General features: G+C 42.1%; 3 protein-coding genes, 1 long non-coding RNA gene, 1 other non-coding gene and 1 pseudogene across 5 annotated transcripts; 2 read left to right on the forward strand and 4 right to left on the reverse strand.

The window, feature by feature from the left end:
- Positions 1-12,506: 12,506 nt before the first annotated feature.
- Positions 12,507-14,705, forward strand: LOC136472118 (acyl-CoA-binding domain-containing protein 1). Its single transcript, XM_066469847.1, has 4 exons — positions 12,507-12,603; positions 13,247-13,364; positions 14,237-14,299; positions 14,447-14,705. Exons 1-4 carry the CDS (start codon positions 12,592-12,594, stop codon positions 14,521-14,523), a joined length of 270 nt encoding a protein of 89 aa, XP_066325944.1. The 5' UTR covers positions 12,507-12,591; the 3' UTR covers positions 14,524-14,705.
- Positions 14,706-15,939: 1,234 nt separating this feature from the next.
- LOC136472120 (uncharacterized) lies at positions 15,940-20,236 on the forward strand. Its single transcript, XR_010762271.1, has 3 exons — positions 15,940-16,400; positions 17,731-17,848; positions 20,101-20,236. It is a non-coding gene; the product is annotated as an uncharacterized lncRNA (long non-coding RNA).
- A 128-nt stretch (positions 20,237-20,364) lies between these two features.
- Positions 20,365-21,634, reverse strand: LOC136472119 (uncharacterized). The gene has a single exon (XM_066469848.1). It carries the CDS (start codon positions 21,365-21,367, stop codon positions 20,642-20,644), a length of 726 nt encoding a protein of 241 aa, XP_066325945.1. The 5' UTR covers positions 21,368-21,634; the 3' UTR covers positions 20,365-20,641.
- A 458-nt stretch (positions 21,635-22,092) lies between these two features.
- Positions 22,093-24,777, reverse strand: LOC136472121 (uncharacterized; annotated as a pseudogene).
- Positions 24,778-24,950: 173 nt separating this feature from the next.
- LOC136472122 (uncharacterized) lies at positions 24,951-30,390 on the reverse strand. Its single transcript, XM_066469849.1, has 8 exons — positions 30,232-30,390; positions 29,961-30,029; positions 29,729-29,758; positions 29,259-29,291; positions 27,845-27,915; positions 27,530-27,611; positions 25,326-25,415; positions 24,951-25,225 (listed from the first exon to the last, which is right to left on the reverse strand). Exons 1-8 carry the CDS (start codon positions 30,319-30,321, stop codon positions 25,181-25,183), a joined length of 510 nt encoding a protein of 169 aa, XP_066325946.1. The 5' UTR covers positions 30,322-30,390; the 3' UTR covers positions 24,951-25,180.
- Positions 30,391-38,435: 8,045 nt separating this feature from the next.
- On the reverse strand, positions 38,436-38,544 carry LOC136478663 (small nucleolar RNA R71). Its single transcript, XR_010764381.1, has one exon. It is a non-coding gene; the product is annotated as a small nucleolar RNA R71 (small nucleolar RNA).
- Positions 38,545-72,089: the final 33,545 nt, after the last annotated feature.

Consider the following 72,089-nt stretch of genomic DNA (forward strand, 5'->3'; position numbering starts at 1 on the left):
ATGAGCTTTAATCGATTTATTCTTGTGAACATGCTGGGATCGGCTATTTAGTCTATTTCCTCTCATATTGGCTCTCAGAGCCGCACATTCGAGACTGTCTGGCAACACCGACACGTTACGCCCTTAATTACTGATAAGCTTTCTCTCCTTGTCAATTACAGGGTCAAATTGATTGGCACGTATTAGGTGGATTGTGCAGCATCAACCACCCTTGCGCTGAAGCTAGGCAGATATACTCCATCGAGCAGACCCTTCCAGCTTGCTGCGTGTGTCCTCGGTATGGAGGCAAAAATTCTATGTCGACACACGTTTCTGGCACGCCCGATGGAACCCCACAATCGTCATGGCGGCTTACAATAACGACAACATCCTTATGGTATACTATGAAGACCTACCTGATGAGGATAAGGATACTATTAGCAAGGCTACAGAAGAATTTCAGAAGAAATGTTTGTTGTCCTACATCAAAACACGTGACAGCACAATTATTTAAAAATTTCCACTACCAAGAGTTCTACTATACGGGCAGACAGATACAGTTGAAGTTGGAGACAGGCGTTTCTTTACAGAAGCCATAGACAAATCTGTTCGTGATGCCATATCAAGCCGTAATGAAGCTTTCGTTGACGCATTTCACAACGCCATGAAAGAGGCGATTCATGGGATTCTAGTTGGTCAGGTTGGATCGACTTGTTACAACATTCCAGATTCGTCGACTTAAGGGACTAATCAAGTCGGTACCAGCCATCAAGAAGTAGTACCAGCTGGTAATGGTGATGTTCAGACACTTCAAGGTTTATCTAAACAAACTCTAGGCACTGCTACGAATCAGGTATAGTACAATCCTAGACCGTCAATACAGCATGTACAATAGGTGACGGGGCAAAGTCAGAACTAGATGATCAATTTTGGCACATCAGGCCATATACCGTCGTCGGCTCAAAAAATAGCACCATCAATTTAAAAGATCTGTAGAGATATAAATCCTTATGTCTATAATCAGAGACTTCAAGCAGCAAGCTAGCAAAGGACCCAACAGATTGAGATTTCACAAGGCTATCACTATAGCACGGATTATAACACCCTCCACATGATGCCAAATCTAGGATATCGAGGCACCCGAGATTTCAATCCATAGATGGGTCAGCAAGTACCGAGAAATCCAAATCCGCAAGCCGATGAGTTTCTATTGAAGGTGACCGAGATGATGAAGAATCAGTTCGGTTTAAAGCCGAAGGGGCTGACCTTTTCATACAAACGTCCATATCCAGAATGGTATGATTTGGTCGCTCTTCCTACAAATTATAGGCTCCCAGAGTTCACCAAGTTCACTGGTCAAAACAGTACAAGCACAATAGAACATATCAGTCGATATCTTATACAATTAGGTGAAGCATCAGTTGAGGATGCCCATCGGGTTCGGTTTTTCTCCTTATCCCTGTTAGAGCCAGCCTTCACTTGGTTCTCGTCACTATCAGTCAACTCCATTGTCAATTGGGCTAACCTGGAGAAAAAGTTTCATACATATTTTTACACTGGGACTGGAGAAAAGAAGATCACCGATCTGACAACCATGAGACAGAGAACTAATGAATCGGGCACTAAGTTTCTTCAGAGATTCCGAGAGACTAGGAATTTGTGCTTCTCATTGAGTTTGGCTGATGATCAGCTAGCTGCTTTAGCTGTCCAAGGAATGCTGCCAATATGGAAGGAAAAGCTGCTAGGACAAGAATTTGACAACTTGGGTCAATTGGCTCAACGAGTAGCAGCGCTCAACAGCCAATTCTAGAGTATGCGCAGAGACACTCGATTCCAAAAGAATACCACCATAGCCGAAGCTTATGATCCATACTCAGCAGATGACGGCTATGAAGATGAAGAAGAGGAGGTTGCTGTAGCTGAATGGAATTAGAGCAAGAAGATAGTAATGGTGCCAAATCTTTGGAGAAGAGGAGTCGAGGAGAGCTATGACTTTGATGTCATGAAATCGGACAAGGTCTTTGACTTTTTACTTGAGAAGGGCCAAATCAAATTGTCGGACAATCATGTTATGTTGCCCCCTGAACAGTTAAAGAATAAGAAGTTCTGTAAGTTCCATAATGCTACTTCTCATTCCACTAATGAGTGCAGAATTTTCCGGCAGCATATACAGAGGGCTATTCAGCAAGAGAGACTCAAGTTTGATACACCTTGGAAGATGAAAGTTGATGATAATCCTTTCCTAGGAGATTAAAATATGGTTGATGTTGGAATATTCAAAGGAAAAACTAAGGTCCTAACATCGCCAAATCAAGAAAAGATGGAATAGTCGATCCCAAGATGCAGATATCGGCTGATGAATACAGAGAGGTTAAAAAACATCATGATCAACAAAAGAGCAGATACGAGCAGGGGGGAATGTCAAAGGATGGAGCGACGAGGCTGCGAGTCACATCTCGGATCCTATTGAATAAGTGGCGGTGGCAGAAGAAAAAAGATCATCAGCAATGGTTAGAGGATCAAGAATACCAGCGTCAACTGAAAGAAGAAAGATATGAAAGGAAGTAAGCTAAATCGCACTAGAATTGTCCTTTCTTCAGATACTGCTGGAACGAAGGTTTGAAATTGCCTACCAAACATGACTGTCTGGAATACAGTAATCAATATTGTGAGTTTAGGCAATCTCAAATCAACCGTCGGTCTATCCATGCCCAGAATGCATATCTTCATAATAACATAGATCGACGCTTAAAAAATAAAAGTATTCATGATCGACTGGGAAAGAGAGTTGTTGACCAAGACTGGACTGATCATGAAGAAGGAAACAATCAAAGGGAACATATTTGGCAGGAAGGTCAATGATGCCCTAGAGGTTTAACAAGAAGCTAGAAGAGAAGAGTGCAATGCCTAAAGAATAAGGAGATGGAACAGGCTCAACCATCCGGTAAAACTCAAGTGTGGCGTACCAAGCAAATAGTTGATAAGAAGCAACCATTAGCTAATATTCAAATGGCTTTTCTGTTGCCATCAGAATTCAGAGCTTCGGTGGATCAGGAAGTTTACTCAGACTTTGATGAATCAGAGTATGAAGAGATGGTTGCCAAGTTGATGGTTACACACCAAGCGATATTTAATAAGCCAGTCAAACATCGGTACTTGAAGGCTTTATACATGAAAGGTTTTGTTGATGGGAAGCCGATGAACAAAATGTTAGTGGACGAAGGTGCTTCTGTCAATCTTATGCCTTACACTACTTTTTGTAAGCTTGGCAAGGGACCAGGAGATTTGCTTGAGACCGACATGATGCTTAGAGACTTCGGAGGGAATACGTCTAAGACCCCAGGGGGTAATAAACATCGAGTTAACAATCAGGAGTAAAACTTTGCTCACCACATTCTTTGTCATCGATGGAAAAGGCTCATACAGTTTACTCCTCGGTCGTGACTAGATTCACACAAACTGTTGCGTGCCATTGACCATGCATCAATGTTTAATTCAATGGCATGGGGATGATGTCGAGGTGGTTCGCGCTGATGAGTCTGTGAGCATCGCAATAGCCGATCCAGTGTTTTGGGAATTAGGAGACTTCGAATGCCTTTTTTGCAAAACATGGGAAGGAGGCTTCATCAGGATTAATAATGAGGGCCAACAGCCGGTTCAAGCAATCGGCTCTAAAAGTTTGTTTTAATCAGTAATCGTGGCATCGCGTCGGCCATTGAGTTAAGGAAAAATAAATATTGAGTCTTGGAAATGGGTTTAGGCCGACGCATGTGAATGTTGAATTAAAGTGTAAGTGCGATTCAGAGTTGATGGATTTCTTAAGAGAAGTTATGTTTCGCTTAATAGGATGCTTGACTCAAATTGATCGATCGTTTGATCTTTGGAATGAAAAATGCATGAAGAGATGTTATTCTGACATCTGAATTTGATAGCCGATTCATTCTCGGCTTCAATAGCCGGTACTAGAAAGGTATCACCTCTACTTCAAAAATGAAAGATCTTCGAAGACAGTAAAAGCCGATACGATATGTATCGCCTATAGAGCAAAAACAAAAACAAAAATGATCATACACAAGGAAACTACATTGAAGCATGTTCATGGAGGAACAAGAGTCTTTGTTCATCAGGATTACCCTAAGTACAAACTAATCAAAGACTTTGTTCACCACATCCTGAGCGAAGGTGATGTCCACAATGGCCTCTGCTGTTGTGGTGAAGTCTTCTATCAAATTTTCATGCCCCTCAGGGCCATCACTAGTCGGGAAGCCAACCTCCATAGCGTAAAGATCGTGCCTGGTTTGGACCTACGCCACGGTTAGAGCCACTGACGCGCCGTAGCGAACGCCATGAAGAGCAACCTCCTGGATGCGGGCTGGAATGTCTTGGAGATGAGCATCAATAAGGGAACCCCGCGCATTAACGGTGTCCGCAGTCGCGTTCGCCGCCAGTTGGAGAGACTCCAACTGCACCATATGAGCTGGCGATTACAGAAAACTATCAAGACAAAGATAATGAGAACCAAAATAGAAGCATTCCTGGAATTCATCTTACCTGCTACCACGACGTCAGACTCTGCCAGCCGTACTCGGACGACGCTAGTCTCCTCCTCAGCCACATTGAGGGCCGCTTGGAAAACCCCTAGACGAATCTTGAGCCGGCAGTTATTCTGGATTGCCTCAGAATAGCGATCCTTGGCCAACCTCCATTCCCAAAAGAAGCACCGGGCATCGTCGCCGTCATATGAGTTAGACGAGCCCGACGATGAAGCCGGCGTAGAAGATGCAGCATCAGCGGGGTTGTCGGTCCTGACAAAAAGATGAAAGCTATCATTCATGACGAGCCTATAGGAGAGTCAGAATAGGTCATCATCAGGGATAGAAAAGTTAGCAGTTTTACCTCATGCGTCGAAGATGCCGGTTCATCGGCATGTCCCCTTCGGGAACCTCCTCTGCCGTGCGCTTGCCTTGGTTACCCTTGCCAACCATAAGAGATAGTTGGATCTACGGAAGGGAGGAAGAAAACTGCTACAGGGTTTTTGGCAGGTGGAAGAGAGGGAAAGAACAGTTGCGAATGGATATATGTTTAAGGCCGAAGGCCTCGCCTGGTATTTGAAGGCGCGAAGCGAAGAGGCGAACGCCTCAGGACACGCAAAAGGCAACCGCAGTTAATAGAAGGCGGAACGCCGCTTCACCAATGCTAAAGAGAATACGATGTCTGGTGACTAAGGATAGGAGATCGAAGGTCTCTCTTAATGAAAGCTGTGTTTTTCAAACTTAAGTGGGATTAAGATCGAGAGTCTGGAATCGGCTATTATCAGAATCGGCCCTTTAGCTGAAGCAGAAGTGGTCGATTGGTTGTAATGGTTCTTTAGCCTCTTGCCTATTCGAGTCCCCCTGGCCAGAAGGGTTTCATGATCGAACAAACTCCTCTAAGCCTGTTTCATCTTGGAAAAAGGAGATAAGACTCTGAGGAAGATTGGGAATGGATTGCCCTTAATGACCAGGGGCAGAGGAGCTGATGTGATCGCCTTATGAACTTGTGCATAAAACATGATGCAGTCTGTCTTTAGGAAGTTCAAAATGGATCAAGGCATGTTATGATGCAGAGTAATTTATCAGCCGAAGTCTACCAAGGTCTCGTGATGGATGACTTAGAAGACTTGAGTTGCCTTCGGCTGCATGCACTTGAAAAGGCATTGAAACCAATAAACCGAAGGTCGCAAAATATTACGATTAAAAGGTCGAGAATGAGTAATCCTCTGAGAAAGATTTGGACTAGAGAGTAAAATTGACGGTCGAATCAAAGGGCAGCAAATCCGGCAAAAATGGTTGTCTGATTAGCGCTGTGTGCCGGGTAATACTTATATTTTGGAAATACTAAAAGAAGAAGAAGGATTCGGTAGAGCAATCAGATAGGGAATATTTGAAGGAATATTACCCAAACGTTTGGATTAATACTGGACAACCAATTTGCTCGATTGACAGCTCTAATAGCTGGTACCACGTGGATATCGCTTCCGGTGCAAAAATAAACCCAGAAGGGTAAAAGCTGGTACAACATGTGTCACCCACAAGAGCAAAGCAAACATGAACAAAGTAATGCACATAGCATGGAGTACGGAACAAAAGAAGAAATCGTCCAAGACAGAGGAATTGTTTGCTAATATCACATATTACAAACTACGGGCCGAGAAACACTTTGGCTATTATATATCATTGGCTTCGAGAAGTGATCGACATCGAACCATGGCCAGAGCCGATTCTGCAAGAGAGAGACATTCAGCGAGATTCTAGCCATGCTGATCAATTGAAGCGAGTCGTTTTTCAATCCCTAGCCGTGGCCTTACAAATATAGCCCGCGGGGGTAGATCTTGCCAGCGGTATGAATTTGAAATCAGTTACGGAAAGGGGTCGACGCTCTGAGGATTCAGGTAACAAAAAACGAAGAGATAACAGATTCAAACCCATTGCTCTCCCAAGTTACAGAATGTCATGGGATAGATACAAAAGATTTATATTTACCAGCGATCAACACACCAAGGCCTCTTTGGATTAAAGGGAGTTCGAATCCCCACAAGGCCGAAAGTCTCATGAACCAAGTCACATCGGTCCATTGGTAAAATTGCGACAAGAAAAGGAAAGGCTGCCTAACTAGCAGATACCCATAGGTTTTTGGGTGACTGGGGAAGCCGCTGGAAAGAAGCCTCCCGATAGGCATTTGATGGAACGAACAAAGGAAAAGTGTCCACACATTCTAGCCATTGCAAACACTGGAACAACTCTGTGAGAATGGTGAGAAGACGCAGGTGCGTCATAAGACTTCTAGCCACAGCAGCTGATCCTCTTGCTCGATAAGGTGCTAGAATGGGTGACACAATCACCCTATGCATAAGAATTCTTCTAACCGCTCAAGATCTTTATCGCAAAGAGATAGGCCATGGAGGGTCTAGCGAGGTTGGGAGCACTCGAAAAGACAGATGGAAGAAAAACATGGCTAAAGTGTCGAGTTGCTCTCGCCAGGGTTAGACGAGCGTTTTATAGCCGGTCCGGGAAGGTGAATCCAAATGCCCGTGAAACAGTGGTGCTCTTACAAAGGTTTTGAGGCATGGGCTTGTGAATGGATGTAAGTGGCGACAAACGGTGGACCCCAGATCAAGGTTCTCTACCTGTGACTGTGGACCAATCAAGGATGCAGACAGGATAATTTTGGAATAAAATTATTTTTATTCTAAAATTGGGGGACATGTGTTTACACCAGAATTTAGAAAGAGGATCTCAAGAGCTCGAGAACTCCCAAAAGCATGTCAGCAAGGAATCGATTGCGTGCGGATCAGAACCAGCTGATTCGGGTGCAGCGCTAGAATCGGCTTTCTTCAGATAGCGCCAGCAGATAACGACAGAGGCTATGATCGGCGCTGGGACGAGACATGCTGGACTCTACAAAAAGGAAAAGATTAGAGTCCAAGTTATCTTAAATTAGAAATGTTTTCATTATGCCAAAGATTGTATTGAGTCGTACTCGAGCAAGGTTCGTTTTTATGCTCCGGGTATAAATACCAAACCCCGGCTATTGTAAAAGGACATCAATCAATCAAATACAAAGTCAATTACTTTTTTCGGCTCCCGCCATCCCTTAGGAGTAGGAGTAGAGTAGATCTCGGTGAGTTCTTCAGCGAGTATGGCTGCATCGATCCGGTCGACCTCCACTGCTTGTCTATAAGTACCGTCATGGTTTATACCTCTGTTCGTATGGCTGCATCGATCCAGTCGACCCCCACTGCGACTCTGGTATAGGCCAGTTATCAATTCTTGTCTAATTCAAGTATAGCATGTGTGATTCTGCCTCATACCCCACTGCTTGAATTAGATCAAGGTCAAGTTATCGGCTCTACCTTGGTATGACAGTCTTTGGTAGATTCATTAAGTTACCGATATTGCTTATTGCTTTAATTGTTTATCTAATTACAGCAATATCACTCTACCCGATTGAGATTGATCTGGATCGGCCTTATATCTTGTTTAACTCATCGTTTGCTAATCTAAAACTAATCTAATCTACATCTTAAGCGATGAGTTATGTTTTTCATCGGCTGTTTTGTGTTAATCTTAATCGTGCATAACGTGCGGTTAAGGCATGTCCGATCTTGAGTAGATCTATTAGTTAATGAAAACCATTCCATGGCCTGTCATCACGGCCTGTGGGATTCTGCCTCTCACCCCACTGTTGACACCGTGGAGTGGGGATCGTTAGTTAGTAGACCCGTTTATGAGAAGGCATGACCTTAACTATGCGCTATGCCTGAATCAGCTGTTTAGCCGATATCGAATGCTTTCACGAACAGTTCACATTACGAAATCATTGAAGTAGAGATAAGTTGAAAGATGTGTTAGCCCCATGATCTTGTTATTATATTACGACCTGCATGATTCTGCCTCATGCCCCACTGATATTAGTAATGAGTTAGGGTCATCATGTCTATTGTTGTTTCTACGGCCTGCATGATTCTGCCTCATGCCCCACTAGCCATGACGATAGATGAGATCTACCATGTTCATTAGATTTACCTTTATTAAATGATTAAGAGGTGTTGAGTTGTTTCTTTAAATAAAAGAAGTTCGGTTACTCGTAATTATTGGCTCAGTATAAACCAATCATCATTAACATCTTATTGCCATTGATTAATATTTGCTTAAATAACATTTATCCTGAATAATAACCGATTCTTCTTATACAACCCCATGAGTTTTAATCGATTCATTCTTGTGAACATGCTGGGATCGGCTATTTAGTCGATTTCCTCTCATATCGGCTCTCAGATCCGTACATTCGAGACTGTCTGGCAACACCGGCACGTTCCGCCCTTAATTACTGATAAGCTTTCTCTCATTGTCAATTGCAGGGTCAAATTGACTGGCACGTCTCGGGAGGATTGCGCAGGATCGACCACCCTTGCGCTGAAGCCAGACGGATCTGCTCCATCGAGCGGACCCTTCCAGCTTGCTACGTGTGTTCTCGGTATGAAGACGAAAATTTTATGTCGACACAGAGTCAAGAACATTTATTTACAGGGGAGAAAGATGAAGGTGAAGAGTGGCAAAAACACCCTGGTCTTCAGAAAGAAGTTGACAAGGAGATGTTGATTAAAGGCGTCGACACCATGACCAAAATTGCACTACAGCTACTGTCCAAGAAGCATCAAGCGGTGACTCGTTCCAACTTATTGCCAGACCCCGCTGATGAAGATGACGCAGAACAGGAGCCGGATTGCTGATGGAGCCTGGAACTTGCCGCTCTCTTTTCTGCCCAGTGTTCTTTTGTTGGCTGTAGTTATCAATCTCAGGGTTGTAATCTGGCGTGGTCTGTTAGGCTTTTACTTCATACTGTGTTCTGGACGTCTGTCTGTTCTGTTTGCTACTCTGATCAGGCCTTAAAACTCTGCTGTATTTCCATTCTTCCTAATGGAAATGGGGAATATCCCTAATTCGAAAAAAAGCCTACACAATGTCAAAAACTTTAGAGCTCATGTCAACTCACAAGCCACATGAAAGGACGACTCAAAATATTTCTTGGCTGGCTCGCTACTGGCAAAGGTGCGGCATTTGCTACTGGCAAAGGCGCGGCAATGCCGCGCCTGGTTTTCTAGTATATATGAAATCCGGAAGCTAAGCCAAGAGACAGAGAGACTGAAACTTATTGGGACAAACTCGGGCTCAGCAGTCGGACTGTCGCAATCGGAGCCTCGGACTCGCGCCTCGCTGCTGCGTGCTGCCGGCTGCCGGCTGCCGCACTCCGCCCTCCGCCCGACGCCCCACGCCCCACGCCCCAACCGCCCGCCCCTGAGTCCGCCGTGCGCGGTGCCGGTGCCACCGCCCGCCACTGGGAGTCGAACAGACCGTAGGGGTGCGGGAGTGGAGAATATGGGCTGGCAGGCCGCTGGGCCTCGTTGGGCCTTCGGGTGTGGGAGAAAAACGAGTAGGGACATTCATTTTGATCGATTTGCTGTATAGAATATAGTTTCGCTGTGTTTTTTTGTTTTTTAATATACAGACTTGTATATGGCCTATATATATGAAAATTTTTGTCAAAAAATTTGGGTATTCAACTGAATACCCTTGAATGCTAGTGGGCCCGCCCCTGGTTTATCGTATCTAGCAACTAGCATGGTCTCTTCGAATGTAGATGGTTAGATGTTCATAAAAATCAACAGTGCATATTATTTGCTTTATCCGATTAATTTCATGATTTTTCTAGACCCTCTTGACAAAATAAGTGGCTTCTTTTAACACTATTGTGATAATATAATAGATACTCACTTTGTCCTAGCAAAATATAAGATTTTTTTAGTTTTTCACAAGTCAAATTATCTTAAGTTTGTAGAATAAAATAACAATTAATATTATCATATGAAACTAGCATGATTATAAAATATATTTTCCATATTTTATTTCGTATATAATACCCTTTTCTATAAACTTGGTTGAACTAGAAAGTCTGACTTAGGACTTTACAGGAAACCCAAAGTCTTTATATATATTTTTGGACTGGAGTAGAATAATTGCGCACTCAATTGATGGCAACATATATATAAAGGCAATGGAGAGCAGAGGATGCAAAGCTAGGTGAAACATTTTTCCTTCTGCATGCAAGAAACAAGAAACCCAATTGGCCAATTTGTTTGAGTACGTTTCCATGGTGGTCTGTTCGCTTCTATAGCTTTCAGTGGCCATCTGTAGTTCTGTACCGAGTACTTGTGAGTTCTTTAGTCTTTATATCTGCATGACTGCAGGCCGCAGCTACTTATGTTCATGTAAAGAGTGCCCCGTGTGGCCATGTTTATTTTGTTGATTCAACCAGTTTATGCTAGACCCTAGAGCTTTGAAATGGGTATAGCGTGTTCTGTGCTCTGAACCTTTTTGAGCAGATAACTGATATTTTTGTTCATATCTTCGTGCTGTAACTGATAGAAAAAACTTCGGTTTCAGTAATGAATTGTTGTGGTCTTCTTAATGAAAAATAGGCTTCAAAGCCTGATCGAGAAAAAAAAGTAATGAATTGTTGTTGAAAGTTTCGACTACTACAAGCCTGGCCGGGGCAAATTAATGGCCGCCAGCCCCCAAGTCGGGAAAACAACCACGAATCCCAGTGATTTCCGGCAGTGAAGAAACAAGTGTCGGATCCTTCTTTTTCATGCGAAATACGCACCGGTCCTGGAGATTAACACGATCGTGGCTGGGTCGGAACTCGGGAGGCATGGGTAATTGTCTAATTGAAGGACATCACGATCAGGATAACTTGAATGGCGACAGCTTGTATTGATGGCTGCTGTAATCTGATTATACAAAACAAAAAACACCGAACCAAACAGCATCACATTTTACTGCTGCTGCTAGATGATTAAACCATGCTTAGTTTGGTCACAAGTCACAACCGTAGGATGGGGACGCTGGAATGGCATCTAATTTGGTCTTTTAGAGCAGTCAGCGGCTAGTGATGAGATTGATTCTATGCCCACTGCCTGGCAGCAGCAGCAGCAGCATATTTCACAGCCACTTGCCCACTTGGTTGGTTCCATTCGAGCATATCCTACTGCCACCAGCTTGTCCGTCTGCTATGATCATCAGCATCTCATCTTTTTGGGCAGCGTACTCAACCGGGTCGGATGGCCATGGACCAGACCATGGGTAAATAAACAGAACTAGTTGTTATTCGTATTTGTTTTGAGTTGAAACGTTCAAGCTCAACATGCAAATGCTTGAATGGAGCAGTGATAAGCACAGATCCCTGTTGCAATGGATAGAATGATTGATGAACTGTTGAGTGGAAGCTCTGCTGCCCTGTTGATTTATGCCTACCGTTCATGTCCTGTTTGGCTGATTGTTACTCTTCCATTTATGAGTATCAGTTGGTAGTTATGTCCTGTCTGTCCTTCAATGCCTCTCTATGTCCAAGCAGTTAGCTGCTAACTGATGCACACTACTGTCACTGTCACTGCATAGTGAATTATCAATGCTTCCTCATTTTCTCGTACGCCCCTGTTCGCTTCGTAAAAAACAAGCTGAAATATAGTTTCGGCTTATTTGTTGGGAGAGAAAAACACTGTTCAAATAAAAAAACAAGCTAAAAAGTACGGATTATGAGAGAGACGAACAAGGTCATAGATCTTTTCTGAATGAACAACAAAAATATATCAATATCTTCAAAATGGTCCATCCGGGAAAGAAAGGGGCTTTGTAACATTGGAATTTCATATAAATTATACATGATTTTTTTTAAAAAAAATCAATTTATTTTTATAGAAAAAAACACAAGAAATAGAGAAAGTTCCATATTCCAAATGGCCTTAAGTCAGCAACACTAACAATTTGGGTTCTTTTCCTAACTTATTATTACTGACATTTTCTTTTAAAATATAGAAATTTATTCCAAGGATCTGTCTGCGAAATTTGCCCAGTACAGGGGCTCCTCCATAATTAAGTTTGGAAACAGGGGTTTCTCACTCCGTAGGAATTTCAGTACTGCGCTATATAAGCAGATCCGATCTAGTCACAGTCATCGTTAAAACCGAGAAGAAGAGACGAGGCCAAAGAAGAAAACAAATCCTAAAACCAAGCCATGGGTCTGCAGGTACACGGCTCATCACTCTCTAAATCGACATTATCTGTTACTCGCTTGTTAAAGATCAAATCTTTATCCATCTGATGTTCTCCAAGATTTGTTCTTTCTGTCCATTTGGTTCTGAATCTCCAACTCCGTATAGATTCTTGCACTGTAACCCACAGTAGTGTCGGTACGAGCTTGGTTAGATTGTCCAGAGAAACGATCTAGACTTGGAATCCGGTGCTTCATGGTCTTAATTTCCGTCTAGATTTGTATGCGTAGCCAAGATCTGGTGGATCCAGACTGTTGGCTCTTTGCAGCACTTGGAATTGTAGATGCTGTGCCCTTTATGTTCATTCTTAAGAGGAGATTTCAACGCTTTTGCTCCGCCTTGACTCCTGAGCGGCAGTTACTGCTGTGTTCATCATGCCTTTGGATGTAAGACGGGAAATTCCCTGTTGTTTTAAGTATTTTTGCGATGTCTCGGTTTTCTATATAATTCTATAAAGAAATAGAGTAGCAAAGCGCGTGGTTCAAAGACTGGATTTCTTAAAACGATTTACATGAAAGATTTACCTTGTGAAATAATTTTGCAATCGTGGATGAGACAATTTAAGGAGTATTTCTATTGCAGAAGGAACATGACCTATGAGCTGTATCTCTATTGCAGGAGGAATTTGAGGAGTATGCTGAGAAGGCAAAGACCTTGCCTGAGAACACGAGCAATGAGAACAAGCTGATCCTCTACGGACTCTACAAGCAAGCCACTGTTGGAAATGTGAATACCGGTTAGTATGTAATCACACAGCTACTTTTGTTATCTTTTTTCCAGTTCCCTTTGTAAGTTTGCAGTGTGGATGAAGCTCTTGGTTTGCAGAAACCCAATTTATATGTCATGGCTCAATACTATTCCTAGCATGGATAGTGTTTAACTTTGTGTCATAATAGGAATTCCCTAAAAGTTCGACGATTTGCTTCCCTATATAAATTAAAATAAACAGCAAGCCCTGTCAGTTTACTTTCAAAGTTTAACAATTTAGAAATCCAAACAGTGGTGAATAGGTATCGTGAATTTGTGATACTTTACATGATAAGAATATAAAATAAGGGGGAAATCCTAAGAATATAAAATATGGGCAAAATCTTAGTAAGCAAACAAAACAGTATTATCTTTTTATTTCTTTCCAAGTTTGGACAACAAATTTTGACCATGGTTCTGGGATTTGTTTATGTGGTACGGAGTACATAGCAGCAGAAGTTTAACAATAATGGAGCAGGGATGTATTAGATGTTGACCAACCTCTTGGGGTTCAACCAATACTGAAATTTAGTTGTCTATGCTCCGTGCTGCAACATCTATTTACTGATGAAATTTGCTGCACCTAGATGCAGATGAATGATAAATTCAAGTTCATAGGGCCAGGTGGAGTAACTGAACATGCATATCTCACTTGTAACTAAGTCATAATTATGCTCTGCTTGCGCCGTACTAAATGAACCTTTAGTCTGTTTGACATCAGAATCTAGCCAGTTGCCATTAACTCATGGGATCCTGATAGTGTCTCTTGAAACTTATCTGTGTATTTTTTTGTCTTTACAATAGTATTTTTTTTTCAACACAACTGTGCTTACATGTTTATTCGTTAATAAACTTTTGAAGATCGGCCTGGCATATTCTACCAGAAGGACAGGGCCAAGTGGGATGCATGGAAGGCTGTTGAAGGTTCATATACTTATCTGATCGTTGTATTTTGGGCAGCTTATATATTTTTGTTGTTTACCACAATACTAGTGTTCTACATGGATACGTCTATTCTAGTAGTATCACAAGATATTATAGTAGTTGCTAAAACTTTTGAGATCTTGGCAGGCAAATCGAAAGAAGAAGCAATGAGTGACTACATCACCAAGGTGAAGCAGCTCCAGGAGGAGGCTGCCACTTCTTAAAGTCTCTTAATAGTTGCCATACAGCTATTGTCAGCTGAGCTTTATGCCATTTGTTCATGAGAAATAGATCATTTGATCCACTGGGGATCTGTGAACTATGTACCTGTTTATGTAACTGGTTACCAATGTTATCCATCTATCTATCTATCTGTGAAGACTTTATAGTCTTCTAAATTATGATATACTCCGTATGTCTGTGATACTGAGGCTGTGTTTCGTTTAACTTCTAGAAAGTGCTTTTGCTGTCAAAAAGCGGAAAGTCAACCAAGTGGGTAGAACCCGAAGCTGATTTTCAGAAGCTGATGCTTCCCCGTAGTACAATTTTCGCACACCTTGGATCCTGCTTTTGGCTTTCAACTTTCAGTTTTCCAAATGGATGAAAACAGAGAGATGTTTTATAGCTGTTTTAAGCAAGATAAAGAGATGGGTAATGTAACATTCCAGATGTTAAAAAGCAATTAAAACTTGATCATGTGCATCATGAAGCAAAATCACGAAGCATTGAGTCATTAATGCAATTTATGTTTCAAGTATAACATTCATATGTTGCATAAGTGATGTTTCATATGTTGCATAAGTGATGTTTCATTCATGCAACTCATGTTTCATTTATAGCATTCATATGTTTCATATGTTGTATATGTCATGTTTTACATGTTGCATGAAATGATGCCAATAAAAGTGATTAAGAAACTTTCTTAATTTAAATATGTGAATTTGCTTAAACAAGTAAATTTTTGTTAAAATAAAAGTTGTAGTACAAAGTGTGCTTTATAATGTGGAATCAAAGATTGATAATATTTCTAAGTCAAATATGTTCAAATTTGAGCTCCAAGATTGAATTCACTAATTATTTCTCACACTTAGCCTTGGTGCCAAAGTCCCTGAAATGCAGTTAGTGAGTTCAAACTTTGGGGAATTATTACATGAATTTTCATAAGTAAAATTTGGTCAAACTTTGTTCCATTGCTTGATGCTATGTTTGAGCTATGTTACCATGTAATTGGTTGATATGTTGGATAACTGTTTGTTCACTATTTAATTGTCCAAAGTTGCTAATCAAAAACTGTTTCAAAACCTGAAACTGGATTCAGTTTGTCAGTTTCACTGAACCCTAGTTTGATATTCAAAATCACTAAATGTATTCATCTTTTGTTGTTGGCCCTTTAAGCAAATATGGAGATCATAGACCAATGAACAACTTTGCTTACTGGCGCTCATCAAGTTGTTTTACAATAACACGAGAACGAGAGGGAGGAAAAGGGTCTGTCAGTCGTGAACAGTAGGTCGGCAAGCAGCTGCCACGCAGCAGTCTGCTCACCGCCGACGCCACCGCCCTCGATCACTGCCTATGCACGCACGGACACGCAGCTGCTCGCGGTGTCGAGTTCAAGCAGCTGCTGTCGCGCGCGGACGCCTTGCCTTCGCCCTTTTAGCCCGAGCCGCCGACCGCCTCTCCTCCTTTCCATCTCTGTCTCGCCGCCAGCACCGCTCGCCTAGCCGGGCCAAATTGGCCGCCACCGTTGCACCCCAGCTCAATTGACCGTGCCCACATCTCCTTGTCCTTGAGCATCCACTCGACCCGCTCGCGCCACCTATCTCCACCGCAATCGCCCCTGGCGCCAGTTCCCGCCGCGGCGACCTCGCCATGGCCGCCGAGCTCAACCTCACCATAGCCAACCATCGTCGGCTGCCCTCTCGGCCTTCTCTCTTGTGTTTTGTACTCATCTGGGCACCCCAAAGCTTGTAGGCTTATCCGTTTTACTGATACCGTACAGGTCACATCGAAACGAGCGTTCGCCGCCGCGCTCGTCCTCACCGCCGGCGTGATCATCCGCGCTGCCTCCGACTCAACCAGCTAGCGCAGCTGACTTGAGGTGAGCTCCTGGTGCAAACCTCGCCTCCCGTTTTATCTCTACCACGCCGGAGTAGCCTGAACGTCGCCGCACCGGCAAGCTCTGCTCCGCCGTCCGCCATAGCTGCGGTCGCGCACGAACCGAGCTCGAGTTCTTTCAACCGGTAGCGTAGTTTTGTTTGCGTGGTCAAGGGGAAACTGTTGGTACCGTTTCCGTTGTCGGAGTCCTTGCCGTCGGCAAGTTCCGCCGCGCCGGAGCGCCGCCGTCCGCCATGGCCGCGGTCGTGCCCCCTCCGGTACCCTAGATGCTGAGCTGACCCTCGAGGGGTGTGCGGGAGTGGGAGAGGAACTCGCCGGGGTAAGCTCCGTCGCCGGAGACTTCGCTGGCGACGAGCACCCGCCGGTCAACGGCATCTGCACCGCGGTCAAGGGCAGGCGCGACCCGGGCCCCACTGTCAGTGGCGGTGGGTCGAGGAGGAGGGAGTGGGAAAAGTTTAGGCGTAGAAAAAAATGATTTTATATTTTTTCTGAAATGATTAAAAGTGTTGAATCTTGTTTATTTCATAACTAATTATAGAAGCTTGATAAAATTATGAAACTTTTTGTGTAGCCTTGTTTTGTTGTTCTCTACCTAGGAAAAATACGAACGGGTCATTTTCAGTAGTTTAGGTATGCTTAAAAATTACTTTTTTAATTAATAAATAGATCTTTCATGATTTTTATAGGATAAAATAATTATGCTTTAATTATGAAATTTTTTGTGTATGCTTTACATGCTTAGACCTGTCTTCATAAAAATTATGGAACTATTTTGATAAATTTAAATTGTCCATTTAATTACATGCTTTAATTATTAATTAATAAATATTTAAATAATTAGGATAAATCATAAAATGACTTTGGTGTATTTTGGAGTTGATTATAGACTTTGGAACACCAAACTCCTGTTGTTCCTTGGCAACTTAATTTCTTTCTTGATATGCTTATCATCAACATATGATTTAATAAATAAATAGCTCAATTAAATGCTTAATTAGTAGATGCATGTTTATAAGCCTTGATTGCTCCTTGTATGCCATAGTTGAGCAGGAGGTTAAGCTTTGTAGATGTTTTTCATGTTAATCTTGTTGGTCCATGTTAAGTTATGCCTTTCATGATAAACAACTAATTAATTTGATAGTTAATTAACTACAATGTTTTTATAATAAACAAACCCTAGTTCTTTGGTGAAAGAAAGTTATACTCAACTTTCTTAACTTTGTTCAGCTTCTGTCATGCACTTGAATGTCTCTCATCATGCATCATGGCATGTAGTCCATCATATTAAGCAAAGCATCATTTATTACGTGTAGTGCATACGAGAGTGAGAAGGCTCATGTTGATCAAGTTTCAGAGAAGGTTCATCCACCAGTGGTGCCATGTCTGACTAACTGGATCTTTCCTTGGGACCTAACCTTCTCTGCAACGCAGGTAAGTCCTGGTGCATACCACCCTTCTATAGCACTTACAAATCTTTATTACACTTTAAGTCTTGTGAGATGTGTATTAAGTAATTAGGAGTTAGTCGAATACCGTTGCTGCATGATTACCTTGATATACAGATATCCTTAGTTATACCCTACTAGTATGAATAGGTCGATACCTCTTATGCTTAGTAATGCTTAGACTTCGATGGAAGTCGAATGATGGTTTCATCGTTCGAGAGAAAACAGGTTTACCTTGCTCTTCTCAACTCTGGTTATGGGTTGTGAATACCATGGTTAAGATAATGTTAAAGACTGGGTGGGTGGCTTGCATCGAGAATGGAGTCTCCCCGTAGTGCTTCTGTCTGTGTCGATTAAGCACCGTTCGTTGTAGGCCTGTTGTGGTCGAGATCTTGTAGTACTGGCCACATACTCCGATAAGCCTAATACCTCGGTTATTCCATTATGTGAAAGGCCAACCGCGCATTAAGAGTGGAGAGATGTCGGTATAGAAAGTGACCAACTAGTGAATATTTATAGTTTTGTTATACGTTGTGATCGGAGATGGCCTAGCATTCAATGACACAGGATTTATACTGGTTTAGGCAATGTGCCCTACGTCCAGTTTGGGTCGGTCGGTGACTTTATTCCTGAGCCCAGGTGCTCGAAGTCTGCAGTGGGGTTACAAATGAGAAGGAGAAAGATGGGGGGTACCAGAGGCCTGGTCAGCTCTGGTCGGAAGGGCTGAGAGCGACGGAAACTCCGCTATGAGCTAAATGTTTAAGCGTGTGCTTGAGGTCCAAACCTAATGGTTCTGTGGTTGTGAGCTATTGGACTAATGAATATAAAGGAACTGAGCTTGAATGAATCGGTCTGTCCTCCTATTAGAGGGAGTGCATCCCCTTTTATAGATGAAGGAGATGTCTTTACAGGTGAGAGGGAGAGAGTACGAATGCTTTTAAGCCTTGTTGCCCACGCCGACGATGATTGAATAATGGTAGGCGCCCACAACACTGTTGATGTCACTGTAGAATGCCAGGTGCACGTGGGAGGTTATGTTGTCTTCTTTAGGAAGGGTTGACGTCGGTACCTGCAAAATACTGTTGGATGCCTAGAGGCATGTGAGGAGTCTTACCACGTTTACCGGGCATGGTGAATCCTGGCGCCTACAATACTATTGATGCCCAGAGGCATGTGAAGGGCTTTTTGCCGTACGGGAGTCCAGCGGCGCCTACAATACTGTAGGGATAAATGTCGACGCCTACAATACTGTTTATGTCAGGGTGGTTGTGGAACACTGTTCCCGCAGGTGTACAGGGTATGGTCCCTGTACCATGGTTTGACTCGCGTGCTGCTTTCTTCGTTCGTCCCTGGTCCCTTCCGAGCGGGCGTCCCTGGTCGGATGACCCCAGTCGGCTTAGGTTACGCCGGTCGGAGAAGAGCGGTGAGCAGGGTTCTTACGTACCTCGATCGGAGAGACGCGGGGTCGAAGTCGGAAGTAGGGCTCGGGGCAGGCCTTTCGATCGGAGAGGCCGTCCGAAGGCGGCTGGAGCCTGAATTGAGCGCTCCGGTCGGATAAGTGGGCCGAAGTAGAGGATGAGCGGGTGTTGCTCTTTTTGGGCCAGGCCTTCCGGTCGGTTGCTGGACCGCCCCTTTGCCCTGTTGTTTTTAGACTCTCGGGTCGAGCCTTGGCATGGAAGCCGGTCCGTGAGGGACCCCGAGTTTATGAACCCGACAAGCGTGTACACATCCTGTGAATCCATCGTCGAATGATGTAGGGAGGTAGAGTATTGTACTCTCGGGTAGCGCTGGACTCGTTCATGTTTTGGAGGATCCAAGTGATGGTTGATATATGTAGGTCTACGACCTGCATATGTCGTGTGGTAAGGAAACCCCAGCTGGACTAAATCGATTCGAATCGTCGTGCTCCTCGGTTATGGAAACTCGATCCTCCGACCACTCATCGTAGTTAATCAATGAAACATGGTTACTGATGGATATGAGATGATATAGGTTGAGAAGAGATGTGATGATTAATGAAGTGCTTGAGCTAGAATATGTGCTAATTGGATACTGATACACCTAATACAAAGCTAAAATATTCAAAGTAAAGATCCACTTGTAGTAAACTTTTCTGCAAAAGTTATTCTTATTTCTACCTTGTCTTTAAGCCTGCATACCCTTAGAGTCTTTTCTTTTAGTCGAGTAAGACTTGTTGAGTACCCTCAAGTACTTAGAGTTTGTTAACCCTTGTTGCAGAATCTGACTTGTGCTGCTAGCGGAGGTCATGTCATGTTCTTGTCGTCTCTCCTACCTTAGATGCTTCACCTAAGTTGCTTCTGAATTTCCACTCATCTTTTGAAACTTAAGTTAAGTTTGACTTGAACATGTTTTGTAAACTAATATTATAATTCTTCCGTACTCTGATATAAGTTATCTTTGTACTAAATGTTGTAATGTTGTGGCAACTCCACGTTGATCCTGTATGAGTTATAAAATATGGATAATTCGGGGTTCCCCGAGGACAACCGGCAGCTGAGCTATCTGGCTCTCATGTGCAATAGTCAGAGGTTTTAAGAACAATGACAGGTGTATGCGAGCCATATAATTAGGGTGGTTCTGCCACACCTAAGTTCACATAGCTCACAGTAGCAACTTGCTTTTCCAACCAGACTCTGAGTTGCACATAACACCGGACTCTGAGTTGCACATAACACCGGTTTGCAAATCAGTCTGTATCTGAGATAAATCAGTCGTATGTATAAGTTTGAAGTGGGACTGCCTGTAGCATGCTGAGAACTCAGGGGTACACTTTGCCGCCGGAGAAGAGATTGAGGCAGAGCACGCACGCAACCAGCAGCACACCTGGGATCCACCAGCCGCTGCCGCCGTCGGAGAACATGGCGCACAGCACCAGGCACAGCAGCAGCAGCATGAAGAACCCCAGCCCGGCGCCCCCTCCGCCGCTCCAGTCGCCGCCGAAACCACCGCCGTACCCGTACCCGTAGCCGTAGCCGTACCCTCTGTCCGGCCGGTAGTAGTATATGCCGGCGAAGTAGACCACCACCAGCAGCAGGAGAGCGGTGAGCACGATGTTCTGGATGAGGAACATGACCGCCACCAGCACCACCGGCACCAGCACCACCTCGCTCCGGTTGCCGGCCACGGCCAAGGCGAGCAGCAGCGCTGCGGCGCCGAGGGCGAGGACCAGGAGCACGGCGTTGTCCGTCACCGTCTCCTGCAACTCCGTCACCGTCTCGTACCACCCCATCAGGGTCTCTTGGCAGATGACCCATCCCAGTGCCACCACGACGATGAGCGGCACCACCGGCGATGGCCCCCAGCTCGCCGCCCACGATGGCGGTCCGCCTGGGCTTCCCCAGTAGCTCATGATCACCTCTACAGTTCTACTGAGATATGTATCTGAAGAAAAAAAATAATTTGTTCTTAGTAACAGAAGACTGCTTGTTGCAAATGGCAATGCAGGCCTAACAAGTTCCTGGTATATATATGGATTCATGCTCATCTTGTTCCAACTAATTTTTAACCACCTGCTTCTGCTTTTGTATGTGTAATGCTGATGTATGTCTTTCTGGAGTGTGGGTAGGGCAGGAGCCCAACTTTGATCTGGTAGATGAGCTGATCCCAGAGAAAGATGACACTGAAGACAAGGACTTGCAGGTCAGGTCATTCTCATGCTTAAGTCACAATCACAAACTAATTGAACTAGGGTTTAGTGAAGAAAATATTCTTTTTATCGACTCCATTAAGACTTAAAAGCTGGTTGAGTAAGCTGAAAATGATGGCTGATATCATGAGCTGGACATGGATCACTTCAACCACAAAAACTGTCAACCCATAGTGGGAGTAGTTATGGGTCTCAGTACAATATGTCTTATTGTAATAGATAAAAGATAAGGTACTGGCAAAGCTTATGTTACCGGTCACGAGCCAAAATTACAATTTGTTCAGATTGACCACAAAGTTCAGTGAATATAGCACATTGGTTTCTACAGGTCATGAAAAAAGGATGCTTCTGTATGATTCTAGAATCTGTGCATGACATGATTCCTATATCTTTGATCTTTGAAGTTTGGATTGGAACCTGAGTGGTAGAAACTTTTTGTGACAAAATCTCTATGCTGATGAGAGCAGCATTGACAATCGAAGCATTTCTGAAAAGCGTGCTGCCTTTCGGTAATAAAATTGAGTAACTGTATAATCAATAGTGCATGAAAATTAGACAAGCCATTAGCCTCAAATATTGTATATTTCCTTTCCCTTTTATGTATATCACTCAGAATGTTTTGTGAGATGGAGTACAGCAGCAGTCAGCTGAGCTTCTTGTGCACAGCAAAAATTGGTTCTAAGAATGAGCAGCCTATTGCAGGCCATACACAAGCAGAGCCCCTACTCCGGCGATGCCGATTACAAAACTTATGATCACCGCAATAGGCGGCAGCGCACCGCCGATGGCCTTCCCAGTGGCAGCATCGTACCTTGCAAATCGCTTCTTTGGCGCATTGCATTGTGGGCAACCATATTCATCAGGCTGCAGCCAGACAGAAAATGGTTAAACTTCATCAGACGAATACTAAAATACAGTACTTAATTAGATATAAACAGAAAAGGTAAACACTAATTCTGTAATTGATTTAGAGAGAGAGATGCATTGCTTACCTGTTCTTCAAAAGGCTTGGGTAGGAAGTATATGAATCCACAATCAAGGCAGATGTGTGTTGCTCTCTCCTGAAAAAGGGGACATTTGCAGTTTATAAAATACATGCAGAGGCTTCAAGTTGGAGAACAAAAAAGCCATGGTTATGCTGATCCTGCCTTTTGTGCATCAGTCAACTTCCGTCCAAACCGAGGCGGTGCCGGCCTCTTAGGTAGGCGCTTCACATCAACTTCAGCACCCCTGAGATCACTCAGATGAGATTTGGGGGAAGTATAATCATTTCACTAAATTTAGCAATATTGAATCATAATCCCTAACCATGTAGCCAGGATAATCCAAGGGATCAAGTGTGTACCTGCTCACAACAAAGTAGACGGAGTCTGGCTTTGCTTGGATGGCTGTCTTGGTGAACCCAAGCTTATCTGCAGGCCACAGCTCATCTCCGAAGAAGCTACTTGTGTACAAGACCTGGTCGCCAGCTTTCAGACCAGCTCTTGCTGCATTCCCTCCAGACTCCACAGACTAATAATCCCATGCCGAAGAAACAAATCAATCATAGTTACTGTTTGCAATACTTGCCTCCAGATTCAGAGAATCATACTGAAGTGAACATGTTGTTTACATAGAAGCAATTAACAATTGGATCTTCAGCTTCAAATCATGACTAGTGCGAGAATTTTGAATTCAGTGAAGCAAGGTGACCAGTATATTTATGAAACATCAGTTCGTGGCTGAAATCTGCATTCCAGGATCATGCCGGGAGACAAAGACAGGAAGTAGCCAATTGACAGTGAGATAATGGAAGGGGTGAATAAATCTGAGGAGGAAGATCAAATAATTTGGAGCTTTAGCTCTAATGGTAAATACTCAGTACAATCTTTGTATGCGGTGAGCAGTCATAGAGGAGTTATACCAGTGTATGTCCATGCTGCTTGGAAAATTAATATTCCACCTCGGATTCAGATTTTTCTTGTGGTTGTTAACTAAGAACATGTTACTTATACTAGGGATAATTTGGCCAAGAGAAGAGAGGTCTTGGACCAGTCTTGTCTCTTCTGTAGTGAGAGGGAGTCTATTTGTCATCTGTTTTTTGATTGTTGTGTGGCCAAATGTTGCTGGAGTACTATTTCCGAACTTCTAAATTCCAGGGAAGTGGTAAATTTTTAGTATGTGGCCGCTAGATGGGTTGCTATTGCTAGTAAAAAGCATGAATTGTACAATATCATTAGCTCAGCTTTTTTGTGGTGTCTGTAGAAATTTCGTAACTCTTTGTGCTATCAGGGAGCAATTTGGTTAGGCGAGAGAAGTGTATCTTACTGATGATTGTCAAGATGTTGGGGAGATGGACACCGATGTACAGCCAGGATCTAGGGAGGAGAGTGGAAGCTTTGTGCAACAATTGCAAAACCAGGCTACTCGACCGCCAAGAATCGACTGGCAGGGCGGGGCTCTGAACTGCTCATGACTGGGATCGCTGGCTGCTCTGCGTTTGCGACGGGGCTGTTTGGATGCTCATCAGTCATCACACGAATGAAGACTTGATGGTGACCCAATGTAATCAAAATGTATTGGTGCTGTTGGCTTTTAAGGCCTTTTCTGTTTGTGGCGGGCGCGCCAATTCGCTGGAACTTAACTGTCTTGAACTCTTTATGATCAATAAAGCGGGGCAAAATCTTTTCTCCAAAAGAAAACAGAAAAAAAGGACAGGAAGCAATGAAAACGCAAGTGAAGAGGACTAACAGTGATGACGACGCCACCGCCGGGCTTCTGGCCCAAGGCTAACCCAAGCGGCTTGTCGACCTCCACCTCGATGTTCTTGGCGGCGGTCCTTGCGTTCACCTGCAGCAGCCTCCGCCGCCCGCCGCCGCCTCCCCGGTAGCCGGCCGCCCACCTCCTGTCCACCAGCGACACCCCATGGAAGGCAGTCTTCTGCACCATGCATGCGAACATCAGCGATCACATCACAAGAAACAAACCACAGAAATAAACAGCAAGAACGGACGCATCCCTACTCACAGTTGATGCCGAGATGATGGAAGGAGGCGCCTGCTGCTGAGCTCTGATAACGGAGCCGTGCTTGGGGAGGGAAGGGGCAGCCACGGAGGAGAGCGTGGCAGCCATGGTGACGGGCTGCGAGGATGGCGGCAGGTGGAGGTGTGGAGCTGCCGAGGTGGAGCCGGAAGGGGATGGCTGCTGGCTGCCATTTGGATGGATGGAGATGCTGTGCTGCCTGTGGCTAAGGCAAGAGTGGTGCTCATGGCCTCTGGTCGTGTGGAAACTGTGCGGCTGACACTGACTTGTCGGGACACAGTGCACTCGCCCATTTCTTTCTTTTTTTTTTTTCTGTTTGCATGAGGTGACATTGCAGTTAATAAGTAACCAAAATGATACTGGAACATGTCGGAGATAAAAAAAAAACACTGCAGGAAGGTTGGGATTACTTCATGGATGTAAGAAATATATCCAGAGTACAGACGATGTGTTTATTGCACGATACATAACATTCACAAGCAATTCTTAATCATCACAGAAGAACATTCAGGCTGATGCATGAATCACATATTGACATGTCATCCAATCCAACATCTAACACACCCCTATACAAAGATGTCCTTTGACGCCAGTGAATCGTCATGACACAGATTCAAAGGTTATTGTTGTTCAGGAGCGCAGAGCGCCAGTGAACCTGCAGTTCCACTGCGTCACCTGTAAGAAAACATCCAAGAGATCCAATCAAACTGAGACGAGTAATAGAAAAAACAGATGGTACAATTTGGAGGGTGGGTGGGTTGGGGGGGCAGCAAACCTTATTGAGGACATCTCTTGCAGCAGTTGAATCCTCCCCTAACTTCAGGAGTTCAATTCGAGCTTTCATGACATTGTTACTTTCTTCAACCTATGTTTTTGTGAACAGGAAACAACTTACGAACAGTATTTAATATCTTTACCCAAACAACTTACTAACAGTGTTTAATATCTTTACCCAGACAGACTTACTTAGCACAAAGATACTACATCTGATCACATCTTGTAACATTTTTTATCAATGAAAATTGATATGCAGGGGTAGCTTCCCTATGCAAATAATGAGGGCGTTCGGCTGGGAGCCTTTGGGCTGGTTTTGGATGATTTTGGATGGTTGAATAGTATTCTGTGAGAAAGAATAAGCTGAAACAATCTGAAACAAGTGGAAATGAGCTGGGACTCTACCAGCCGAACGCCTTGAATATAAGTCTAACAGCAGTCATCTTGTCATTTGACTTGTAGCGAAACGAACCAAAAATGTTTTAAATTTCTTCTAAAACAATACTAAGTTACAGAACCATGCTGATATGCATATTCACATAAGGAAGATATCTCCTAGCTTCAACAAATGTCCATAAAGGCTCAAACCTCAATGTGATACTAATCAATATGCTTGCAACTCAAGAGTCTGAATGTGTGATAGCCTCACATTCATCCTATGTTCTTGTGAGAAAAATGACTACCTTGTCGTATCAACTAAGAGTGATCTTTCTTATCAATGGTAGGGCATAAAAGACCCAGCTTTGATAATAAACTAAGGACTTGTTTGGATAGAACCAATCCCTCCATACCAATACATGTGGATTGAAGTGGAAAATAAATTAATTTCCCCCCTTAATCCCTCCCAATATGTATGGACTGAAGGGGGTTATTCTATTCCCATTACTAGATTAATTGGCATGTGTTTAACTTAACCCCCACATGTCAACCTAACCTTTTTGCAAGTATTCTCTTTTGCAGAAGACAGAGGTTATGAACACAAGGTTAACTGAAGAACCTATGAAATCAAAGATTAATTCACTATTAATGGAACACTTGAGGGTTGAGTAAGGCCACATATTGATCATCAGCATAAGAACAGGCTCATAAATCATTTTAAAGGAAAAACATATTGATTATTTCAGGCTTAAACTCTTTCCTCTAAGCTCTAACTGAAAACCAATGACAGAGACCTATTTAGTTATGTTAGAAAATTAAACTATTAAAGTATATACTAACACAGGTAACTAAGGTGTAGTTTGCCTAACTTTAACAAATCCTCAACTTATCCTCTCGTGCACAGTAAACATGAAGAGTACATTTTAATAGAATCATTGGCTATCCTTAAAGTCAACACCGTCACTCCACCCAACATGCTTAAGGACCAGGGAACTTCATAAGGGGATTTATAACTCTGGATTCATGCTAGTAAGAGGACTGAACTTTTAAGATGGCAAAACTGTACAGACAATTAGATCATTCATAGTGGGAGCTTCAGACCACAAAAATTCATGTTCTTTAACAATCTGGAAAGCCTGCAAAATACCACCCTACATCTTTCTAATTATCTTAAGGGACTGGTTTAGAAATTTATGCCTATGGATTTATGCCAACCACTAAGTTATCATTTTTTCTCAGAATTTATTCAGACTTCATTATCATAATGCAAACACCCAGGGAAGTCATTATTAAACACATTTCCTACATACAAGCATCTTTCTCATATAGTGTGCAACCATACAATTTTAACCAAATTGACTCCCTAGATCAATGAGCTCATATAAAGCCTTGGTGCATCATGAAGGAGACTAGCTGCTGCACAGACACACCCTAAGCTGTACTAATCTACTGCAAATTCAAGTAACAGTTATTAACACTACATAGGACATGTTAAGTTGGGTTAGCAATTCTTGGAGCAAGAGAGAACTATAGTTATTCAATTTACCGAGTAAACACAACACCTCTAGACGATTACATGCCCACCCAAAGGGCTCACATATTTTAGGACAATGTCATGCAACTAATAAATTCGACTCTCATTATTCAGATTTGCATTCATTTATGTAGGACTGTCACACTCATGCATACCCAAACACCCGCATGTATCGCTCTCCAGTTTTCCCTACAGCCACATTGCGGGATGTACACATGGTTCAACTGGCCGTGAATCAAGGCTGCCTAAGCCTAAGTTTGCCACACCCATAGTCTGCAAAACCGATTCAATACCTTTTTCAGTAAACCCGTCAAATGTTCAATTTCATGCTTCTTTGCTCTTGAGACCTTTTCTTTGATTTCTTCAACAGTAGTCCTGCAATCAAATGAACTATATTGGGTAACTTAAAACAGAAACAAGTGAAGAAAAGGCTATGCTAAATTTCACCAAAGGAATATCTTGATGTACTTATATACTAGTTCTCAAACATAAAAGCGAGGGCATTGGATGCATCATAACCATCGCAGCCTAGTATTCAAAGCCCTGAAATTTCAAAAAAAAAAAGAGAGAGAGGGGGTAGACTTCAAGGTAAAGCATAAATCACTTACTTCTCTGAAGATAATGCATCCAGATTTTGCAATTCAACAAAGTCATCTATCTTGTCAAGGGCGGCAGCCACCTAAAATAATGAAATGATGTTGTTACACCTGAGAAAACGTAGTACCTTCTACCAAGCACTACAAAAGCGCAAAGGAGTATTACATAAAGTGGCCCTTAGTATACCAGGGATATGTTAAACTGTTAAAACTTAATTACTTGTTTTCTAGAGATAATAAAAATTTTGTTTTAATTCAAGGTGGCACTAATGCTCAAGTTTTCCTGAAACAATATCATTGTGAATTGATGGATATTAACTAGCAGCCCATGGTCAAAGTCACGTTAAAATTGTCTGCCTCATATTCTCCATATAATGTTCATCTCTACTGTCGTCCCAGACACAATTCAAAACCCAATAACCCATTCACTTTCATGCCCGGTCTGTCAGAAACCAGAAAACACCAAGTGCACATCCATACTGCTTTATATTGATGAGAAATCATTCTACTACATGTGTTTCTCTGTTAAATCAGAAGAATGGTTGTTATACGCTAGCCTGCTAAGGCAATTAAGAGCAAGAATCCTGAAAAAAGGAGTAACGGTTTAGCAGAGCTCCAGGTCCAAAAATCTCCTGAGTTGTTTGTTTGAGCTGTTTTCCTTCTATTATAGACAAAAACTGTCTTAAGATTCTTGATTTAAGCACAAAAACCCCAGATCTAAGATGGAGCAGCTCTTCTAAATAGTGCCTACGAACATATGAAAGAAATTAAGAGACAAGAAGACAAAAAAATGGAGGGTAGCACTGGTAAGACTGTTGAAGTTCGAGGGTTGATGAAACCCCCCGTTACCTGTCTGGGTTCAAAGGTCTGCACAAACTTCTTAAGGGCAAAATCTGGGGAATGTCTCCCCCCTGGTCAGAGTCTTTTCTTAGAAAGACAAGAAAATACAAAGGAATGGAGGGGCACAGGCTAAGCCTATTAAGTGATGTGCAGCCTCTACTTGCTGATTACTTGACAAAACCAGTTGCTGAAGGCTGAACTTCTAAATGGTAACATTTGTCGTTATAGCAGTAGACGCAGAGGATAAGATACATTTAAATTACGGATTTAACAACATATAGTACAGTTTCACCCCCTTCATGAATGATACCCTCATATACTTTGTGGTGAAGTACAACCAAATCGCAACCAGTCCAACCCATTGAATTTAAAAGAATTCCCATAGTATTTGGTGGGTAAGACGTAAGAGCTCCTTTTATATTTATAGTGCTGCTACAACTATAAATATGAATATAAACAATATCTAAATTGTAATATGTCTCACTGAGTTGAACTGTTAATTAATCAGAAACATACTTTGTTGAAAATCCACAACTGTGATGAAAATCTGTCAACGTGTTTGGGAAAATACTGATTTCAAAGTTACCTGTGTTTCTTGGCAGAAGTCGTTAAACTCATCCTGCAATAAGAAGAGAAAACAAATTATAACATATTGGGTTCAATACAATGCTCGCACATGCAAAGGAAGGAAGATAAATATAAACTAACTGCATCAGGCTTGGCAAACAGAACAGAAGCGATATCAGTTTTGTAATTTAAGAATGCATGCTTCTATATTAGATACAAGTGGTAAACCGTGCAAGTGAGGCAGCAGAAAACATAGTGAGAGACAGGCAGAAAGGCATTGTATAATAACATAACCCTTAGCACAGGTTTTGTTTCTAATCCACGGAATGTCCTCGTTGCTAGTAAAGTAGTAAGCTAGGAATGTAATGCCACTACAAAAGGGAGGTGTAGTTAAGAAATCAATGGTAGAATGGCATGTATTTGAACAAAATCTGAATGCTAAACTGATATTATTCAGGAATTGGACCCTTCAGGAACAAAAAACTGTACCATTATGTTGGCATGCGTATTCTTCATCACCTGAAAAAAAAAACACAAAAATGGATTAATCTACATGAGTCACACACAGACACTCACACTAGCCGGATGAACTTTTGACCGCAAAAAAAATAGAACTGAACTTTGCGCGGCATTCAAATTAGTAGGTATCGCAAGGATGAAATAATTTACAAGTTCATTGCACATCGTAACTATTGGACAGGGCATAGATCAGGACACTCACGAGGGTGAGCATTCGGTGCAGACGCTCCTTCTCGGCATCGGTGAACGACGAGAAAGCCTCATTGACAACCTGAAACGCTCAAGAGCACGAGTCAATCGAATGCTGATCCCACATTTCTGTAGCACGACCAACTGGGAAATCGAATCCCCGCCCAGGATATGTGCTCTTCCGCTGGCTCAAACCCTAGCGAGACCAGCGTCGCCAGGGGGGAGGAAACGGGAGTTGAGGAAGGGGAGTAGGGGGGGCGAGCCAGCGAACGAAACCAACCAACCTCGCGGGAGCAGGCTGTGAGGAGGCACTGGACGGTGAGCTTGAACGAGCTCTGGAGCTTGTCGAACCTCCCCGGCGCCGCGGGATCCATCGGTGGCGGAATCCGGCGAAGGTAGGGACGCCGCCGCCTTTCGAATTCGAAGAGCGGCGAAATGGTTGAGAGGAATGGTGAATGGGCTAGTTGGGCTGTATCGAGATGAATCCTAGTTGTAGTGCGGTCCAGATCGAGCTTCAAATCACGGGCCGCGGCAGGGGAGAGCAGCCCGTAGAGGAGCAGCGTCGGCTGTCAGTTTTTTTTTAGAAGGAGCGTCGGCAGTCAGCTTGATTATGTTAAGTGTTTAAAAACATGATTATGTTATCTGTGACAACATGATTATGATTATTAAACACATTTTTGAATAGATGTATGACTGAGTAATTTTCGTTATGCCAACATGATTATGTTAAGTGTTTAAAAACTTACACAGAGAACACACATTTTCAAATTTTACACACTTCTAACTATTTAACTAACAAATATGCCCGTACGTTGCAACGGGAGAAAAAAAACTACTAAACATTCATGCAAAACAATAACGTGAATGATACATATCTACTTATGTTTTATGCTTTTATAATTTATTTTATGATGACCGTCACATCCGTATAAGTTAATGCTGACAATAAATAACAATGTCCTATTAAACCTGTATCGAATAAAAATACACCTTGGTATATTTTTCCTTCTATTGCAAAGCACATAATTATTTAGATATAAATATATCATAACTATGTAGCTTTTTTCATACTACCCATATGTTTCTATGATTCAATATCGACCTTTTGTAGCTTTTTTACGCATCATATCAACCTCCATAACTTTTTTGTCGATGTGTTAGGATTGGTTTGTCCACCAAAGATTATGATGGGAGATGTCTCTTGATTTTTCACATGGGAGGCCTTGTCAGAAATTACATAAACGCATTTGTTTAGATTTTATTAGACAATAATCTACCCAAGATTTCGGTTCACGAAATAATTAGTTGTACCATTGACTAATATTTTAATAAAAATTAGTTTTGTTTCTTACCAAAACTACATCAGATGGTGTAAATCTTTGTCCTCAAAACTTAATGTGAAAACAAACATTAAGTGTTGAAAAGTAGGGATTACGCACCGCGCTTGCCTTGGGCTGGAACCGGACAAACAAAAAGTTAGTGAAGACTTCGGGAACACCAATGACGAGGACATCCTCTGCATATTCCGGGTCTGCCTCTGGCACGTTCTCGGTCATCGCCGAACCTATATGCATGCAACATATATAGGGATGATTTAACACAAGGATGATTTAACACACCAAAGCATAACCTAACAAGATTCATAACATCTATATATAGATCACATTTTTATGGAACTAACAAAATCGGTTTGGTATTTTTCCTTTTTCTATGATTTTTGGTGGATTTTGCAAGATCTCTATTTTATAGAAAAAGAGAAAAAGAAAAGAAAAGAAAAAAAGGCTTGCATGGGCTTGGTCCGGCCCACAATGAAGCCGGCCCAACTATAAGGATTCGGCCTAGGTCGAAAAAGAAGCCCACCAGGAGAGGCTCACTCGGATTTGGACATTTTGCATCAGGAACCCCGATCTATTTCAAAAACTATTAAGGTCATTCCACCTTTTCTTTCTCTCTAGCATATTTACATCTGGAACCCTGTATTCCTTTCTATTCTCTTCCCCACTCCTAGTGTTAGTTTGCACAGCGAGACCAAGCCCGTATTCAAGATCGACCCAGTGAGGGCAAGGCGGGACGAAAAAACAGGCCAAAAATTTTGCCTCTTTAGTATTATTAGGCATAAATATAGATGTAGATAAGCATAAACCTGAATAAATCTATAACCCAGTCATATATGATCCAATAAATATGAAATTTTTACTACATCTCAAGCATACTAGTTCACCATAAAAATTTCACTATAATAGGACCACATAAACTGCATGTATGAATTAATCACATAAAAGCATAGATCTAAAGAGCAAAAATTTTATTAGCATACCATATCATATGTTTAATGTGGAGATCTACTCATGTGGAGTCTAACAAATTTGAAAATTTCATTTTATGATTTTTCTATAATTTACTATGATTTTTTAAATATTTTGCCAAAATAAATAAAAAAGAAAAAGAGAAAACCACCTCGAGAAACCGTCAGGGAGGTCATATGCCCGATTTGAAAAGATGGAGGATGAGTTATGTCCGATTTTCTAGTTAAGGGAGGAAAAGCAGACTTTTGTGATAGATGAGGGAGACAAAGTTGACTATTTCTAGATGGATACGATCCTTTCACGATCCACGGGCTAGGGCATCTTATCACAATTCGTGCGCATTAGTATGGTGGTAATGCTCAGGGGCAGGCGTCCGTCAATCAGACGTGCCTTCCTAGGCCTACGCGGCCCACCAAGCCAGCCTCCTCCTTATGCCTCCCACACATTTCTCTCTCAAAAATACCTACCCACTTCCTCGCCCATCGTGCGTTTCGACACCATCCATCCGCTCACTCCGCATTTGGCACAGCAGCCATCTCCCCGCACGCGCTCCACCCTGTGTTGTTTGCTTCTTGCTCTTGCCCGTTGCATGAGCCCACCCGCGCCTCTCGCTCCTTGCTCTTGCAGTCAACCGGCCGCACGCCTACCCACGCCGCTCGCACTCATGCCTTCGGGCACGCCGCCTGCCTCTACTGGTGCTCATGGTGCCATTGTGCGCCTCAAGTCAGTCCCTAGCTGAGCCGAGGGCACCCATGACCATGACCCATGCTGGTGGTGCTCGCGCCCCGATACCGAAATCAACCAGCCCCGGCCTCCCCTGGCATATGTTGCAAATCTATGTTTCAAGTGTTTAGATATTTCAGAGGTATGTTGTAGGTGTTTCATATGGATGTTGCAAAAGTAGATCAGGATGTTGCATATTTTGCAAGTGTTTTAGAGGCATGTTGCAAGTGTTTTAGAGGCATGCTGCAAGTGTTTTAGGGGCATGTTGCAAGAGTTTGTTCAAAATATTTCATCTGTTTCAGACTAATGCTGCAAGTGTTTTTATTTTAATATTGCACATGTTTCACACCTATGTTGCAAGAGTATGTTTAAAATGTTACAGCTGTTTTAGTCTTATGTTAGAATAAGTGTTTTTATGTTGTAATTTGCAAGTGTTTATCTGGATGTTGCATATGTTTTACACACATGTTGCAATTGTATGTTTCAAATATTTCATCTGCTTTCAGTCGTATGTTGCGCCCGGGGATGGGGCGTGGCGAGCCGTGGGTCTTCGGTCGGGGCGCGCAGCTGAAAGGTCCAAAATGGCTAGAGGGGGTGAATATCCTATAAAAAATCTCTACAATAACACTAGAGCACAAGATTAGTAACCTAAATGGTGAAATGCACTTTTGCTCTAGCTCTACAAAGGTTGCAAGCTACCTACCCAACAATTTTAGTTGCTATGATCTCTAGGCACACAAGAGGCTAAGTCACTACTAACTAAGAGCTCCCAACAAGGCTATACTAGATGAAACTAAGCTACCAAGCAACCTCTTAAATCTAACTACACTAAAGAGCTTGTTACAACTAGTTTGCAAGAAAGTAATAAAGTGAGTAGGATGATTATATCGCCATGTTGAGGAATGAACCAATCACAATATGATGACAACCAATCACTGGGAGAATTCCAATTACACAAGAGACACAATATTTTTCTCATGAGGTTCACATGCTTGCCGGCACGCTAGTCCCCGTTGTATCGACCAACACTTGGTGATTCGGTGGCTAAGAGGTGTTGTATGAACCTCGTTTAACAAATGGACACCGCAAGAACCTACCCACTAGTGAGGTAGCTCAATGACATGAGCAATCTACTAGAGTACCTTTTGTGATCTCCCGTGGGGAAAAGGTCAAGAACCCCTCACAAATACAATTCTTGATTAGGGGCGGACACAATCACCAAATCCCCTCACCAATCAACAAATCACCAACCGTCTAGGTGACGATAATCACCAAGAGTAATAAAAATCCATAATCACAATCACCACCTAGTGCCACCAAATGCGATCTCAAATGCACACACTAGGGTTTCCCCAACCTCTCATGAATGAGCACCAAGCTAGGAGAAGGAGAGAAGAGGGAGGAGATGCTCTTGAAGCTCTCAAGATCAACACTAGAACTCGATCTCTCACTTGAATGGAGCACAAATCCTTAGGAGTGAGAGAGTTGAGAGGAGAGAGCTTGTTCTTCCTTTAGGGAATTCAAAATGAACAATGGAGAAGAAGAATGAGCAAGTTGGAGGAAGAAAGGGGGCTTTTCTAACCCTAAATCCCCTCAGCCCATGCACAAGACCGTTGGGGCAAAGTAGATCTGAGCTCAACTGGAAATTCAACTCGGGCAAGAAAATTTTTTAGGTGAACGTGCATTTGACCGTTGGCGCGGGAGGACTCCCACACTAGAAATTCCAGTTTGGGGCAACCAAATTTCCAGCTAATTATGACCAAATAACAGAGCGCCCCTGCCTAGAATAATTGGCACTGTGAGCAAGAATTTCCAGTTAGACTTCACAACATGCCCAAACCAAGTGCTATCTCTTCCCAAAAAGCACCAAACCAAATTTAGCACTTGAGATAGCTTTTCACAAAGAAAATTCCCTGGCTTTCTCACGCATCTTACCACATCACTAAGCACAATGTATATGCAAATGGGACTCACACTTAGTGGCACTAGATAACCATTGTAATTAAAGATTTCTCTCTTTATAGTACGGTTATCTATCTTAAACCCGATCACGCACTCTATTGCGTCTTGACCGGCAAAACAAAATGGCCTTAGGTTTTATACCTTTGCCTTGAGCCCATTTTGTTTTTTTTTCTTTTTTTCTTTTCCAAGTTAGAGCACTTAATCATCTCATTTGGCCATCACCACCACCTTGACCATCATCTAGCTCCATCACTTAGTGTGTACCAACCTAGCTCATATTCATCACTTAATGACAAAGGTTAGTACACTTAGGTTTCATCAATTATCCAAAACTAAACTAGGGCTTTCAATTTCCCCCTTTTTGGTAATTGATGATAACCTTTCATAAAGATATGAATTAAAATCATTTTGGATTCATGTTGCTTGCCTAAGCATTTTTACCATGTGTAAAGGATTTGGACAAGTTTCATAAACCTGAATTGGTAGCATTAGCTCCCCCTATATATGTGCTAAGAGTTTGGATTTGAAGGCTTGCACATATGCATAGATAGGAAGTGTGGGAGAGTAATGACTACCAATGATGCTAAGGTGTAAAGAATGGACCTTTAAAGCGTGATACCAATCGGAGTTGCCGTTTGAACACCATCCTTAGCACCATGGTTAGTTAGATAGCTCTTGCAAAACACAAACACTAGATACCTCATGAGATCAACATTATAATCAAGGCTCTAGTACCACTTGTAAAACATGCAAGGCACATCTAACTATCATCCTATGTATGCTAGTTTTTCATTGCATCAATCATTTTCTATAATCTAGCATACACCACACAAGCATGAATAAGGAATTTAGAACTTATGCCATGCAAGCAAACATATGTAATGCACATTCAAATGCAACATACAAGTTTATGAGCTTGCTCCCCCTACTTGTGTGCCTCAAATTTTAATTGATCCCCTTTCAATGTCATTTCATTTGTTTGCTCCCCCTATCTCTTACTATCTATGTGAATTCTCTCCCCCTTTGACAGTAATTAGCACAAAAAGGTGAGCTCAAATTTTAGATAGGTTAGGGTGAAACCATGTGAAGTGTGGATTATTTTCCTAATTTGGTTCGATCTAGATCATTTGCAAAAATATATTTAACCTGGTTTGATCCAAGGGCAAGACTCTTCACACCTCCAAAGAAGGGTTATCATGCACCATGTTGAGTTAAACACTTATAGCTTGTTTTCTAGATCAAACACTAGGTTCTCAAGCCCACAAACATGTCATATGCTATGTTGACGGTAGTTAACAACTATTATAAACCGTCAAAGAAACATGAATAAGGGCATAAATATGATCACCGACAAAGGTCTAGGGGTTTAAACTAATAAATTTCATGAGTTTTGATGAATCTATATTTTCTACAGGGTTTAACCAAAAAACCGTCAAGGTGGACCTACATATTAGATTTAATTGTGCTTATTCACCGTGAAACGAACACTAGAAGGTTCTAGAGGACACCAAAGGACACCACGCCAAGGCAGAGAGGCTGGACCCACCTGTAGGCCGTCTGGCCCTTGGGCCCACCTATTGGTCTCCACGTTGCAATGTCGGTTCTCCACCACCTCCTAGGTTGCATCTACGTCGTTCCTTAAGTCGGTTTGATCCAAGGGCTCACGTTTGATGCTCTAGGCTATATATACCACCCCCTGCCACCCCCTGAGGCATCAAGTCATTTGAGAAGATAGAAACCCTAATCATCCTCAGAGCTCCATCAATTCTAGGGCATAGCTAGTTAGGTTAGGTCTAGAGGGAGGCAAGCAGGCTTCACTTGGATTCTCGATCATGTCAAGAGTGTGGTTTGGTATAATCCTTGTACCCCCTCTCTTTTATATCTCCATTATTTTTATATGCTTGCTACAATTGTTATGACAATATTAGTATTCATGTTATTCATGTTCTTTGTTATAATGTCCATCGTCTACTTTGATTATATACTTAGTATAGCTAGTTTATCATTATGTTTATGCATAAGTTCACAAAAGCGCTCTCTCTAAAGTACACGGGGTGAGTGGTTGACATTGTGTAAGCATGGTGCTTATACGTTGTTTACCTGCGGATACACCCTATATTCTGGACCATGTGATAGATCGTGGATGTGACATTCCCATTGAGTCCTTTATACTCCACTCCCCGATATAGGTAGCATGTAGAATGTGGTTACGAAGGAAGGGCAAGCTCTGTTCTTAATCTTCCTTAGTAATATCCCTTATGTGTAGATATAAAGATGATCTTAGCCATGATTACTAGGTGTAATTGCACTAATCAATGTATGCTTTGACTTGTAATTAAGAATGACTTATGAATTATTCCTCTAATATTCTACCTGACCATGCTAATGCCATAGAAAGGAGTACTCTAAGTGATTTATCATCATCATTGATCAATACTTTTCATATCTCTTATCCTATGACTTACCCCTGTTATGAGTAGAATATTGGCCATGGTTTACTTCTCCATCAATGGTATAAGTTATTAATACTTGTCCATGCTAGACCTTCCCTATGGTAAAATATAAATAATGATATCTAAAATACTCTTGGGTGAAGTGCTACAATGGTATAATTATCTATGCGCTTGCAGATTCCTTTTCATTCATATATCTTTATATTCTTTCTAGTCACATAAAATGATAAAGAACTACTTAGTATCATTCTAGTAGTGATGCTAGGCAGTACCAATAAGCATATCTGGCACCATCACTAGGGATGACAACCTAGTAAAGTAATGTTAGGAGATGTAGGTAATTAATAGGTGGCTACTAAAACAAGTGACAAGTTAATAAATACCAACAAGTATTTCTGGCGCCGTTGCCGGGGAAGGTAGCTAGACAAAGGAAGTATTGATAACCTTATGCTTATTGATGTGATCGAGATAAACCACTGACCTCTGCTCAAATAGGCTTACCCTTGTTTTGTCTACTTGTGTATCTTATGCAGGGTAATGTATGATCAGTTTTAACCTTCCAACAAATTATGTTGAAGATCCCGAAGCATTAATCAGGAGAATTAGAGCCAAACTCAAGAATGTCCTAGCTTTAGAATCGGAGGACAACCAGATAAGGCAAAGCTTAACAACTAAATTTGAAGCCATGGTTGATAAGACTTTGTGAATTCTCTGCTCCAACCACTGCCAACATCCGTACTGGACCTAATGTCAATGTTAGAGACAATGGATTTGAGCTCAAGCCAGCTCTCATCAACATGGTGCAAGCTAGCCAGTTTTGTGGAAAGGCACATAAAGATGCGAGTGCACATCTCCAATACTTCCTGAAGATCTATAGCACTTTCACCATCAAAGGAGTAACCAAGGACGCCATATTACTTCTCTTCCTATTCTCACTTTTGGGGAAGGCAAAGCAATGGTTCTACGCCAACAAAGATATAAATACTATATGGGATAACTGCTCCATTGCCTTCCTAGCCAACTTCTTTCCCACGGGCAAGACTAATGCTCTGCGTGGGAGAATCTCAAGCTTTTAGCAACAATATGATGAATATGTCCCTGAGGCATGGGAACGCTTTCAAGATTACATATCAGAATGTCGTCATCATGGGATGGAAAATTGGCTACTCATGTAGACCTTCTACCATGGGTTGACCAATAGTACCCATGAGACTATGGATGTTACTGCTAGAGGTGCTTTCCTATCACTCACACTTCCAGCTGCAACAGCTCTTGTAGAGAAGATGGCCTCCCACCAAGGTTGGAATGAAGAACATGTTCAGATCCAAAAGAAAGGTGGAGGTATGCATCAATTCAAGGAGGTAGACATGTTGTCTACAAAGATGGACCTACTGATGAAGAAGCTCAAAGACTGAGCTAATGAGAAGAAAGAAATCATGCACATTCATGATTCCCGCATGACATGTGAAGTGTATGGCAACACTGGGCATTCAGGGAACAACTGCTCTAAAACCCATGAGGATGTGAACTTTGTCAACAACTACTATTGTCCTCAACAAAATCAAGGATGGAACCAGCAACAAAGACCAAACTACCAAAGTAACTACCAAGGTAACCCTCAAGGTAACAATTATAATAACTTCAATCAACCACCCTTGAGAGAATTAATTGCTAGCTAATCTAGACTCATGGAAGGATTATCTAAGAAGGTAGCTATCAATGATAAAATTCTAGAAAATATAAGTAATAGAATGGATAGCTTTGCTTCTACCATTAAGAACCAGCATAGCTTTAATAAAATGATAGAATCATAAATAGCTCAGCTGGCGGCTGCTGTTCCTCCGTCTGACAAAGGTAAGATTCTGGGCAACTGAAAGATCTAGAAACTGCAAATCTTGTTGATATTCACAATGCAGCTTACTACTATATGGAGCCATCGATGGGAAAGTTGATAGATTATTCACTACCTGACAAGAAGGGCGATCCTAGGAGACCTATCATCCCCATCACCATTGGACCTCACATCTTCTAGGAAGCTATCTATGACTTCGGAGCAAGTGTCAACATCATGCCTAAGGTAATTTATGAGAAAATCCTAGGAGACCTTTGTTATACATAAATGTGCATTTGTAGCTTATAGATCAGTCACTCTGCTACCCCAAGGGAGTTCTTGAAGACACCATTATTTGAGTGGGACAATCATATATTCCCATAGACTTTGTGGTTTTGGAAATAAGTGGAGATGAAAGGGAACCCATCATCTTGGGCTGACCTTTCCTAAGCACCACAAAGGCCATCATCTACGCGGACAGTGCAAAGATCTGCTTCACAATCAAGACAAGAAAGAGAAGTTTTCTTTCAAGAATCATATCCTGCAATCTCCTAGACATCCATAGACGCCGTCCCCGTTCGAAGAGACAATAGTAACTAAGAAGAAGAAGAACAGAAGAAGAAGGAAGAACAAAGTCAGGCAGCCACAAGAAGAATCAGTCAACATGATCAACACACTCAGATCAGAGTACGACCACCTCCTCGCTTCATCATTCCTTGCCAAGAAGGTGATCCTGGTGTATCGATGATCGAGTGTACCATTGGACAAAGAATCTTCCACACGACCTTCTACGACATTGAATCGGGTGTCAACATAATGTCCAAAGTAATATATGAATATTTATTTGGTAATGAACCCTTGTACCCTACATATATGTAGTTGTAGATGGCGGACCAATCAACCCGATTCCCGGAAGGAATAGCAAAGGACGTTATGGTAAGAATACACCACTTTGCCCCTACTGACTTCATGGTTTTGGACATGGGAGAAGAAGAAGACGATACACCCATCATCCTAGGAAGACCATTCCTCAACACCACCAATGCGATCATCTATGTCGGATATGGACAAGTCCACTTCCAATTCCCTAGAGAAAAGGTACATTGTTATTTCAATAGTTATACTACTTATGAGCAGCTGAAGAAGAACCACTCTAAGAGGAGACGTCGATCATCCTGACATTGAGGGAACCAACCCCTGTGGAATGAATAGGAGGAAGATGAACAACCTGAAGAATTTGTGAAAAAGGAACCTACACCGCCTAAGTTAAGCCCACTGGCCAAGCAGGTGTGGAAGGAGAAGGTGACATCATCAGAATCACAAGAGGTGTAACCATCAGGGTCTCCATCACCGAGATCGGATGATGCACCCGAAGAATGAATAAGACTAGAGTAAAGTCATGTCCGGAAGACTTAAAAATCTGAACCCTCGCCATGAAGTAATATCGGTAGTTATCCATTATTTATTTTCAATATTGCATGAATTGTTCTTACTTTAGCATATGTACTTTTCTACATTAGCATTGTATTAGTTAAAAATATATGCATACATCTTGCTATACTTCATTTTCTGCATATAAAGAAAAATAAAAAGTTTTATTACTACAGATCATCATCGCATAAGAAAATAAAATAAAAATATTATTGCATCCTTAAGCCCCATGTGAATAATTTTCATGGTGTAACAAGCCCAAGGAATATTCACCATGGTGGCATAATATATATATATATATATATATATATATATATATATATATATATATATATATATATATACTATGCCTACATATTTTCTTTCTTGCATATAAAAAATAGAAAATCCAAACATATTAGATAGACATCCTGTTTAAATTCTGCCATTAGAAAATCTATCTAAATCCACAAGAATAAATCTCTGAATGGTTGACCGCTAACCCCTTATCTTAATCAAGCCACGAGTTTGTTCTTGTTGGAGTATTTTGCAAGATGATTCACATGATCAAGAGCAACTTCACTCGGTTGTCTTCATCCCACTCCACTCATGGATGAGAAGGACATACGCCGATAAACCCGCTCTGAGAAAGATCAATCAACATCCAACAATAGACCACAACAACATCCAGCTTAGGGGAGGAGCATCCCCTGTGTATCTAGCTAAGTATTTCCTTCCTTTAGTTTTACTATTAGTGAGTTTGCTTTATATTAGCTAAAGAAATAAAAAGATGCATAACAAAATAAAAATTTATCTTAGCCAGTTATATATATATTATAAGGTGTGATCTTAAAACTTGAAAACAAAATAAAAAGTGTGTTTAGTTTTCTTTCTAGTTTGATTTTTCTAAAAAAAAGAGAGAAAAGAGCTAAATAAATAAAAGGACTCTAAAGATAATCTCTTACAATGGAAATGATGAATAGTTGCTCTATCATAATTCCTTTCCAGTACCTAGTTTTTAGTATTGAATACTTCTGAGTTTTGGATAAGACCGTTTTGATATAAGAATTTACTCTAAACTTGAAACTCGTGGGTAGCATATGCTTGATCTAAGTCTTGGTAATTGATGGATATGATATGAGAAGGTCTGAGCTGTTATTTATCTTGTTTCAAGTGATACTAGAGTTTCTAAGATTTATCTTTTGAAAAATATAAAAATGTTTCATGATGAGTTCCTTATATGATAAAGTTTGAATTCCTACCAGAGCCATAAATGATATTTAGACTAGGAAAACTTCTACTCATATATGCTGTTTGCTTTTGTATTGAGTTTAGTCAAGCTTTGTTGACCCTTATGAGAGGTTTGTCGTGCTCTTAAAATCATGATCACGTACACACCACCCACATATGCACTACTCCTACACTGGGGGTAGGCGCAAAAACATGCCATTCCATTTAGATCTACTCAAAAATGTTTTACTCCTACACTAGGAGTGAACACCAAAAATATACCCTATAGGATATCCCCAAATAAATGCTCCAAAGTTCTTGTTGCTATCTCTGAAAAGTTTTGTTATAGAAAAAGAAGCATGTGGCTATGCAAAAGTTATTCAAAAAAAAGAAAGAGTATTGAAAAAATAGACAAGTATCCGAGATATCTAAAACAATGGGTACTCAGATGCCCGCCTAAAAAGAGAGAAGAAAGAAAGAGATGAATAAGATAACCCATGTTTTCTTGCAAGGTTATGTTTCCAAATTCTTGAAAAAGAGATAAGTTTTCAAGGAGCAAAGTAGAATTAGGTTAGCCACCATATATATACCATACATTCACACATGCACATCTTGATTTGATTGTATGACTCAACTCTCTTTGGATCTGAGGTTTGACTTTATAATATATGTAGTGCAAGTATGCTCTTTCATGCTTTTTCCACTCCTATGAGCTCCATATAAGCTTTAGTTGTAGGAAAAGAAAGGCATAACATCACAATTGCCTTTGGTAAGGATCCACAAATACCACATATATTGAGAGACTTCAGAGTGTCATACAATGGAAGCTGTAACACCTCGGGTGTTTAAATGTTAAAATCTGACATGTCATCATATGCATTGCAAAGCATTTGGCATTTGGTGAAAACTTTGATGTGCATTTACTAAAACAAGTTTACATTTGTGTAATGAGTGTTGAATTGTATTGTTTGACTCAAGTTCAAAGTTTGACTGGGTTTTGAATTTTTCGAGAAAACCCCGCGTTTCAACATGTAAACCCTACCCTAAAAATCCATTTCAAAATCTAAGCATATTTTGGGGTTGGGCCCAAAAGCAAAAGTGTAGAGCTTGGCAAGTTATACAAAGTTTGTTTTTGGAGTTTTTCAAGTTGTTTAGAAAATTTTTGAGTAAATCAAAAAGGCGTAATTCGGTAAATTTCCCTATTCAAATTCAAAAGTTCATTTCAAAATCTAGACCGAATTAGGAGATGGTTATAAAAGCAAAGTTGTAGAACTTTTGATTTTGAACAACTTTTATTTTTGGAGATTTTTGAGTTGTTATGAAAATTTGAGAGTAATTTGTGAAATTTGGCGAATGGCAAACTTGTAATTTCTATGAACAGTACTCACCGCTCAGGCTACACCAGCGGCGATCTTCGGCTTGCTTCCAGTCGCGCGCGTGGCCGTCTAGGCGTCGTGTTGGTGCGCTGAAGACTTCGTCGTGGCTTCCTTGCACTTCTTTGGCTGCCCTATAAAGCTCTGGAGCCACCGCCGTTCTTCTTTCTTCGCTCTCTGTTTTTTCCGTCGCCGCTGCTCCATCTCCGGCGAGCCCGTGCCGTCGTTGTCGTGCTCCACCGTCGCTGTTAAGCTAGTCCCAGCTCTGCCTGAACCTTGCGCGTCCATCTGACCAACCAATTTGGCTTGTCTTCACCGGGAACTCGAGTTTCATCGCCTTCTTCCTCGCGGCCGGTAACCTCACCGTCGCATGCGCATCTTCGTGGCCAGAGTCCGTCGGTGAGCCGTTGCCCTTGATTGATGTCCCTTTAGCTTCGTCTCGATGCCGTAGTGCTCATTTCACTATTGTTTGGCCATTTTATCCACTGCAGTCGCCGGCACACCGTCACCGACGATCCTTGCTCCGCCGCCGTTGCTGTTCACGTCGACCCGTGTCTACGTTGCTTCTCCGGCCTTAATTCTTGCTTGAACGTGTTCGTGGTGAGCTACTGGACCTTCCCATGCCCTCTGTTTCCCCGTTTTCGGCTTCGTTTCGCCGGCGTAACGTCGCCGAGCCACCGCATCCGCCATGGCCGACGCCAAGCTCGTAACTCGTAGTAATTCATCTAGCTAGTGCCTTCAGTCGATGCGCCGTGATGATGTGGTCATTTTAGTACCTTGACCGTCGCCTTTGGACTCACCGTCGGTGAGTTTGCGCCGGTCAGCGTCGTCGTCATCGTAGTCAACACGCGGGAGGTAGAAGATGACAGGTGGGGTCCGATGTCAGTGACTCAACGTTCAAATGGATTTTTCTATTTTCAGATTTGAATGAATAGTGTCTGTTTTTGTTATTTTTGTGTAGATTTATTTAGAGCTCCAAAAATTATGAAAATTTTTGTGTGACTTCTCTGAGATGTATAGTATTTAAGAAAAATATGAAATAGTGTTTTTCAGTAAGTTTTAAATGTGATAAAAATTGCTCAATTTATTCATAAATGGATTTCCAGGATTTTTCTAGGCTGATTTATTTATCCAAAAATTATGAAATTTGTTTTGCCACTTAGTTAACATGTAATGAACATGTACTAAAATTTTGGGCTTAATTAGAATAAGTTGATTTATTTCATAATTTTGAATTAAATAATTAATTCATAAAAGCAAATAGTAACCTTTAGTGATTTAGGTTTTGTTTGGAATTTTGGATTGAGTGATGACCTTGGGTCATTTGTTGTTAATGATCCTTGGCAGTTGATGTATGTGTTTACGAAAAAGAATTAGTTTGTTTGATTTGCAACTGTACCGCGAAGGAAAGTTGTATTCAAATTATTAATTTTTCATCCCTCATCGAGCATCATGTTTAGAATTCCGCATCATGTTAAACATGGCATTGTTATTACGTGTAGTGAACGAAGGTGAAAACGTGGTAGTTAATCAAGCTGTTGAAGAGGTTAATCCGTCTGTTGAGGTCGGGTCGAATACTTGTGTAACGTCGCAGGAACCGGACTTTTCCGTCAACGAAGGCAAGCCCCGGATGCATACAACCCTACCTTGTATTTTATAAATTAATTTCGCTTTTGCTTTCTGTTACTACATTAAGTGATTAGGAGTTAAGTAAAAGCCTAATTGGTGCATTACCACCCTTGTTATTCCATATTTACCATATTACCTGTTTTAAACTCGTATATGCCTAGTTTTGCTTAAGCTATGCGTAGAACGATGAAAGTCGGTGACTACCTGCCATCTGCTAGTTTTAAATGGAACATTGGTTAATTATGTTAGCATGTGATATGGGAATGTGGAGTAATAAATCTAGACTGGGCGGACTCGGTGTGTGTGAGCCACAAGACATGGAGGTCTTGTGAGCGGATTCTTTCCGCCTGTGTTGATTAAGGCACGTCCGTTGTTGAATTGCATGAGGTGAGAATTTGTTGAATTCCTTGCTTTGAAACAAGGAGATCAAAGCGTGATGCAGTATGTGGGAAGATTTAATCATCTGTCCCAATATGCATCCGAACATGTCAATACCGATGTCAAGAAGAAGAGGTGGTTTATGAGAGGCCTGAATACCAAGTTGCAGACTATGATGACCACTTACACTAATGTTACTTACCATGAGGCAGTAAATATTGCAATTGCTTCAGAATCAAAGTATCGGCAGCACAAGGAGCTCAAAAAGAAAAAGAGTGTGCCGTCTAGATCTTTTGGGGGAAATCCGAAGAGGCAGAGGGTGATTTATCATCCAGTACATCATAATCGTCCTCCTTATCGTCCGCCGCAGTTCCAAGCTGGGCAACAGTCAAATGTCCGTCCTGCTATAACCTATCCGAGTTCACAGTCAACCAATGCTCCTGGTGGCAATGCTCCAACATCCCAGGGTCACAACTATCCGTGCTATAATTGTGGAAGGACTGGTCATTTCTCCAGGGAATGTCCATATCCTAGGCAGGCTAATCAAAATTATCAGAAGGCTCCTGCCAATCAACAACAGGGTCAGGCACCAAACAAGAACCCCAATCAGAATGCTCAGAAGGGCAAAGATGAGAGGAAGACAGGACGGGTGTTCTATATTCAAGCTGGAGAAATTCCGGAAGGGGAGCCAGTGATGATGGGTATGTTTCCTGTTGCCAATCACCCTGCAGTTATACTTTTTGATTCTGGCGCATCGCATTCATTCATCAATAGAACATTTGTCATGAAGCATGAAATTTTGATTGGGGCAACAAAGGAAAGTTTCTTTATACAGTCGCTCGGGGGACGTCTGTGTACTAAGGAGATGGTATACCAGGTACCTGTAAACCTGGGTGGGCATATTTTTCCCACTATCATGATTATCCTTAAGGATCAGGATATAGATGTAATTTTGGGAATGAATTGGATGTACCAGTATAAGGCTGTTATAGATGCTTTGAATAGGACCTTAAGAGTGAGTTTGCCTGATAGTAATTCTCAACTTTTTATCCAACTTCCAACCCTAAGAAGATCAGTGAGTAAGATTTGTGCAACTGTTGTCAAAGAGATTAGAGATATTCCGGTAGTGTGTGGATTTTTGGATGTGTTTCCTGAAGATTTACCCGGTCTACCACCTGATAGGGATGTACAGTTCAATATAGAGTTACAACCTGGAACAGCTCTGATTTCTCGGAGAGCTTATAGGATGCCACCTAAGGAATTGGCCGAGTTGAAAACTCAGTTACAAGAATTGATTGAGAAAGGGTTTATCCAACCTAGTTCTTCACCTTGGGGATGTCCGGCAATTTTTGTGAAAAAGAAAGATGAGACCCTGAGGTTGTGTGTTGACTATCGTCCATTGAATGAAGTGACCATCAAGAATAAGTATCCATTACCTCGGATAGATCTGCTTTTTGATCAACTGGCCAGAGCCAAAGTTTTCTCCAAGATAGATTTGAGATCAGGATATCACCAAATTAAGATAAAGCCTGAGGATATTCCCAAAACAACATTTACCACAAGATATGGGTTATATGAATACTTGGTAATGTCTTTTGGTTTGACAAATGCTCCAGCTCATTTCATGTATCTTATGAACTCAGTATTCATGCCGGAGCTAGACAAGTTTGTAGTGGTGTTTATTGATGACATTTTAGTATATTCCAAGAATAAGAAAGAACATGCAGAACATCCCAGAATAGTTCTAACCCGTTTGAGAGAACATCAACTATATGCCAAGTTCAGCAAGTGTGATTTTTGGCTTAAGGAAGTGCAATTTCTTGGACATGTCTTGTCAGCCGAAGGAGTTGCAGTTGATCCAAGCAAAGTGAAGGATGTGCTTGATTGGAAACCGCCAACCACAGTTCATCAAGTTCGGAGTTTTCTGGGTTTGGCGGGATATTACCGTCGGTTTATTCTAGATTTCTCAAAGATATCAAAGTCCATAACTGAATTGTTGAAGAACCAAGTTAAGTTTGTCTGGTCATCAGATTGTGAAGAGGCTTTCCAGACTTTGAAGAGACTGTTGACTACTATGCCAGTGTTAGCCCAACCTGACATCGAGAAGCCGTTTGATGTTTATTGTGATGCTTCAGGTATTGGTATTGGATGTGTGTTGATGCAAGAAGGCCGAGTCATTGCCTATGCATCCAGGCAACTTAAGCAACATGAAGAACATTATCTGACTCATGACTTGGAGTTAGCGGCTGTGGTTCATGCTCTAAAGATTTGGCGGCATTACCTGCTTGGTAATACGTGTCATATGTATACAGACCACAAAAGCTTAAAGTATATCTTTACTCAGTCAGAGTTGAACATGCGACAAAGAAGATGGTTAGAACTGATTAAGAATTATGATTTGGAAGTACATTATCACCCTGGTAAAGCAAATGTGGTTGCAGATGCTCTCAGTCGCAAAAGTTATTGCAATTGTTTGACAGTGAGAACAATGGGTTTGAATTTATGTCAAGAAATGGAAAAGTTGAATGTAGAAGTAATTCAACAAGGAAGTTTGACCAACATAATTGTTGAAGTCACTATTCGAGATCAAGTTATTGTTGCTCAGAAGGAAAATAAGGGTATAGCCCATATCAAGGAAAGAGTCAAGAAGGGAAAAGCAGAGTGCTTTAGTATTGACAATGAAGATGTGTTGTGGTTCAAGGATCGTCTGGTGGTACCAAAAGTTCCTGAGTTGCGGCAGTCAATTCTAGATGAGGCACATGCTACTAGGTTATCCATTCATCCGGGAAGTAACAAGATGTACCATGATTTGAAGCAAAGATTCTGGTGGACTAAAATGAAAATAGAGATTGCTAGATACATAGCAAAGTGTGATACTTGTCAAAAGGTGAAAGCTATACATTTGAGGTCTGCTGGTGAATTACAACCATTACCTATTCCATCTTGGAAGTGGGAGGACATAAGCATGGACTTTATTGTTGGTCTACCCAAGACATCAAAGGGATTTGACTCAGTATGGGTTATTGTAGATCGACTCACTAAGTCAGCGCATTTTCTTCCAGTCAAGACAATATATCCTATGATCCAATATGCCAAGATGTACTTAGCAAGAATCATGAGTTTGCATGGAATACCCAAGACTATTGTGTTAGATAGGGGTACACAGTTTGTTTCCAACTTTTGGAAACAATTGCATTCTTCGTTGGGTACCAAACTTCTGTACAGTACAGCTTATCATCCGTAGACTGATGGACAGACTGAAAGAGTCAATCAAGTACTTGAAGATATGTTAAGGTGTTGTGTCCTTAACTATTCCAATAAGTGGGATGAATGCTTACCTTTGGCCGAGTTCTCATACAACAATAGTTATCAAGAAAGCATTAGAATGGCTCCATTTGAAGCACTCTATGGTCGTAGATGCAGAACATCATTGAGTTGGTCTAAGCCTGGAGAAAGAAGATTCTTTGGAGTTGATCTTGTGAAAGAAACAGAAGACAAGGTTAGGCAAATACAGAGTAATTTGAAGATAGCTCAGTCCCGCCAAAAGAGTTATGCGGATAGACGACGGAGACCATTGGTATTTAACAAAGGAGATTTTGTATATCTGAAAGTATCACCAATGAAGGGAGTTAACCGTTTTGGTGTTAAAGGAAAGTTGGCACCCCGATACATTGGACCCTATCAAATTTTGGAAAGGTATGGAAAAGTGGCATATTGCTTGCAATTACCTGAACATCTTGCAGCTGTGCATGATGTGTTCCATGTTTCTCAATTGAAGAAGTGTCTCCGAGTGCCTGAACAGAATATTGAAGTTGAGGGAGTGGAACTAGAACCGGATTTGACTTATTCCGAATATCCTATCCGAGTGTTAGATCAGAAAGATCGTGTTACTCGAAGATGGACAATCAAGTTCTATAAAATATAATGGAATCAACATTCAGAAGAGGAAGCTACTTGGGAATCAGAAGATTACTTGTTAGAAAAGTTTCCCGAATTTTTAGCGTCAATATAGAATCGAGTAATGTTAGTTGAGCTCGGTAGTACATGTTGTGTTTTGTAAAAGTAACCTTAGCTGTTTTATGGACAGAGTTTGTATGTGTTCTTGTGACACATTTCCTTTTCCATTACTTACCCTATGGCTTTGAATCTCGGGGCGAGATTTCTTTTAGGGGGAAGGATTGTAACACCTCGGGTGTTTAAATGTTAAAATCTGACATGTCATCATATGCATTGCAAAGCATTTGGCATTTGGTGAAAACTTTGATGTGCATTTACTAAAACAAGTTTACATTTGTGTAATGAGTGTTGAATTGTATTGTTTGACTCAAGTTCAAAGTTTGACTGGGTTTTGAATTTTTCGAGAAAACCCCGCGTTTCAACATGTAAACCCTACTCTGAAAATCCATTTCAAAATCTAAGCATATTTTGGGGTTGGGCCCAAAAGCAAAAGTGTAGAGCTTGGCAAGTTATACAAAGTTTGTTTTTAGAGTTTTTCAAGTTGTTTAGAAAATTTTTGAGTAAATCAAAAAGGCGTAATTCGGTAAATTTCCCTATTCAAATTCAAAAGTTCATTTCAAAATCTAGACCAAATTAGGAGATGGTTATAAAAGCAAAGTTGTAGAACTTTTGATTTTGAACAACTTTTATTTTTGGAGATTTTTGAGTTGTTATGAAAATTTGAGAGTAATTTGTGAAACTTGGCGAATGGCAAACTTGTAATTTCTGTGAACAGTACTCACCGCTCAGGCTACACCGGCGGCGATCTTCGGCTTGCTTCCAGTCGCGCGCGTGGCCGTCTGGGCGTCGCGTTGGCGTGCTGAAGACTTCGTCGTGGCTTCCTTGCGCTTCTTTGGCTGCCCTATAAAGCTCTGGAGCCGCCGCCGTTCTTCTTTCTTCGCTCTCTGTTTTTCCCGTCGCCGCTGCTTCCATCTCCGGCGAGCCCGTGCCGTCGTTGTCGTGCTCCACCGTCGCTGTTAAGCTAGTCCCAGCTCCACCTGAACCTTGCGCATCCATCTGACCCACCAATTTGGCTTGTCTTCACCGGGAACTCGAGTTTCATCGCCTTCTTCCTCGCGGCCGGTAACCTCACCGTCGCATGCGCATCTTCGTGGCCAGAGTCCGTCGGTGAGCCGTTGCCCTTGATTGATGTCCCTTTAGCTTTGTCTCGATGCCGTAGCGCTCATTTCACTATTGTTTGGCCGTTTTATCCACTGCAGTCGCCGGCACACCGTCACCGACGATCCTTGCTCCGCCGCCGTTGCTGTTCACGTCGACCCGTGTCTACGTTGCTTCTCCGGCCTTAATTCTTGCTTGAACGTGTTCGTGGTGAGCTACTGGACCTTCCCATGCCCTCTGTTTCCCCGTTTTCGGCTTCATTTCGCCGGCGGAACGTCGCCGAGCCACCGCATCCGCCATGGCCGACGCCAAGCTCGTAACTCGTAGTAATTCGTCTAGCTAGTGCCTTCAGTCGATGCGCCGTGATGATGTGGTCATTTTGGTACCTTGACCGTCGCCTTTGGACTCACCGTCGGTGAGTTTGCGCCGGTCAGCGCCGTCGTCATCGTAGTCAACACGCGGGAGGTAGAAGATGACAGGTGGGGTCCGATGTCAGTGACTCAGCGTTCAAATGGATTTTTCTATTTTTAGATTTGAATGAATAGTGTCTGTTTTTGTTATTTTTGTGTAGATTTATTTAGAGCTCCAAAAATTATGAAAATTTTTGTGTGACTTCTCTGAGATGTATAGTATTTAAGAAAAATATGAAATAGTGTTTTTCAGTAAGTTTTAAATGTGATAAAAATTGCTCAATTTATTCATAAATGGATTTCCAGGATTTTTCTAGGCTTATTTATTTATCCAAAAATTATGAAATTTGTTTTGCCACTTAGTTAACATGTAATGAACATGTACTAAAATTTTGGGCTCAATTAGAATAAGTTGATTTATTTCATAATTTTGAATTAAATAATTAATTCATAAAAGCAAATAGTAACCTTTAGTGATTTAGGTTTTGTTTGCAATTTTGGATTGAGTGATGACCTTGGGTCATTTGTTGTTAATGATCCTTGGCAGTTGATGTATGTGTTTACGAAAAAGAATTAGTTTGTTTGATTTGCAACTGTACCGCGAAGGAAAGTTGTATTCAAATTATTAATTTTTCATCCCTCATCGAGCATCATGTTTAGAATTCCGCATCATGTTAAACATGGCATTATTATTACGTGTAGTGAACGAAGGTGAAAACGTGGTAGTTAATCAAGCTGTTGAAGAGGTTAATCCGTCTGTTGAGGTCGGGTCGAATACTTGTGTAACGTCGCAGGAACCGGACTTTTCCGTCAACGAAGGCAAGCCCCGGATGCATACAACCCTACCTTGTATTTTATAAATTAATTTCGCTTTTGCTTTCTGTTACTGCATTAAGTGATTAGGAGTTAAGTAAAAGCCTAATTGGTGCATTACCACCCTTGTTATTCCATATTTACCATATTACCTGTTTTAAACTCGTATATGCCTAGTTTTGCTTAAGCTATGCGTAGAACGATGAAAGTCGGGTGACTACCTGCCATCTGCTAGTTTTAAATGGAACATTGGTTAATTATGTTAGCATGTGATATGGGAATGTGGAGTAATAAATCTAGACCGGGCGGACTCGGTGTGTGTGAGCCACAAGACATGGAGGTCTTGTGAGCGGGTTCTTTCCGCCTGTGTTGATTAAGGCACGTCCGTTGTTGAATTGCATGAGGTGAGAATTTGTTGAATTCCTTGCTTTGAAACAAGGAGATCAAAGCGTGATGCAGTATGTGGGAAGATTTAATCATCTGTCCCAATATGCATCCGAACATGTCAATACCGATGTCAAGAAGAAGAGGTGGTTTATGAGAGGCCTGAATACCAAGTTGCAGACTATGATGACCACTTGCACCAATGTTACTTACCATGAGGCAGTAAATATTGCAATTGCTTCAGAATCAAAGTATCGGCAGCACAAGGAGCTCAAAAAGAAAAAGAGTGTGCCATCTGGATCTTTTGGGGGAAATCCGAAGAGGCAGAGGGTGATTTATCATCCAGTACATCATAATCGTCCTCCTTATCGTCCGCCGTAGTTCCAAGCTGGGCAACAGTCAAATGTCTGTCCTGCTATAACCTATTCGAGTTCACAGTCAACCAATGCTCCTGGTGGCAATGCTCCAACATCCCAGGGTCACAACTATCCGTGCTATAATTGTGGAAGGACTAGTCATTTCTCCAGGGAATGTCCATATCCTAGGCAGGCTAATCAAAATTATTAGAAGGCTCCTGCCAATCAACAACAGGGTCAGGCACCAAACAAGAACCCCAATCAGAATGCTCAGAAGGGCAAAGATGAGAGGAAGACAGGACGGGTGTTCTATATTCAAGCTGGAGAAATTCCGGAAGGGGAGCCAGTGATGATGGGTATGTTTCCTGTTGCCAATCACCCTGCAGTTATACTTTTTGATTCTGGCGCATCGCATTCATTCATCAATAGAACATTTGTCGTGAAGCATGAAATTTCGATTGGGGCAACAAAGGAAAGTTTCTTTATACAGTCGCCCAGGGGACGTCTGTGTACTAAGGAGATGGTATACCAGGTACCCGTAAACCTGGGTGGGCATATTTTTCCCACTACCATGATTATCCTTAAGGATCAGGATATAGATGTAATTTTGGGAATGAATTGGATGTACCAGCATAAGGCTGTTATAGATGCTTTGAATAGGACCTTAAGAGTGAGTTTGCCTGATAGTAATTCTCAACTTCTTATCTAACTTCCAACCCTAAGAAGATCAGTGAGTAAGATTTGTGCAACTGTTGTCAAAGAGATTAGAGATATTCCGGTAGTGTGTGGATTTTCGAATGTGTTTCCTGAAGATTTACCCGGTCTACCACCTGATAGGGATGTACAGTTTTGGTGAATTTATATTTTCTACAGGGTTTAACCTAAAAACCGTCAAGGTGGACCTACATGTCTGATTTAATTGTGCTTATCCATCACAAAACAAACACTAGAAGGTTCTAGAGGACACCAGAGGACACCACGCCGAGGCAGAGAAGTAGAGGCTATCAGGTGGGGCCAGCTAGCCCCACCTGCAGCCCACCCGGCCCCTAGGCCCACCTATCGGTCTCCACATTGCAGTGTCGGTTCTCCACCGCCTCCGAGGTTACATCTACCACATTCCTTAAGTCAGTTTGATCCAAGGGCTCATGTTTGATGCTCCGGGCTATATATACCAGCCCCTACCACCCCCCTGAGGCATCAAGTCATTTGAGAAGACAAAAACCATAATCATCCTCAGAGCTCCATCAATTCTAGGGCATAGCTAGTTAGGTTAGGTCTAGAGGGAGGCAAGCAGGCTTTGCTTTGATTCCCGGTCATGTCAAGAGTGTGGTTTGGTATAATTCTTGTACCCCCTCTCTTTTGTATCTCTATTATTTTTATATGCTTGCTACAATTGTTATGGCAATATTAGTATTCATCTTATTCATGTTCTTTGTTATAATGTTCATCGTCTACTTTGATTATATACTTAGTATAGCTAGTTTATCATTATGTTTATGCATAAGTTTGCAAAGCGCTTGCTCCAAAGTACACGGGGTGAGTGATCGACATTGTGTAAGTGTGGTGCTTATACGTTGTTTACCTGTGGATACACCCTATATTCCAGGCCATGTGGTAGATCATGGATGTGACACTCCCGTTGAGTCCTTTGTAGTCCACTCCCTGATATAGGTAGCACATAGGATATGGTTACGAAGGAAGGGCAAGCTCTATTCTTAATCTTCCTTAGTAATATCCCTTATGTGTATATATAAAGATGATCTTAGCCATGATTACTAGGTGTAATTGCACTAATCAATGTATGCTTTGACTTGTAATTAAGAATGCCTTAGGAATTATTCCTCTAATATTCTACCTGACCATGCTAATGCCATAGAAAGGAGTACTCTGAGTGATTTATCATCATCATTGATCAATACTTTTCATATCTCTTATCCTTTGACTTACCCCTGTTATGAGTAAATATTGGCTATGGTTTACTTCTCCATCAATGGTATAAGTTATCAGTACTTGTCCATGCTAGACCTTCCCTGTGGTAAAATATAAATAACGATACCTGGAATACTCTCGAGTGAAGTGCTACAATGGTATAATTATCTGTGCGCTTGTGGATTCCTTTTCATTCATATATCTTTATATTCTTTCTAGTCACATAAAATGATAAAGAACTACTTAGTATCATTCTAGTATTGATGCTAGGCAGTACCAACAAGCATCTCTAACACCATCACTAGGGATGACAACCTAGTAAAGTAATGTTAGTTGATGTAGGTAATTAATAGGGTGACTACTAAAACAAGTGACAAGTTAATAAATACCTATATGCTACCACTAGATTATTTTAAACATACAAGCAATAGTGGTACTGTCGGTGCAGGACCCATGGGGTACCCCACAAGGAAGGGAGAAGAACTAGCCTGACTAGGATTCTTCCCCTAAAATCTTAGTAGTAGTATTATCCTATAATCTTACTAGGAACTCTCACTGTAAATCGACTAGGACTCTGGCCTCCTGACTATATAAAAGAGGGCAGGGCTCCTTGAATCAGGGGTGAAGAGAACAATTGTACGACACAACACTTGACAATCAATCCAACGCAAAGGCTAACGCCGACTGGACGTAGGGCTATTACTCAATCAAAGATCAAGGGTCCGAACCAGGATAAATCGACTGTCTCTTGCATTTACCATCGAGTTCTGCATACGTTGAAGCCCAAACAAACTGCCCCAGGTATCCCTGTGGTAAGCTATCAATGGTCAAACATCGACAGGTGGTGCGCCAGGTAGGGGCTTTCGGTGACTTTGCATCCGAGAGCTAGATGGACCTCGACAACATGATCTTCTCGAAGGGATCGACCTTCATCTTCGGTTCATGGATCTACGAGGCAGGCAATGATGGCAAGCTCTAAGGCCGTCTCCTCAAAGATTCAGATCATCATCAGGACTTTTCCATTTCGGCGACAACAACAGATCAGCTGACCGGAAGATTCGCACAGCTCGTAATGTCCAATCCGACTCAGATTTTGTGACTTCACGCATCCGATTCAAACTCAAGTTCCGCTTCCGAAATGAAGTCTTATCCGAGTTCTTTTGAAAAACCAAGTTCTTTTTTTGACAAAGCTTCGGAACATGACGTCAACCTATCAAGAATACTACTCGGAGTACACCTAGAGTACTTCAAAGAAGTCGGGTCCTCTTCTGTTCAGACTCCACAACATGGCAACATCTTATCAGACATGGCTCAAAGGATCCACTTATCCCATGCTTAGAATGCCACTGAAGGGAGCCCAGGAAGGTCTCATTTTAACCATAACATCTCAAGACTGCATCATTCACTGGCCAGGTACCGTTCCTGAGGATGATGGCACCCAACTAGTCGACGATACGACAATAGCAATTCTACCCTACCAAGGAGATTCGATCTATGACTTTGAAACCTCTACTGAAGTTGTCAACAGCTCTGGCAGTACGGAAATCAACGACGATGGCAGAACAACTCACGCTAGAGAAGTATTCATGATTCGCCATCCTCGATCACCATTGATCCCCCAGAAGCACTCGACGTAAGGTCTTCAGATGAATCCAAGTCCAACATATCATCGTTTATCTAGGGGCATGATGGTGAGACTGAGAGTCAGAGGCAAGCGAGAGAAAGAAAGAACAAATTAAAACAAGGACATCAACGCCATGCTAAACTGTAAAAGGACACTTATGAATCAGACCTAGCCAAGTACAATAGAAGAAAATCAGAATGAGAGGTCAAAGAAGGATAAGCAGCGAATACACTCTACGATAAGATCCGAGAAGCACTAGAAGAACTCAGGGCGACCTCATATCCCAATGAAAAACAAGAACAACTCTAGGACTTTCTCCGATCAACAGTCTTTAGGACACACGACGAAAGAGCAACATCTCATGAATAGGAAGATCAAAATCAAAGGAAGTCCACTTTTGAGAGGCTTAGACCAAGCGGAAGTCATAACAGAGAGAGCCAAAGAAATCATAGTTAAAACAACCGAGTTGAACAACCAAGAAAGGCCAGAATCAGAGCACCTACAAGGACAGCTACGCAAAACTACTCTCACCAAGACGACAATTGGCAATAAGGGGGCGTAGAATCAGAATATATAGAAGCCAGAACGCATGATAGATTCCCCTGTTTTGTAAATAGACTTGCTTCAATACAACTACCTCACAAGTTCAAGCCGTCCAACCACTCCAAGTATGATGGCAAGACCGAACCAAAGCAATGGCTCAGGATTTACTCACAATCGATTGAATTGGCCGGAGGAGACGATGACATCAAAACCTTGTTCTTTCCCATGGCCCTAGAAACCATGCCACTTTAATGGTTTGACAAATTGAATCTAGGATCAATCAGAAATTGGGAAGACTTGCAAAGAGCTTTCTGTGAAAATTTTGTAGGAATTATTACACATCCAATCACCCATGTAGAATTAAAAGGACTCAAGCAGAAAGGAGGTGAAAGTCTCAGAAATTACTATCGATGATTTGGCGAACTACGAGCTCAAGTACATGACATCACACAACGAGAAGTAATCGAAGCTTTCTCTCACGGAATCGTGGCTAGGTGGCAATTTCAAGACTTCTGCAAAGAAAACCCAAGAAACAATGAAGAATTCAGAAGAACAATAGAAAAATGATTACTATAGAGGAAAAAAACAAGAGAAAGATTCTTGGATAGAAACAACAGAGACAACTCGAACAGGAAAAATCCTGAAAACAACAGACATCAGGAGAGAAAGTGAGGTCCAGACAACACAGTAGCAATGGCTGACAAATCAAAGAAATTTACCAAGCCTAGAAGATATGACGACATTGAGAACATACGTTGCCCCTTGCACCCCAACGGAAAAGCACACCATCGGAAATTGCTACACCTTCAACGAAAGATACACTAGAAAAGATAGCAAGGGAAATAATAAAGAAGACAATCAGAAAAAAGAAGGAGACAACCATGAAGACAAGGGATTCCAAAAATCCAGAGGGACACTGGCAGTAATCTTTGCTGGGGTTCTAGACTCCAGAAGCAAACATCAAGAAAAACTAGTGTTACGAACCATCATGGCAGCAGAACCTGCTACACCAAGGTATCTCAACTGGTCAGAGTACCCAATTCAATTTTCAAGAGAAGACCAATGGACCAGCGTAGGAAACGTAGGCCATTACCCATTGGTTCTAGATGCAACCATTGCCGGTATGACTGTTATGAAAGTACTAATCGACGGAGGAGCCAAACTCAACATCATTTTTTCAGAAACTCTAAGGGAGATGGGACTACAACTCACCGGGATGATCACACCAACAAGCACACCTTTTTATGGCATAGTACCTAGCAAAGTAGCAATGCCACTTGGACAAATCACTCTACCAGTTACTTTTGGGACTCCCTCAAACTACCGCATAGAATTCATCAAGTTTGAAGTCGCAGACTTCGATTCATCATATCACGCAATCCTCGGGCGCCCAGCACTAGCAAAATTCATGGCAATAGTACATTATCCGTACCTATTGCTTAAGATGCCAGGGCCTAACGGCGTTCTTTCTCTTCGAAGTGATTTAAAGCGTGCATTTGACTGTGATGTTCAAGCAATCCAAATTGCAGCAAAAGCACATGCAAACAATGGAAGAAAAGAAATAGCCACCATTGCCATAGAAATAAGCCAAGAAGAACTAGAGATACCGGCTAAAAGACCAAGCATCCTAGCACCACCAAAAGAAGCCGATGTCAAGCAGATCAACCTAGGCACCGGTGATCCCTCAAAAACGGCAACCATCAGTGCCCACCTATCAGCAAAATAGGAACTCGCGCTCACCAACTTTCTTCGGGACAACAAGGATATCTTCGCTTGGAAGTCGGCCGACATGCCAAGGGTCCCAAGAGAGTTGGCTGAGCACGGAATTGATGTCAATGAAGGCTCCAAGCCTATGAAGCAATGACTACGACGATTCTCTCCTAACAAGAAGGCAGCAATAAAAAAGGAAATTACAAAACTAATGGCAGCTGGATTTATCAGAGAAATCCTCCATCTAGATTGGCTAGCAAATCCAGTTCTGGTATAGAAAAAGAACATGGACGAGTGGTGCATGTGTGTTGACTACACAGATCTCAACAAACACTGTCCAAAGGATCCGTTTGGGCTACCACGCATTGATCAGATAGTTGATTCAACAGCAGGATCTGCCCTATTATCCTTTCTTGATTGATATTTCGGATATCACCAGATCGCATTAAAAGAACAGGACCAAAGTAAGACATCTTTCATCACTCCGTTCGGCGCCTACTGCTATGGGACCATGTCGTTTGGACTTAAGAATGCTGGAGCCACCTACCAAAGAGCCATCCAAACATGCCTTGGTGATCAGATCGGCAAAAACGTAGAAGCATATGTGGATGACGTGGTTGTAAAAACAAAGAACCCGGATACACTGATTGAAGACTTAAAACAAATCTTTGAGAATCTAAAAAGGTGGAGGTGGAAATTGAACCCAAACAAGTGTGTATTCGGAGTTCCTTCAGGACAACTACTCAGAATTTTGGTCAGTCATCGTGGAATAGAAGCAAGCGCCAAGCAAATTCGAGCCATAACAGAGATGGGCCCTCCTCGAAGCATCAAAGATGTACAAAAACTAATAGGCTGCATGGCGGCACTCAACCGTTTCATATCAAGACTCGACGAAAAAGGGTTGCCTTTCTTTAAACTGCTAAAGAAGACAGATAAGTTCGAATGGACGGAAGAAGCCAATGAAGCTTTCAAGAAACTTAAGGCATACCTCACCTCCTCACCAGTCCTCACACCTCCAAAGAAAGACGAAGACATGATGCTATACATTGCAGCAACTTCTACTGTAGTCAGCACGGCGATAGTAGTGGAAAGGGAAGAAGAAGGGCGCGTGTATAAAGTACAATGCCCAGTATACTACATCAGGAAAGTACTATCAGAATCAAAAATCCGGTACCCGCATGTGCAAAAACTACTCTACGCTGTACTGATCACTTCACGCAAGCTTCGTCACTATTTTGAAAGCCACAAGATTACCATGGTGACAGATTTCCCACTAGAAGACATCTTACATAACAAAGATGCAACAGGACACATATCCAAGTGGGCGGTTGAACTCGGTGCTCTCAACATCGATTTCACCCCATGGAAAGCAATTAAATCTCAAGCCCTTACTGATTTTGTTGCTGAATGGACAGAAATTCAACAACCCGTGTCAAGCGCCATCCTTGATCATTGGAAAATGTACTTTGATGGATCACTCAAGCTAGGTGGAGCCGGTGCAGGCGTCCTCCTAATTTCTCTGGACAGAAAATAACTAAAGTATGTCCTTCAGATATTATGGCAAGCTACCAACAATGAAGCAGAATACGAAGCTCTCATACACGGGCTAAGAGTGGCTATTACCCTCGGAATCAAGCGATTACTCATATACGGCGACTCGGCAGTAGTCATCAACCAAGTCAACAAAGATTGGGATTGCACCAAAGAGAACATGGGTGCTTACTGTGCTGAAATCCGAAAACTCAAAAAACATTTCCAAGGATTAGAAATTCTACATGTCCTACGGGATTCCAACATTGTAGCAGATGTCCTTGCCAAGCTTGGATCAGACAGGGCAGAGGTCCCACCAGGTGTTTTCATAGAGGAGTTATCAGCCCCCTCTATCAAACAACCTAGAGAAATAACCCCTCAAATCTCAGCAAAAGGCACCCAGATCTTAGTAATCACCACTTCATGGACCCAGGTTTTTATTGATTACATCAAAGAGAATAAGTTGCCAGCGGAAAAATAGGAAGCCACACGAGTCGTCCGCAGAAGCAAGAATTACGTTCTAGTAGGAGACAAGCTATATAGAAGAGCCGCATCATCAGGAGTACTCCTAAAATGCGTCTCATTTGAAGAAGGCAAACAAATCGTAGATGAAATACACTCAGGTTGCTGTGGAAATCACGCCGGTTCAAGAACATTAGTCAGCACAGCATTTCGCACTGGTTTCTACTAGCCAACTGCTTTGAAAGACGCAGAAGAACTCGTCAGAAGATGCAAAAGTTGTCAGATGTTCGCAAGACAGGCTCATGTGCCAGCCCACAACCTCATCTGCATCCCACCTGCTTGGCCTTTCTCCTATTGGGGGCTGGATCAAGTAGGACCTCTCAAGAAAGCAAAGGGCGGTTTCGAGTACATCCTTGTAGCAATTGACAAGTTCACCAAGTGGATCGAATACAAACCACTCGCAAAATACAGCGCAGCCAAAGCAGTCGAGTTCATCCAAGATATTATGCACCGCTTCGGCATGCCCAATCAAATCATCACAGACTTGGGTTCTCCCTTCACGGCTATAGAATTCAAAAGTTGGGCATAGGATTGTGGCTTCAGCATAGATTACGCATCAGTCGCACATCCAGAAGCCAATGAATAGGTAGAAAGGGCTAATGGACTCATACTAGCCGGATTAAAACCAAGACTGTATGAAGAACTAGTAGACTATGGGTCAAAATAGATTGAAGAATTACCCAAGGTTGTATGGGGGCTACGGACTCAAATAAGCAGAGCCACCGGATACTCATCTTTCTTCCTGGTGGATGGATCAGAAGCCGTACTACCCGCAGACGTGATCTGGACATCACCAAGGATAAAGCAATACGACGAAGGAGAAGCAGAACACACACGAAGATTAGAACTCGATAGTATAGAAGAAGTCAGAGTAGACGCTACCCCATAATCAGCAAGATACCTCCAAGGACTAAGGCGCCACTACAACAAGAATACCCAGTCTTGATCATTACAAGTTGGAGACCTAGTACTAAGAAGAGTACAAAAAACCGACGGACGCCACAAACTACTCAGTCCATGGGAAGGTCCTTTTATAGTCACAAAAGTCATCGGACCAGGCACATACAAGCTCATAACTGAAGATGGAAAAGAAGTCAACAATACATGGCACATCAGTCAGCTACAAAGATTCTATGCATAAAAACAAATCAAGGGAAAATATGTATACAAGACACAAGAGATCAACGTTCATGATCAACAAAGATAGCGCTATGTTTCATTGTAATACACCAATATTCATGATCAATAAAGATGATTATCTCTCGACAAACATGTCTCATGGCTCTATCCGAGTTGTTTCTTAAATGCAAAATGACTGAAAATACACCTGAGCATCCCGGCCGAGAGCAAAATAGCTAAAAAGACGCTTGAGCCCGCCGATGAGGGTAGCTAACAAGCTAACACCCGAAATAAAATGTAAAATAGCTGAAAATACGCCTGAGCATCCCGACCAAGAGCAAAATAGCTGAAAAGATGCTTGAGTCAGCCGATGAGGGTAGCTAACAAGCTAACACCCAAAATAAAATGCAAAATGGCTGAAAATATGCCTGAGCATCCCGGCCAAGAGCAAAATAGCTAAAAAGACGCTTGAGCCAGCCGATGAGGGTAGCTAACAGGCTAACACCTGAAATAAAATGCAAAATGGCTAAAATATGCCTGAGCGTCCTGGCCGAGAGCAAAATAGCTAAAAAGACGTTTGAGCCCGCCGATGAGAGTAGCTAACAAGCTAACACCCAAAATAAAATGCAAAATGGCTAAAAATACACCTGAGCATCCCGACTAAGAGCAAAATAGCTGAAAAGACGCTTGAGCCAGCCGATGAGGGTAGCTAACAAGTTAACACCCAAAATAAAATGCAAAATGGCTGAAAATATGTCTGAGCATCCCGACCAAGAGCAAAATAGCTGAAAAGACGCTTGAGCCAGCCGATGAGGGTAGCTAACAAGCTAACACCCGAAATAAAATGCAAAATGACTAAAAATATGCTTGAGCGTCCTGGCTGAGAGCAAAATAGCTAAAAAGACATTTGAGCCCGCCGATGAGGGTAGCTAACAAGCTAACACCCAAAATAAAATGCAAAATGGCTGAAAATACGCCTAAACATCCCGGCCGAGAGCAAAATAGCTGAAAAGATGCTTGAGCCCACAGATGAGGATAGCTAACAAGCTAAAACCCAAAATAAAATGCAAAATGGCTGAAAAGACGCCTAAGCATCCCGACCGAGAGCAAAATAGCTGAAAAACGCTTGAGCCTGCCGATGAGGATAGCCAACGAGCTAACACCCGAAACAAAAAGCAAAACAACTGAAACTAAGCCTGGGCATAGACCAGAGCAATTTCAAGACAAGACCCTCCAGCTACTTGTCCTAAATAGCAAGAGGCTCGGGGGCTACACTGGAGATACCCAAGAACAAAAAGACCTACATATAACGAGTCATTTACATAGCAAGGAAGAAGGACCAGACAAGCACTCGATAGATCAAGAAAGGTTGTCAGCATAAAGATTTATGTATATAATGAGTTGTTTACATGGGACAAAAAAGTACTCGACAAACCAAGAAAGTTTGTCAAAATAGCGCGCAGAGTTGTTTACAAGGCAAAGACGAAAGCAAGACAAAGTACTTGGCAAGTCAAGTAACTCTGACCAATTGGACAAATCATCCAAGGAATAAACAAGGCATCCAGGCAGAGAAGACATCAACAAAAATCTTCATTCAAAAGAAGCATAATTTCATATTACAAGGCACGGGCATAAAGGTCAAATACATCAAGCCTCATCATCAGGAGAAGAGAGAACAATGTTAAGATTATCTACTATTCTACTAGCTAAGTCTTCAACTTCAGGCTCCATCCTCTCAACAGCATCAATGTATTTTTGACTATCAGCTTCCTCTGCTATCTTGGACAAAGGAGCCGCTAGAGCAAGAACCCGGACCTGGGCCAGGACATTCTTGGTACACAGTTGAGCGCATCTCTTCACAAACTCTTGGAAATGAGTCAAAATTTGAGAAATCAACTGAGCCCAAGATTGCCCATCATCCACTAGAGTTCAGAGAATGTCGGCTACTGAACAAAAGGATTTCCACAAAGCTTTCTGGTTTTCAGTAGCCGTCGCCAACTTGCCAGACAAGTCTTCAATAGTTTTTGGGCCTGCACAAGATCTCTATCAGCTCCATGCCTAATCAACTTAGCAAGCACAAGTTCCTCCTCAGCATGAGTAATTACCTCCTCAGCCTTGTTGTGACTCGTACGAACAAGAGCCTTCATTTCATCAACGCCCTCCGAGAGTTTTTGCTTTTCAACCCGGAGAGCTGGACAAGGCAACAAACAACAAGTCAGCAGAAAGGAGAATTTGAATGCAGAAGGAAACAAAAAGAACCTGCAATACCGTTACACTCCTTCACGGCCTCCAAGTTCTTCACGGCCTCCGAATTCTTTTGAGCCTCCTGAAAAGCGGCATCCCTCAGCTTTTTGGTCTCAACAACCCGGGCACGAAGAGATTTTTCCTCCTCCTGATGCGTTTGACGCTCAGCCTCCATCTCAGCTTGGAGGAGGTCAAGATAAGCTTTTAGGGCGCTCACTTTAGAAGACAACTTTTTCTCGTTTTCAGACAAGAAAAAGAAACTGGTATGATCATGAGAGAAGGACTGAGCAGAAAGAGACAAAGAAAAACAAAGCATAAGGACAGAAGAAAATCGAACATCCAAAGAAGGAACGACGAAAAACTTACCTAGAGCTTTTCTCCAAAAGAAGTCACAAGGGTCGATAAGCTTCCCCAGGCAGCAGTTAACTCCGATAGTCGATGAGTGACATCAAACTACTGCACCACATCATCAGCAAAAGACGGACCATCGAAGGCAAGAGAAGAAGGAGAGGCCGATCGAGGTGAAGAAGGCACAACCAGAGCGACCTCCCGGGGAGCCAAGGCCAATCCCTCAGAAGGACCCGCCACAATGGCCACGGTCACCTCCGAGGCAACCAAGTCTACAGCAGCACCGTCGCCAGAAAGCTTCATCGCCCCCACAGCCACTTCACCAATAGTACGTTGTGAGTCCTGAGGCTCTGTACTCGGTGGCACAACGGAGGGCTAAGAAGAAGTCGACGGAGAAATGAGAGAAGACGAAGGCCTAAAAGTTGATAAAAGAAATCACCACTGAGAACCAGAGAAAAGGAGAACAGAAGTAAAGAGATGAAGCTAGAATCCACTCACCCAGCCACCTTCTTCTTCGCAAAACAAAAAGAGGACCTCATAGGGGAGACCACGACGGCAAAAATGTCCCCGCCACTTGGTGGTAGGAGCAATATAGCCGATACTGAAGCCCCAGAAGAAGTCAGTACCGGAGCCCTAGAAGAACTCGGCACCAGAGCTACGGAAGAACTCGGTACTGGAGCTACCGAAGAACTCAACACCGAAGCTACAGAAGAAACTGGCACATGAGCCTCAAAAGAACCCATACCCGACGTCCGATTACTACAAAAAGATCAAGACTAAAAGTCAAGACAAAGAGGAGGATTTCAACGGTGAGAGAAAATGAAAACAACTCACCGCCGCATGATAAGGGGTACTTCATCATCCTCTTCCTCCTTGGTCTTGACCAAGGCCATCAGGGCACCCTCTGAAAAAAGAACAAAAGTACTCGGTTCAAGATAAAAACAAGAAAACAAAATGACAGAGAGTATTAATATGCTCACCTAAGAGCATGCTAGCTACAACTGGAGTACCTAGATGAGTACTTGGCTTGTGAGACTTCTTGGAAGCAGGCGGACTAGATGAAGAACCATACGTTCACCCCCTCTTCGAGACACTACGAGGACCTCGAGGGACTGGACGAGGAACATATTCTTCATATACATCAACAAATCCGAAAGAAACCCTAGGAAACACTATGGTGATTGGGAACTTACTGGTTATAGAAGCCCCAGCAAGGTTCTCCCTAGTATTCACCACAGCAGGGAGGACATCAAGAGGAATCGGGTCAACAAAGTTGCGCCCCAATTCCTACAAAGAAGAGTAAAACAACCAGATGAGAAAGATTAAACAAAGGTGGAGACCACAAAGGAAATTCAAAAAGTACTCAAATAAAGAAAAACAACTCACAGTAGGAGGAGGGTTCTTAGCGCAATACTCAATGACAGCGTAAGGAATGACATTCACCCCTTTCAGCATCTTTTGAAGACGCTCGAGCACCTCCTCGTCGGTCAACTCAAGGGTAGGGACCATACGAGAAGGATCCTCTGCCCCAGAGTACTCAAAACCAAAGTTTTCTCGCTCTTAAGAGGTTGGACTCGATGGCGAAGAAAGCTAGAAATAATACCAAGGCCGGTCAAACCTTGCTATTTTAGAGTATTTATCCTCTCAACAAGCGGCTTGATCGCCTAGTTCTCATAATCAGTCAAGAGTTTCTTTTCCCATCAATCGTTAACCATGGGACCAGAAGAAGAATGAACGGAAAGAGGAGGAATCATGTTGGCAGAATAAAACCACTCGGAACACCAATCCTTCATAGAGTCAACTAAGTCATAATCAAAGAATTTAATTTTGAGACCTTGACGGAACTGAATCCCACACGCACCAAGAACAGAAGTGTCATCACGACGGGGTTGTGGTTTCAGATGAAAGAAGAAACAGAAGAGGGAAAGAGAAGGAGGAATTCCAAGAAAGGTTTCGCAAAGATGAACAAAGACAGAAAGATGGAGGACAGCATTGGGGGTAAGATGGTTCAAAGTAACCCCAAAATAATTAAGGAACCGATGGAGGAAGGCAGAAGTGGGAAGGCAGAGTCTAGCACGGACAAAGGAGACAAAGAGGACGATCTCACCAGGATCAGGAGCAGGGACTCGATGCTCGCCTGGAGCTCTCCATTCAGCAAAGTCCTTGCTCTGGATCAAGCCGTCGCTGACAAGCTCGCAAAGCTGCTCTTTGGTTGTTGTCGGAGCCAGCCAAGACTTTTGGGCAGCCCTCATGGCCACGAACTCCTGATTCTCAATCACGAAGAGTGACGATTCCTCGTCCATGAAGGTTGACTGGGACTTGCTCGTGGCCTTCTTCTTACCCATGTACTAACGGAGGCAAAAAAGCAACTAGGGGAAGAGAAAGCTTGGATGGCAGCGCTAAGATGGTTGCGGCAATGGTGACGGCGGATGTCTGAGAGCTAGGGTTTCAAGGCAAGAGAAGGGCAGTAAAGAAAGAGAAGATGAAGGGTCTTTAAATAGATTTTACAGCGATAAAAATGGCCCACCAGGCCCGTTAAAACACCATGTGAGAACGCAATGGTCCATTTACTGACACAACTAAAATGATGGAGGGCACAAATCCACACAATGGTACAATTCAACGGGCAGATTTTAGACTTATCCATCCAGCACTACGGCAGAGTTATCAGATTACTACAAAAAACAACCTGTCAACCATGAAGAAAAGAAGGGCTACCTCACAAGGAACATAAGAACTCAGTTATTACAGAAAGAACTTGGTAATCTCATGAATGATAGGGATCACAATAGAAAAGTAAAGGACAACTTAGAAGACAAGATTTGTTCCATTACAAGCGACTTCAAAAATAGAAGATTACAAATCTTACAAGACCCAACGAACTTGGTACCACGAAAAGCAAAGTAGCAAGGAGGAACATGGACACGGCTAGGTTCTAGAACGACTACATGTCCCAAATTGCTACTCGGAAGGACAAACCGCCATCAGCTACACTGTTTTCTTCAAAGGACGGACGCAGTGCATCCAAGGCGGAAATCAACAGCACGGTAGGACAACATGGAGTAGAGAAGGCTGGCAGGCATCTATCTACCCAAGACCGATGTGATGCTGGATATGGTGTTGATCTGCACTAGACAGTCTCAGGACAGGCGACAAGGATCAACCTAGAACTGCCAGATGAAGGAACGAAGCCCACATCATAAGACTTCCTCCAACTACCGCCACGTACATCCTGGTACAATGCTGTTGCGGGATTAGCCTACCTCTAATCCCTATCACAAGACTTCCTCCAGATACAACAAGACACACAGGAACTACAAAACACACCCGGGGGCTACTCTACTTCACAAACTACCATGCTCATGACCACGAAGGTTTCAACAGAATGTTCAATGGATGAAAACAAGCACTCTGGGAGGGTATTTATAGATCAAAGGAGCGGTGCACATGGACTAGGAGTACCAACGAAATAAGCCTAACAAAGGACATAGTGAAAAGACAGGACTCAATAATGGAAGACTTAGGCGAGAGGGAACAATACTCGAAGACGAGCATATTCAGAAGAATATACCAACACAGTACAACCCGTGAATAAAAGGCATTTACACTCAACCACCACCATACAACTACATCTGACAACAGCAGACTACCAGAGAATACACCAAGACTCTACATCTGAGTTCTTCCTGAACAAAACAACCCGGATATATGCTCGGGGGCCATAAAAGCAGAGGTATATAGTTCTATCGAACAACTCAGATTCAAGACCCTCCAACTTTTTTGTTCCAAATAGCAAGAGGCTCGGGGGCTATATTCAGTGAGTGCACTTTTTTCAAAAAAGCGCATGTCACTCAGAACACTTCTTCAAGACAGACGACTTCAAGGCCACAAGATAAAAAGAACCTAGACATAGCTATATCCGAACTCTTTCTGACAAAAAGAACCCGAACACAGCTAAATCAGGGCTCTTTTCAACAAGAAGCCGGGGAACCTTTCAACGTTGAATCAGGAAGATTTTAAGAAAAGACCCTCAAGCTCCTTGTGCCAAACAGCAAGAGGCTCGGGGGCTACATCCAAATGGGGGTACTTTTTTCTTCAAAAAGGTACACACCACATGAAGATCTCACGAAGCGCTACACATTTTCGCTCAAGAAAGCACTCGGACAACACTTGTTCTTGCTCAACAAGACTTGAAGGAACAAGACGAGGCTTCCAGAACTCAACCATGAAGTGCTCGGGGGCTTGTCGGTGTGGGACCCATGGGGTACCCCATAAGGAAGGGAGAAGAACTAGCCTAACTAGGATTCTTCCCCTGAAATCTTAGTAGTAGTATTATCCTGTAATCCTACTAGGAACTCTCACTGTAAACTGACTAGGACTCTAGCCTCCTAACTATATAAAGGAGGGCAGGGCTCCTTGAATCGGGGGTGAAGAGAACAATTGTATGACACAACACTTGACAATCAATCCAACGCAAAGGCTAACACCGACTGGACGTAGGGCTATTACTTGATCAAAGATCGAGGGTCCGAATCAGGATAAACCGACTATCTCTTGCGTTTATCATCGAGTTCTGCATACGCTAAAGCCCAAACAAACTACCCTAGGTATCCCCGTGGCAGGCTATCGGTGGTCAAACATTAATAGGTACCATACAAGCATCAAATTCCTTTGATTTTTATGAATGAGCCTAAGGCATGAGAGGAATGACTAGATGCACTAAATAAGTCCTTAGCAATGGATGAATGGCATGTTAATCAACTTTACCTTGCTTTGCTTGAAGGAGAGGCATGTCATATAATGGGGGTGCATCAACACATATTTGAGAAGTCAAGTATGTTCAATTCATTTCTTAGCTTGTAAAACCTCTTCTCATCAAGTGGCTTGGTGAAGATATCAGCAAGTTGATCATCGGTGGCCACACTTTCAATGCAAATGTCCCCTTTTTATTGGTGATCTCTTATGGAGTGATGGCATATATCTATGTGCTTTGTTCTTGAATATTGAACTAGGTTTTTGGTGAGCTTCATGACACTCTCATTGTCACAAAGCAATGGCACTTGTTTGAACTTGATTCCAAAGTCACTCAATATAGTCTTCATCCAAAGTAATTGAGCACAACAACTACCGGCTAAAATGTACTCCGCTTCGACGGTTGAAAGTGCTACACTATTTTGCTTCTTTGATGACTAAGACACAAGTGATCTTTCCAATAGTTGACATGTGCCCGATGTGCTCTTTCTCTCAACTTTGCATCCCGCATAATTGGAATCCGAATATCCAATCAACTCAAATCTTGCTCCTTTGGGATACCATAATCCAATATTTTGTGTATACTTCAAGTACCTCAATATTTTCTTGGTTGCCTTCAAATGACTTTCTCTTAGTGAGGCTTGAAATCTAGCACACATGCATACACTAAACATCACATCTGGCCTTGATGCGGTTACATAGAGTAGGCTTCCAATCATAGACCAATACATCTTTTGATCCACCATATTGACATTAGCATCACTACCCAAGCTTCCATTTGTCCCCATTTGTGTACTAATAGCTTTAACATCATCCATTCCAAACTTTTTGAGCATGTCTTTGATGTACTTACCTTGACTCACAAATGTGCCATTCTTCATTTGCTTGATTTGAAGACCAAGGAAGTAACTAAGCTCTCCAATCATGGATATCTCAAACTCACTTGCCATCATCTTTCCAAACTTCTTACAAAAGTCTTGATTGGTTGATCCAAATATAATGTCATCAACATAGATTTGTAACATAAACAAATCCTTATCAATCTTCTTGATGAAGAGAGTGGTGTCAACCTTGCCCATAATGAATCCCTTAGAGAGTAGAAATTCCTTCAATCTCTCATACCATGCTCTTGGTCCTTGTTTCAATCCATACAAAGCCTTTCTCAACTTATAGACATGGTTGGATTTCTTCTCATCTTCAAAATCAGGAGATTGCTCAACATACACAAGCTCATTGATGTACCCATTGAGAAATGCGCTCTTCATATCCATTTGGTACAACTTAATGTTGTGGGCACAAGCATAGGATAACAAGATCCTAATTGCTTCTAATCTTGCAACTGAGGCATATGTTTCTCCAAAGTTAAGACCTTTAACTTGAGTGTAACCTTGAGCCACAATCTTGCTTTGTTCCTTACAACTATCCCATCTTGATCTTGCTTGTTCCGGAAGACCTATTTGGTTCTAATCACATTATGATCCTTAGGCCTCTCAACTAACTCCCATACTTGATTTCTAGTGGAGTTGTTTAGCTCTTCGTGCATAGCATTCACCCAGTCAACATCCAACAAAGCTTCATCTATCTTCTTAGATTCAATGGATGACACTATTGATGGTAGTTAACAACCATTATAAACCATCAATAAAACATGTATAAAGGCATAAATATGATCATCAACAAAGGTCTAGGGGTTTAAACTAACAAATTCCATGAGTTTTAGTGAATCTGTATTTTCTATAGGGTTTATTCAGAAAACCATCAAGATGGACCTACATGTCGAAATTAATTGCACTTATCCACAGCAAAACAGACACCAGAAGGTTCTAGAAGACTCGAGAGGACTCCACACCGAGGTGGGGCCTAAGTGGCTGCTAGGTGGGGCTAGTCGGCCCCACCTGTAGGCCACCTAGCCCCCAGGGCCCACATGTTAGCCCTTGTTGTTATGTCAGTTTTCCACCACCTCCTAGGTTGCATCTACGCCATCCTTTAAGTTGGTTTGATCCAAGGGCTCACGATGGACGCTCTGGCCTATATATACCAGCCCCTGTCACCCCCCTAAAGGCATAAATCATTTGAGAAGACAGAAACCCTAATCATCCTCAGAGATCCACCATATTCTAGGGCATAGCTGGTTAGGCTAGGTCTAGAGGGAGGCAAGCAGGCTTTGCTTGGATTCCCGATCTTATCAAGAGCGTGGTTTGGTATAATCTTTGTACCTATCTCCATTACTTTTATATGCTTGCTACAATTGTTATGACAGTATTAGTATTCATCTTATTCATGTTCTTTGTTATAATGTTTGTCATCTACTTTGATTATATGCTTAGTATAGCTAGTTTATTATTATATCCATGCATAAGTTCATATAGCGCTCACTCCGCTGTGCACGAGGTGAGTGGTCGACATTGTGTAAGCGTGGTGCTTACATGTTGTTTACCTACGGATACACCCTATATTTGGGGTCCTGTGGTAGATCGCGGATGTGACACTCCTGTTGAGTCCTTTGTAGTCCACTCCTTGAATATAGACGCACGTAGGGTCCAGTTACGAAGAAAGAACAAGCTCTGTTCTTAATCTTCCTTAGTAATATCCCTTATGTGTAGATATAAAGATGATTTTAGCCATGACTACTAGGTGTAATTGCACTAATCAATGTATGCTTTGACTTGTAGTTAAGAATGGCTTAGGAATTATTCCTCTAATATTCTACTTAACCATGCTAATGCCATATAAAGGAGTACTCTGAGTGATTTATCATTGATCAATATTTATCATATACATATCTTATCCAATGACTTACCCCTATTCTGAGTAGAATATTGGTTATGGTTTATTTCTCCATCAATACTATAAGTTATCAATACATGTCCATGCCAGACCTTCCCTGTGGTAAAATATAAATAACAATATCTGGAATACTCTCAGGTGAAGTGCTACAATGGTATAATTATCTGTGCACATAAAATGATAAAGCACTACTTAGTATTATTCTAGTAGTAATGCTAGGTAGTACCAATGAGCATCTCTTGCACTATCATTAGGGATGACAACCTAGTCCAAGTAATGCTAAGAGATGAGGAATATAATAGGTGGCTACTTAAAACAAGTGACAAGTTAATAAATACCAACAGACACAAATGAGAAGTGTTCACAAAATGATGCCAATCTTGATCTTATTTGCACACCTCTTGAAATATCACCAATGATAGAATCCAATGGATGATCTCTTGCAACATTGGTTGGTTGGAGCACTTGCACTTGATTGCTCATTTAGTTGAGATGATGAACTAGCCACTTGTTGTTGATCTTGCACTTTGTCATCACTTGTACTAACTTGATTTTGATCATGAGAATCACTAGCTTGCACATTTGAGTTAGAGAACACTTGATTCTTATCATCTTCAATATCAATCACCTCTCTAGGCTTTATATCACCAATGTCCATGTT

The sequence above is a fragment of the Miscanthus floridulus genome, chromosome 8 (assembly GCF_019320115.1).
Source record: "Miscanthus floridulus cultivar M001 chromosome 8, ASM1932011v1, whole genome shotgun sequence".
Taxonomy (NCBI): Eukaryota; Viridiplantae; Streptophyta; class Magnoliopsida; order Poales; family Poaceae; genus Miscanthus; species Miscanthus floridulus.

Bases quoted from the DNA above. Each gene is read 5' to 3' on its own strand.
- LOC136472119 (XM_066469848.1), bottom strand. From the start codon at position 21,367: ATGAGCATGAATCCATATATATACCAGGAACTTGTTAGGCCTGCATTG.
- LOC136472122 (XM_066469849.1), bottom strand. From the start codon at position 30,321: ATGGATCCCGCGGCGCCGGGGAGGTTCGACAAGCTCCAGAGCTCGTTC. The intron at 30,030-30,231 runs GTTGGTTGGTTT...TGAGCGTTTCAG, and splicing joins TCACAGCCTGCTCCCGCGAG to GTTGTCAATGAGGCTTTCTC. The intron at 25,416-27,529 runs GTATTGAATCGG...ACAAAAACATAG, and splicing joins TGACGGGTTTACTGAAAAAG to GTTGAAGAAAGTAACAATGT.
- LOC136472118 (XM_066469847.1), top strand. The intron at 13,365-14,236 runs GTTAGTATGTAA...AAACTTTTGAAG, and splicing joins TGTTGGAAATGTGAATACCG to ATCGGCCTGGCATATTCTAC. The intron at 14,300-14,446 runs GTTCATATACTT...AGATCTTGGCAG, and splicing joins TGCATGGAAGGCTGTTGAAG to GCAAATCGAAAGAAGAAGCA.